Raw genomic sequence first — 72,089 nt, 5'->3', positions numbered from 1 at the left:
CCCCCAAATAAATGCCGCTATAAGCAGAAACCCTGGTTGCTACTTAAAGTGGAATTTAGGTGAATCTTGGACCTTAATTGAAAGTGTATGCAACTTTACATTTATTTTATGCACATTTCATTTTTTAAATGTATTGGGAATAGCCCTGGGCGTAGTGGGTATAGCGGGGCTACGCGGCGGGCCAGGAGTTGAGAACAAACTCCTCTCCGCCACCTGCCTCCACCCTCCCTATTAACAATTAATTATAAATGACATAAAAGTAAAGAAAAAACACTTACCTGGACTGCGGCGTCTCCGAGCTGCCCTGCTTCTCTTCCTCCCTTCCTGCCCGTCTTTGCAAAAACTGCGCATTCGCCCACGCATGCGCATTTCTTGCGAGAAATGCGCATGTCCGGGTGCGCACGCATGCACAGTTTTCGCAGAGACAGTGAGGAAGAGGAGGAGGGCAGCCTGGGAATGCCGCAGTCCAGGTAAGTTGTTTTTCTTTACTTTTATGTCATTTATAATTAATTGTTAATAGGGAAGGGTAAAGGCGGGGGCTGGCCAACTCCGCTCCGCCACAAAGTGTGCAGAGATTTGCCTTCTCTGCGCACTACAGGGAACGCGGCGGAGGCAAATCTCCGCACATTCCGCGGACAGAGCGAAGGTCTCTGCCCGGGCTTAATTGCGAACCCTCAATCGTATTTTTGTGTGTAAACAAGGAATTCTGAAACTGTGATATTATATTATGTTCTATGTATTTTTTAACTTAATAAAATGTGCTTTTACTGTCTTACTAACTCTTTAGACTGCTCCATTAATTTCCCTTCTCTTACCATTGTGCCGGTGTCACTTTATTACACATTTAATACAATCAAATACAATAAGTCAAGCATTTGTAGAGAGTGTGGAAACATAGTCATGGTCTGTTATGTTTTATTTGGTTACATACAATTGATTTCATTTAAAATACTTTTTGTGAATACAGAACTTTCACCACCAAAAATGTAATAACATCACTTAAGTTCGGATAAATGTTTGGCAGGCAGTGAACTTCATTTATTGCTTTTATTCTTCACTGTGAACTTACAGAAAAGTTCTATGAAGAGTATAACCAAATGACGAGATTAACGAGCTCTTGAATTCTAGAATAATTTTTTGAAGTTTAGGTAAAGTGAATTACTACATCTACTGTACCTTTAATTTACAGAAAGCAGGCTTTAGATTTCTATTCGGTGTTCTCGGTCCATGAAAAGTTTATGGGCCATTTGAATCGGCAGAAATGACATTATGTGAGAAAGTGAAGCAAAAACATTCATCAAACCTGCTCTGAAGAAATGAGCATCTGGCTCAAATGTTACTGTCTTTGTTAGATAGCAATAAAAACACTTCAAGCAACATGCAAGTTCCCTTTTTCGCTCCAGTTTTCATAGAACTGGACTGAGTGTGCTGAAAGGGAACATTAATTTGAACTGAGATATATTCAAGTGGTTTTTGCAGAACCACTTTCTGTTCTCAGAATTGTACAGTGAACGCGACTATGCTATTGTGCAGTCCCTCTGTTACATTTTAACGGCGGCACCACACGTTTTAATGGTTAACTGAGTTGTTTTAGCTCTTATTTCTATACATTTCCAAATGTCCTTGAACTCTAGTGAGAGTGATGTCATTTCAGCATCGTTTTTGATGGAGTGAAGTTCTCATCTCACACTCATTGTTCCTGATATCACAAGATTGGACATCAAATGACCTTTAACCTAGTTGATGGGCCCTACTCTGAAGTTACTAATAGACACAAACGAGCATCTTCTGTAACTAACTAAAGCTTATAGGAACTCTACCTCCACCTAACTGTGATATTCTGTTTTCAAACAATGATAGTTCTTGTCACCTTTCATTGACCAGACTAATGAATGTAAATTTGCACTGAAGAAATCAGGGAAGAATGGCACTTGATGCCTTAATCTTATGTATAGACTTCTGCAAAATGTGTAGAGGTTAGTACCCTGATTTTAGCCTTAGCTGCAGTAGGCAGCAGATTATTTCCCTCAAGGTTCGCCCCTTTGCTGCATTTAGAAGCTGGAACTTTAGCTATTGAAAGTTCCTTTCGTGGTGGTCCTGACCAATGTCAGCAGTTCTTTCTCACCTACCAAGCTCTAAACCATTCGTCAGAAGCTAGTATTCCATTCAGAGGTGGCCGGATGGGCACAAATTATGGCAGTACAAGGATTATTGCTTTTGACCCCTTAGGGTTAGTGATAAACCTCTGGTGTCTTTAATGACTACAGAAGGCAGAGACTCTGTGGGAAGCTTACAACAGCCTTTTATTTTGTTAGGAGGCATCAGAAGACTAAGGATTCCAGTAAAGTTGGGTTTGGCGCTGGAAGGCACTCTTGGCCACTGCCTAAACTTAGGCGTCAAACAGAGGTCATTGTCAAACAAGGCTACCAGGATGCTTGTCTTCTGTAAAAGCTTTAATGGAGGAGGAGTGGCATAGACAATGATCAAATAAAAGTAAGGGTGTTGAGAAGGGGTGGGCAGAACACACAGAGTTTCACTTTCTTGGAATTCCGCGGAGTTACCTAAAAACTCCATGAGATTCCATAGATGTCCACGAGTGGCAGAATTTTGGACCTTCAAGCTGCTCGCTCTGATTTTCAGCACTGGGAGGTTTTTCGGTACTGTAAAACAAGTGCAAGCGGCACCACACGGCATGCCAAAGGGTGCTGCATCTTTTTGCCACTCAAGTAGATTTTATACTTGAGAAGCAACTTTCTCAATGCAAACAGTAGTGGCGTGCCGTGACCGCCCGCTGTGAGAAATCTCGCCGGGGGGCATTCTAGGGCTCGAAAATTGGTCTAGGTAATGCAAATTCTGCACGTGACTAAAAACTCTGCCACACGGCAGTAGGTGGAGCTTTGCCCTAACTCTGCGCTTGAAGTGGAGGGGGCAAAACTCTGCAAACGCCGCCGGCGGAACAGATTTTTTCGCTCACCCGTAGTGTTGAGGAGCATAAAAAGTGCCCATGCATTTCCCATGATATTGTGCAAGCTGATAATATTTTATTTCAATCTACTCTTTTAATTTTCTTTTCTCAGTTCCTATGCATATTTCCCCTACAAGTAATGTTGCATAAATACATGTTTGGAGTTGAAAACTAACTTTTAAGACAATTCAATAATTTTTTCTAAAACAACACATTTAGTTTATTAATATTATGACCATATCATTCTGCTTCGGTTCAAATTTTAATATGCTTTTTGTATGCCAAATGTTGTATCTCTGCCCTAAACATCTTATCTTCCTCCCGTGACATGTTGATGCAGAGCTTACAGAGCAGAGCACTGTATTTAAAATAGCTATCTATGGTATAAAGGAGTTATCTTCAATAGAAAGAATAAATAGGCTTCTCGCACTTCTGTACCACACTTCTGTTAAACAGTGTTAAAAAGAAAGTGCAAAGCGTAAGCAGTAACTACAGAAAAATTAGTTGCATCTTTAAGTCTAAGGTATAAACTTGTGATTGTTTCACCAAAATATTTCTTCACTACCGGGCACAATACTGCAACTGTGCCTTTCAGTGTCAATAAATGTCTACACTGATACATTTAAGAATATGAATGGGAAGAGACCAAAAACTCTTCAGAATTATATAAATGTGGTATAACTGTGCAAGTGTGACATTGCTGGTAGTATTTTAAAGCTATATAAAGTGCTCTACTATTTTGTCAAATCATATTTCATTAAAATATAAAATATTTTTGGGAGAGTGTTTTGAGTACCGAGTTGAGTGCTGCAATGACACACTAGTGTCACAAGGGGCGATATTACAAATTTGGCACACTGTCCCTGCTTGCATAGTGACGCACCTTCAAATTGGTGCACAGGGAGCAAACAGGGACAGTGCATTAGTTGAAGTAGCTGCACCATTTGTCAATGTGCAGGTGGCACCCACCTGGTCTTCAAAGGGGGGTTAGAGATCCCCCTACATGCAAACGGATAGGAATGGGGCAAAAATGCACTTTTCAAACTTAAACATGCTGCGACAAAGTTAAGGAATACATTTGCAAAACCATGAGGCAGCCTTTCCATCGTCGGTCAGACAAGAAATTTCCCTATTAAAATCAAAATTTTAGGAACAATTGGGAAAATTGATTGAGATATAAAAAACCATATTTTAATGTCCAGGGTGATTTCTGTATAAATCCAGAGCCAGAAAACTGAGTTATGTTTTTGATTTTACGTAATCCAAGTTACTTTTTGGGAACCTTCAATGTTTTCCAACGCATGCTGAGTGTCTGCCAGTCTGAGCCAAGTTGAGCCTGACAGACACTCTTAATTTTTGGGTCAAATATCCAGGTGCTGTGAATGTGCTAAATGTGCAGGCTCCTGGAAGCCTGAGCTAAAATTTGAAAAGCTGAAGATTTCATAGCCAGGTGGGCATGGCCTCCTCAGCCCTAGAAAAGTCTTTTGTGAGCCTCCCCGTCATGACAAGGGGAAGTGTCAGTGATAGACTCAGATCTGGCCGCTTTAGTTTTAAAACCTGAATTGCTCAGAGCCAAGTGTCCATCAGTAATGCTTGTCACAGAGTGAGGTGGGATCAGCAACTCTCACTGACCCCATCACACTCTGTGACGAGGTGAGGATAGCTCTCCTTTCATTGGCTGACCTCTGACAAGATCAGCCAATGAAAGGAGGCAGTGGGATCTTGCTTAAGTCTCTTCATTTAGAAAACAACAGAGGTTTCCATCCTGCCACCCGAGAGCCGGGCCTGGTACGTTTTTTTGCAATGTTGGGTGTGTGTTTGTGACTAGACTAGACTATACCAGACTAGTGAATGATTTTTATTGTTTAGTTAATTAAAACCTTAACAATTTTAGTATAGTAAAAACATAATACAGCCAATGTTATTATTAAAAGAAGCATAATTAAGATCGCCACGACGTTTGGAAAGAGTGATTGACCTGGAATAGCTGCTCCGCTCTCAAATAAGAAATTTCAGCATTTATTACATTTGTTTGACAACCGATGCATCATATAACGAACCAAAAGGAAACTGTTCTTTGATTTCCTGACTAATCAATAAGCCTTGAGAAAGCCCTGGTCTTATTGACCACCTAGGGCGAAACACATGTCGGCTGTTGTACCTTTTACAGTATAAAATAATATTATTCTGGAAAAATAAGGATGTAACCAATAAAGAATCTTTTCAAGACAACACAAGACAATTGCCTTCTATAAAAAACACCTGAACCTAAAGGGAATTTTCGGAGAGATCTAAATACACGTACTAATTAAGGAAGAGTATACACTCAAACTCTTATTATACAGTTACAAAAACGAGGCTGGAAATGTCCAGTATCTCGAGTTGGCCTCCTCCACCCATTAAAAAGCAGATGTAGGCAATACCATCCAGGACCAGGACCCCTGGACCTTTCTTGAAACTAGGGACACTGGATCTTGCTTCAGTCCCTTCATTCAGGAAACAAAAAAGGTTTCCCTCCTGCCACCCGAGAGCCGGGACTAGAATTTATTTTTGTAATGTTGGGTGTGTGTATGTGACTAGACTAGACTAGACCAGTGAATGATTTTTATTGTTTAGTTAATTAAAACCTTAAAAATTTTAGCATAGTAAAAACATAATATAGCAAATTTCACAATTGAAAGAAGCATAATTAAAACATTGATTCCTTGTATGGAAATAAACCGAGCATTGTGCATTATTTGAGTACAGGACATGAGGCTAGCCATATCTAAGAGTGTAAACTTCATTCTTTGGATAAAACAGGATGAAAAGTTCGTATGAAGTTAATTAGCTGTCAGAGTTCCTTGAGTGAATCTTTTACAAGCCTTAATGTGAAAGTTATAGTAAAATAGTTGTGAATGTTAGTTTGTTAATTTGATTAGTCTACACAATTCAGTCCATTAAAAAAGCTAGTACAAGCAAGGATATTAATGACATGATTAAATCGAACTTAAGATCTGTGCAAGCATGCAAGTATTTAAAAAAGTAAATATGCAAGTATTTAAAATGAGTGTCAGAGCGGCATGTACAAATTTGGTAGGATTGAGCGGGCTTATACAAATAGCAACTGACACGGGCGGGCCGTATAAAGCCATGCTCGAAGTCCTTCGATTTTATTGAGTTTTAGTCTAAGTTATGCTACATATTATCAATGGCTTACTAACGTGCAGACAAATGGGAGTGCCATAAGATGTTTATGAGATTGTCGATGCCCCCTGGCGTGAGGCCCTCATTGTTTGTCCAAACTCTTGTAGTAATCTACCTGTTTCCGCAAAGAATTTGCCAAACTGTGCTAGGTCCTTCGGAGTAACAGATGTGTATATGAGCAATAGTGCTTCCTTACATGATCTTATCTCGTGCTGCATGAAGATAAGCCTTAAGTACCTGTGTCTCTATTGTAGTAAGCTTGCGCAACAGCATACAATATGGGCAGCCTACTCAGAATGATATTTGCGCAGCCTACATTGCTCCTGCCCCAGAGCCCAGGGTTTCCAATGTGCTCTGTACTCCCTAATGGGCATTGTTGGGAGCCTAACTGATAGGATGTTTCTGAATGCGTGCTTTCCCATTGCTGCTCTCAGGTATGGTTAGCACAGAGAGGCTTCATGGGATACTACAAGCTCCTCTGCACCTTTGATGCTTCTTGCCTGGTTTAAGTCCAGATCCCTCAAAGCCCTTCGGGCACGTGTCTTTAGTTTGTTCCTTATTTGCGCTTTGCTGATTGAGAGAGCTAGATGCAGATTTAACATTAATCCGGCTATTTATTATTTATTTATTTATTTATTTATGGGATTTTTTTGTGCGCAGCTAATACCCTAAGGTGTCTAGGCGCAGCGAGATACTCTAGATTACAACACAGATCAGAGCGCATTCTCATTGATTAAAAAGCCAGGTCTTCAGTAATTTGCGGAAGTTAACAAGGGTGGGAGCGGTTTTAATGTGCAAAGGAAGTAAATTCCAGAGCACAGGCGTTGTTACCAAGAATCGCCTGTCACCCCAGGTGGCCGTTCTTGTGCGGGGGACAGTCAAAAGATAGCTAGCTGCTGATCTTAGATTCTTTTTGGGGATGTACACCTGAAAAGCCTCTTTTAGAAACTTTGGTCCTGTCTGGTGGATGGCCTTATAGGCTATACAAAGAGCCTTAAATTTGATCCTGCTCTCAACCCTTAACCAATGAAGATGGCGTATGGCTGCAGAAGTGGAATGTCGCCTAGGGATGTTAAGCAGGATCCGTGCTGCCATGTTTTGGACGGACTGAAGCTCGTTTAAGATGTGTTTGTGTGTACCAAGAAAGAGAGCATTTCCATAATCTAATTTTGAAAATACTAGTGTGGTAACTAGCGTTTTTCCTGCAGATACTGGTAAATACGGCAAGAGTTTTTTTATTTTCTTCAGTACAAAGAAAGTAGCCGAAACCACCTTGTTAACGTGGCATCCAAAAGTTAACTTATTATCAAAAATCACTCCCAGATTCCTGACCTTGGTGGCTGGCACCGGAGGCGGGCCCATCTGACTAGGCCACCATGTGTGAGACCATTCTGGAGAGATTGTGCCAAAGGTCATAACCTCAGTCTTCTCCGCATTAAGTTTCAGGCAGTTACTGTGCATCCATGATTGTACATCCAGTAAGCCCTCCTTAAACTTAGCTGCTACCACGGGGCCATTCTTGTACACCGCCAACACGAGCTCATCGGCGTAGGTGGTTAAACGCATCCCATGGGATTTAATGACCCTCGCCAAGTCCGAAACATAAATGTTGAAAAGTGTATGACCAGGTACTTCGCCTAGGCTCTTTTCTTGTCTGAGAACATTGCCTTGAGGGCACCCCGCAAAGACTCAGGTACTGCCCAGCTCACCTGAAGATAGTAGTTGATTTTGTCTTTTTTGAATGCTATGTCCATGCTTACTAGATTGATTTCCAGCCGGATTAGAGTGCACTGAGTGTTCTTTGGCATGCCAAAAATTTTCTTATATGGCAATGTGTGGTTCTACTCTAATGTCTCATTTAGCCTTCCTGGATAGGCAAGGTGGCCATAGCTTATTGTTGGCACAAGTTTAGCCCCGATGACTCTCTGAATTGCCTCAGCTGAGTGGCTGTTTAGTTTATGATGGAGCGTTGATAGAGCATATGTGGTTTTTGCTGCTTTGCCTGCTACTGCCTTTATCTGCAGAGTTTGTTTTCCTGTGTCCATCAGCCAAACACCGAGGTAATTGTATTTGAAGGCTGTGTCTACTTTTAGGGAACTGAGTTGCTATATGAGTTGGCGTTTTTTGGGACACTGGCCGAAGACCAGGACTTTTGTTTTCCCAACATTCCCCTGGAGAACGTTGCGTTTATTATATGTGTGTAAAATATCCAGGGCCCTCCTCATCCAATGCAGGTCTGATCTATCAAGACCAAGTCATCCCCGTAATGTATTATTGATAAGTTTCTTCTGGCCTAGAGTTGGTAGAAAGGTTCTACCTTTCAGTAGTTCTTTCCCAAGATCAGCTGTGTACACGTTGAATAATGTTACTGTCCCTCCGATCCTCTAGGGAGTTCTTCATAATTTGCTGGTACAACATTCTCCTTGCCATATGACACGGTTGCTAAGCTATTTACGTATTTCCAGAATTCTTTAGACTTGCTGGGCAGTAGCAAGAAATATATATGTTTCCACTTTTCCTGCATTTCTTGTTGTTTTTGGCTCCATGCATTTTTTTTATATTGGTTTCTGGCCTCTTTCTATTTGCTTTCTGTCGCTATAGTTCTTTCTTTTCTATGTTGTTGTTCAGCGTGTCAATATGTTTTGTTGCTCTCTAAGATCTTTTGTATTCCAGGGATTCAGGGCTGCCAACCTCTTTTCAGCATAGTTTGACATTTTATTCGATTTTGTAGAATTAGTGCTGCGTAGAGCTTGACTAGCAGTGAGGACCACTGCCCTGCCCTTTTGTTTCATGATCCAATGACTCAGTTGTGAGGGTGTGTTTCCAACCTTCATAATTGTTCATGTTGGTTAGGCCCCATTTCTTTATTTTTATCAGAGGACCTGTGATTGTTTCGGGCTTGCAGCCGGCTGGGTTATAGGTATTGTGGATATTTGCACTTATGTTGACATCTATAGTGATCGGACTGTGATCACTTTTGTTCCTTTGATGTACTTGGTAAGTTGTGCACCTCTTTAGTAGCTCCCTACTTAGGAAGATATGGTCCAAAGTTGATATGTCTTTGTAGGTGTGGGCCGTAATGCCCTCTGTAGACTCCACTAAAGCCACCAACCTGAGGTTGAATTTGCACATACATGCTTGTAGGATCGTTCTTTGTTGGACTCCTTGAGATGTTTCAAATTGGTCTAGTTTGCGGGTATTGAAGTCGCCAGCCATTATGCACTGATTCCCTGGGTGCTCATGTAAAAATGCCTTTATTTGTTCAATTATGTTCTTCACTTTGGCCAATTTTGTGTCTCTATGTGAATTTACATACAGGTTTATCAGTGATATTGGCTTGGGCATTTTGGCTAGTGCTAGACCATTTATGTTAACTGCCTGTATGTTCCAGGTGTTATTCAACCGTTCTCTGATTTTCACTTGAAACTCTAGTTTCACATAGGTTGTGAAGCCACCCACTGGTCTTCCAACTCCAAGTAGTTTTTTTTTGCTGGTATATAGCTGTTTTGGAACCCTGGAATAGGAATGTGGATGGTCGACCACGTTTCTTGCATACATACGATGTCTCCTGTATTTAAAAATTCCAGTGCCTTGTCAACTGTCATGAGGGAGTGTAGGCCTGCCACGTTCATTATCCTTAATGCGCTTTTGTGGGCGTTTATTGTTTTTGGTTGTTTTCCCTTTTCTGCCTGAAGGAAGTGGCCCTCAAGGCCCACCCGGGTTACTTACAACCACCCGCTATGCCTTCCCAAGAATGAAGAGTTGGTCAGGCAGAGGAGAATACAAATCTACATTTATTAGCACTACTCTGCAGAGGAGTCCAATCTGACCTGCACCCTAAGATGTCTGCCGAGGGACTGGCCCCTCAACAGTGTACAATGAGTAATCATTCCTCTCGAGAAGTCTCCAACCACGCTCACAATGGAAAACTACCGGCCTGGGCCGAACATGAACAAAGATACACAGTAGGATGAGCTACCACCTGCCAGATGGGTACATGCTATCTACGACTCAAGACCATGGCGCTGGGTCTAGCGTCTCCTAACTTGGGAGCAGAAACTACACACTCGGATAGGTATGCGAGGGCAGAATGGCCTATTCATTAGTGAGTCAAGAAACAGCCTTGAACAGAAGAGAAAATAATAACGAGGTACAGTGTTCTGCTGAGGCAAGCAATACTGAATAATGAGGCCTAGTTCGGGCACAGCCTAAGCAGTCTAATAGGGATTACAAAATACAAAATGGAGTAACACTCGCTAACTGAAGCTTTGCACGTTCTGGGGATAACTCAGTGGGTTGCACAATGTGAATCCAAATGGCGTACATTTTGCTACACACTGCTAACCTAATATAGCATGAAAATGAGTGTGTTGCAGGGATGGGATTTTCAAACCTAGCAGACCCTCCTTTTAGCATGTGTGGCTAAATGCTTTATTGGGCTATCTGGTAGGGTCTTTACAATTCTAAGTGGGGAAGGGAAATTGCATAGTCGCTCAAGTCACAGGGAGAAAATACAGTAGCACTCAAGTATCAAATCCACTCAATATTGGAAGATGCCCTCATCAATAAGCATGATGCCCTGGATATCCTGCATCATCATAGTAGAGACCTTGTTATCTTGTCTTGGCAGTTGAGGGATAGGGGTAAGTTTATTCAAACAATATGTGCGACAGGCTGGAAGGCAATTAATGCATAAGCAACATGTAAAGATGACTCCTGCGATGGCTATTAGGACAAGTAATATCTTCCAACCCCATGATGTCAGCAGACCCCAGAGCCACCGTGTGAGGGACAATGAACCATTATCCTGATGGATATCTGAAGCAAGTCTGTGTAATTTCTGTATTGCGGAGTACACATCAGGGGCACTATCAGGAATGTCAATGCAGCAGCTGCTGCCCATGACGCCGCAAGCTCCACCCCTATCAGCCAGAATGACGTCTAGGACCATCCGATTTTGAAGAGACTGTAATATTAGTCAGTATACCAGCAGTAGTATTAATAACTCCCTCAACTACTCTAGCAAGGCGACGAATATTGCTACTATTGAACATGGGACCCCAAAATGGCAGAATGCCCTTCATTATGTCAGTAAATTGCTGTAGGGAGGTATCTGTCAGATCAATATCATCTGGATTGACAACTCTCTTAACTCGATGCACATGGAGATCCCTGCGCAGCAGCTTATGATCCTTGTGATAATTGGGCAGAGCAATGTAAACAGGAGGTAAGAGAAAGGAAACATAACACCTGCCAGACCATCCCCTGAGAAGCCATGTATAAGCCTTCTCCCCACAGATGAAGTATACATTCGGAGGTGTAAGCAGAGGTGGGCTACTAGTAGTGGTCAATCGGCATGTGTAGTTACAACGACTCTGTCCTACTGAAATGTTCCCTGATCCTTCAACACAGAAACTAGCTGTTGCATTGATCACAGGGACAGTCATGGCTTTGTCTTCAGTGATAGTGCGTTCCTGGAATCATGTAAAGTATTGAATCCTTGGAAATCTAGCATTTCATTTCATAACCAAGTGACATTCTCGTTAGCCTCAAAATCGTTCATGCAAGCATCTGGGTGCAGGCTACTCTCCTTGCCATCGGCCCCAGGTATATTTCCTTGGTGTACCACTATATACTCCAACACTGCTTCATAATCAGCCTGCACCATTTTCATGGCGTCAGCATAATAGTGCATGTATGCCATAGAGAGCAGTTGAAACCAGGCTTCACAGCAACCCAAATATGACAGGGGCAATGACACTGGCAAATCATTTCTGTGCATAACTGAGGGAAGTAGCCCACAGACCCAACAATTTGTGGCATTGGTGGTACTGTGTACCCGATGAAGCATCTGCACAAAAGCATTTTGGGCATAAGTCTGTCTATGTCTCTCTTTATGCGGGGCCAGTGTGACAAACGAACACTCAGCGGAGCCGGGGTATTCCCTTTCAGGGTGTGCACGGGATGTTGTTCCTCTAAGTACTAGACCACCCCAAATAGTGCTATTGTCACTATGAAAAGGAACACCACCACCACTACCCTACTTCCAGTGGACCAACTAGACCACCCAGGACCATTCTGCTGTAGTAGAGGGGCCACTAAGGGCTGCTCCTCCCTCATGACTGCATGACCAAATGGGTACATAGAAAGAACCTTAAGAATTGGAGCCACAAAAATACAACCAACCAGAGGGGCACAAATCACCCAGTGTCCTTCAGAGCCTCACTGGTAGACTCCTATTTTTCATAAACGACGGTGCTATGAAGCACTCCCACTGGGAAGCTGCACGATTGCAGCCCTTGCAGAAAAACAAATCCTCTTCTTTCAGGATAGGGCACCTTCCCTCCTGGGCAAGTACCCCCAATGATCCTGTCCAGTGTCCAGGGCAGTGCACCAGTGCAGTTCACTCTAATCTTATACAGGCACATTTTAGGCACAGCACTGGCTCCCTAAGCTCAAGTCCTTCCCTAACTCCTGGACTGTTTGGCTGCTGCACCGTCCTTCTTTCGGGGCTGCAGGTTGTACCTCGTTATTACAGGCACTGATTCATCAACAAAAAGGGGCAGAAACTCAGGGTCAGGTGGGCATCGAGAATCAGAATCTTGTGTATTGGAAATGGGGCTATCCGAGGCAACCCTTATCTCTGGTGGGATTGCCTCAACCAAAGCTGCGTCACTTTCTTCGTCTGTCTGCGCCCACCTCAATCGGGCGTCACAGAAGGGAACCAAGAGGGGCACCCGCTCTCCTTCCTGATCAGCGATGTTTTCGATGACCCAATGATGATAGGGAAGTGGTAGTGGTATCCGTTTGACATGCGATCCATGGACCCAATGCTTCTTGCCCTCAAGCTTCATGGCTGTGCGGGTGGCGAGAAGGACGAGAAGGGGCCCTTTCCACCTCGGCTCCAAGCAGTTTTTCCACTGAAGGTTCTTGACAACTACAAAGTCGCCGGGCTGTATCTAATGCCCGGGTCCCTCTGGTACTGGTTGCAGTGTGGCATGAATCTGTTGGTAAAGAGAACAAAGACCTTTAGACAATTCCTACAGATAATCTACAAGCGGGGGTACTCTATCTCGGAAAAGCACTTGGGTCTTGGAATGTCCCAGACATTAGCGGGCGTCCAAAGACCACTTCGTACAGGGACAACCCTGTTCTAGAATGCACTATCGCCCTGGTAGACAACAAAGCCAAAGGTAACGCATCTGGCCATCGCAATCCTGTGCTTTCTTGGATCTTTCCTAGTTTCAGTTTGAGAGTACCATTGTACTTCTCAACCAGGCCTTCTGACTGGGGGTGGTTCGCTGCATGAAACTTCTGCTTAATATGCAAGCCCTTGCACACCAATTCAATGACCTTTGAATTGAAGTGACTTCCGTTGTCATTCCAAATCACACGTGGCAATCCGTAGTGCGGGAAGAATTATTTTAAGAATGCCTTCGCTGTTGCCGTGGCCATATTCTCCTTAGTGGGGTGAGCCTTAAATCATGTACTGAATGCAGAAATCATTACCAGTACATACTTCAAGTTGTTCACCCTGTGAGAAGTTGGTCTGGTATATGCTGTCCACTAGTTGTAGTGGGCACCTTGCACCAGTCCAAATGAGCCTTGTTGATGATTAGGTTAAAGACAACCTTTATTGAAAGCTATCCTAGTGGTAGCTATGGAGAGCAGCCTTCAGGCTAAGTCTCGAAGGAATGTAAAGCAGCTTGGTTTACCAGATGATAACCTCCTCAATGACCAAATGAAAGGAGAACCACACAAGGTATATATAAAATATATGTATTTATTACTAAACACTCTCTACTAACCTCTTTATGAGATTAGAGACCAAGGTACACAATATTAAGGCACTAGAACGACAGTAAATAGCACAATACACAGTGGGCTCCATGGGAAGACTAAACCATATACTAAGAAAGTGGTATAACAACCATGACTTGACTAGACACAGTGCCTAGAGCACATAGAATTGCTGGGACCCCAAGGAACCACCCAAGGTAGTGACACAGGGGACCCACGGGGGACGCGTGCAGTGTGAGAACACAGGCGCGAGCCCCGTACAATCCTATGGGAAAGTCGTGGTTGGAATTTAAAAGATTAAGGACACTTAGGAGAGGACTTCAAGCAAACCCTTTGTAACATAGAAGGTTCTAAGGCCAGCACCCTTGAGGTACCCGAGTTACCTAACCCAGGAGAGCCGGGTGCATAGGGGTCAAGTGGGGTCAGAAACGCTTGTTGATTTCAATGGCGTGTTGCGGAGAAGTGCTGCTGCCGGGAAGATGAGAAGTGTCCGGTGTGATCCAAGCCTGGATCGGAGCTGAGAAGAACCTGAAAGCAGAGGGGACAAAGTCTGGGTCACTTCAGGGTGCCCAGGGGCACAATAGACGAATGCCCACCAATGTCGGGTGTTTCAGGTGAGATGAGGTGAAGCTTGACTCTGCAGCCACGGGGACCAGGAGACATCAACGATGACCAAAATCCACAGGCAAGCGGTCCCACAAAGGATGTCTAGTGCTGGGGGGGTCAGTGTCCGGATTGGAGACCAGCAAGCCTTGGCAACTGCAACCCACGCGGTCAGAGAAAAGATGCTTCGGTGTGGACCAGCAAGGTCCTTGGGACTCCCCAAGCAATGGAGAGTCAGGGCATGTCTGGAGCAACCAGGAAAGCCCACTGAAAGTTAAATTTGCCTTCACAGGGACCCACAGGTCGACGGACCAGGGATCGCGAAGTACTGCCTCAGGGATTGCCAAAAATCATATGCTGCTGCAAATGTGCATTAAGTCCAGGGGTAGGGGTTGCACGGTCCCCACGAGGGCTGCAGGTCTCAGGTTTGCTGAGAGCACTAGTTGACCTCGGGGAAGTTTGGGAACCCACCTCCTGTGTTGCAAAATCTTCAGAATCCTTCAGGAGCTCCGTAGATGCAAACCGGTCAGATGCGTTTCAGGGGCCTGCCTTGCAGGGGAGTAACTCCTTTACTCCAAAGGAGATTCTTCAGTCATCCAAAGAAGTGTAGATAGTCGAAGTACTTGGTTTCTGTAGCGGAGTTTCGTCCAGGTAAACTCTAAAGTCCTGTAGCCAGGGGTTCCTGCTTTATACCCAAGGAAGGGGTGGGACAAACTCTAGGGACCCACCTATGGGAGGGTCAGGACAGAGGGGTGGCTACACCCATGTCCTTTGTCCAGTTTCGCACCAGAGCAGCAACTGGTTTGAGCTGGACTATGTACAGGGACACCAAATGTGCCCCCAGTGCAGACATCAAAGCACTCTCAGAGTGCACCCACCCAGCCCCAATACACTAAAGCCTGTCTGGGAGGTGGTCACACCTCCCTGTGACAGGAAACCTATTGTCCAGCCTTCCCCTGCCAGAGTTTTGTCCAGCAGCAGGAGAGCAGACTTGTGTGTGTGGCTGGCAGCATCCATTTTGTGATGCGAGGGTCTGTGGAGTTGGTACCGGATGTACCGGTGCTGTCATATTTCTCCCTCTAGTAGGGTGGAATCACACCTTCCACACCAGTTACTGGTGTGGAGGTATGATTCCAAGGTGTTTGACACCAAACACGACATGTTTCCATGCAACCGTTTTAAAAGTTAGCATTTACCGCAAGGTTATAATGCACTTAAGTATATATGGTTGGCTGCATCACAAACAACCCCGAAAATAGGTTCCAAAGGCTGCAGAGGGGCTCTGTTCATGCATGGGCACCCTCTCACATAACACCCAGCACCCTACCTTCAGGATTGATAAGGCCTGTTGTAGGGGTGACTGATAGGTTTATATGTGCAGTGATAAGGATAGATATAGTGAACCTATATCTAAGTAAGGGGTGCATGCACCACCTTACACAGGCTGCCGTAGCAGACCTGTTGTGTCATTTTGAATGACCTCCCAGGGGTGGCATAATACATGCTGCAGCCCCTGAGAGGCATCTGGGGTACCTATGCCCTGGGTACATAGTATACCATATACTAGGGACTGATAAGGGTACCCCAGAATCCAATCTGGAATGTACCTAAAGTACATGAACAACCAATTTAGGGAGAAAGCAGATAGACTGGGGTTCTGATTAGTAGGATCCCTGTCAAACTAAGTCGAAAACCAGCAAAACACAAGGCAAAAAGTGGGGAGAACCATGCAGTCAGATTCCACCTTCCTACACACCCGCTCCATTTCGATGAAATCCATGTGGAGAACTTCGAAATGGAAGGAAGGCAGTGCAAAGTTACCTACAGGTGAAGGAGTGCCTTTCCCAGGATTATGCTTCAAACAAACAATGCAGTATTTCACTAGGTGTGTGGCTACCTTAGAGATATTATCGTTCTGCCTTACTGGGTCCAACAACATATAGATTACTTTGGCACTAATATGTGCGGGACCATGGGCCATGGTCACAACAGGGAGCACATATGCATTTGGGAGCAATCACCTCTGTTTCCCCGACAAGTCAGCCCAACACCCATCCTCGTCCAGACGCCCTGTCCTCTCTTCCCACATTGCCAGTTCATCTACAGTTGCCTCCCTCTGTATTTCCCTGACATTCTCCAATGTGTCCTCAAACATCCCATTGTCTGGAACCCATCTAACGGAACCTGCCACAAACATCTTTTCCATCTTTAATCAAGCTGTTTCCCTAGCTGTTTGGTCTGCAAATGCATTTGCCCTCCCAACATCGTCAGTGATGGCTTTGTGAGCGCTGCATTTTATTATCGCCAAATTATCAGGAAGTGTCAATGCAGATAGCAGTCTAAATATCAATGGGCCATGCAGTATTCTCAGCCCATGTGAGTTCAAAAGCCCTCTCTCCGCCCAGAGGCACCAAAAGTTATGGGCCACCCCAAAGGCGTACTGGCTGTCGGTGTAGACATTGACAGTCAGTCCCTCACTCAACTCGCAAGCCCTAAGGAGGGCAACCAACTCTGCAGCTTGGGCCAATTGGTATGGGATACGGGATATCTCAACTACAGTGTGTAACGTTGTTATTGCATAAACTGCAGTGGTGGTTCAATCTGGTAATCTGAAACAAGAGCCATCGACATATATTTTCCCTTGGGGGTCAGATAAGGGAACATCAGTCAGGTCTACCCGTCCTTTTGTTTCTTCCTCAGTCCGAAATAAACAATCATGGACATCATTGTCCTTTTCTTCTGAAGGGAGGGGTAGTAACATGGCTGGGTTCAGAGTGGCACATCATTTGATGGTAATGTGTGGTGCGAACAATGTTAGCTCATATCCAGTGAGACGCGCACTAGTAAGGTGCTGCGTCTTTGTCTTGTTCAAAAGCGTGTCCACAGCATGGGGCACCATTACTGTGAGATCAGTATCAAGGATGAGCCCTGCCGATTGTCTGATTGAAACTGCCGCCGCCTCGGCAGCTCTCAGGCAGCTCGGGAGAGCTCTGGCTACGTTATCAAGCATAGCAGAGAAATAAGCGCAGGGTCTCTGCTTACCACCGAAACCCTGTTTTAGGACAGAAAGCGTGCAACCATCTGCCTCATGTACATAGAGCACAAAAGGCTTCTGGTAATCGGCAGTACCAAGCACAGGAGCAGAGTAAAGCGCAACCTTTAATTGCTCAAAAGCTTGCTGGCATGCAGGTGTCCAAGGCAAGGGTTCATGCACATCCTTGGTGGTCAGGTAAAGAAGGGGTTTTGTTAGTAGGGAGTAATTAGGGATCCAGTGCCGACATTACAAAGTTATCCCAATAAATGTGCGTACCTCGCGTTGGGTCTTAGGAACAGGCATATTAGTAATAGCAGCTATGCGTTCTGGTGTTAGTTTGCTACCCTCCTTCGACAGTAGGTGACTTAAATAGGTGACCTCCTGTCGACAATATTGAAATTTTGAGAGTGACACCTTGTGCCCATGGTGTGCCAAATGTAACAATAATTTAACTGTGGCGTCTTTACAACCATCTTCATTGTCCGAAGCCACAGTGAGGTCATCAACGGATTGCAATAGCACATTATCGGGGGGAAGTGTCCAAGAATCCAATTGGGCTTTCAAAGCTTGGCTATAGATACTAGGGCTTTCAGTATAGCCTTGTGGAGCACGGCAGAATCTTTAGATTCTGCCGTGCTCCACAAGGCTAAATAGCCTTGCTCCACAAGGCTAAATAGCCTCAATAGCCTTGCTCCACAAGGCTAAATAGCCTCAATAGCCGGCAGAATCTAAAGATTCTGCCGGCTATTGAGAATCCAAACAGATGTCTTCTATCTGTATGGATCGGTATGCTGAAAAAGGCATTCTTTAAATCGATCACAGAAAATAATTTTGCTGACGAGGGAATCATTGTCAAAATCGTGGTAATATCTGGAACCACAGGATATTGGGGAACCACTATTTTGTTCATGGCTCTCAGGTCAGTTACAAAGCGATAAACATCAGGGTGGCCATCAGATGAATCCAAGGGTGCCTTTTTAAGAATAGGGAGGATAGGGCTATTACACACATTCGCCACTGTCTCCTCAACCACACCAGACTTAATCAAATCCTGTATTATTTGCAATAGGGCCTTTTCTCCTGCCTGGGATATCTTGTACTGGGGAATTCGTGGCAACACAGCATTGTCCTTAATCTGTATAGAGACCGGTGAGATCTTGAGTAACCCCACATCCGTGTCTCCAGTAGCCCACAGTGTATGTGGCACATCTTTAAACTCAGCAGGGAGGGGGGCATCTTTTGCGAGGCATTGCTTGGCACGGGCCACCTGCGGTCCAACAGTCATGTAAACGCCGTCTGGAGAACAAAAACCATTGCATGCAACCTTTTTAACAAGTCCAATCCCAACAAATTCTCCCCACAATTTGACATTATTAAAAATGGTAAATGGACCGTAAAAGGGCCAACAGTGAGGGCAAGGGGTTTGGAAATGGGGCTAACAACCGGCACACCTGAGAAACCCACCGAAACATTATTTTGGCCAGACAAAGCTGCCCCCGGGACCAGTGAACGGGATACAGAGCTATTCATAGCCCCTGTATCAACTAAAAATGTTTCGGCTGTACCCTGTAAATCAGCAGTGATGTAGGGTCCGTGCTGATCTATAGGCACCGGAACTTGTCCCTTGCCCTGTCCCTGGCTATCCTAACTGTGAGACAACCCAGTCACCTCATCAATGTCATAGTCATTGTGGAAATACTGTCAGCCTTAGGGGTCAACAAAATAGTTTCCGCTTTGCCGATTGTGTGATGTATCCTCTGACTGTGTCCCCCCTCGGCCTCCTCCTCCTCGTCCATGTCCTCAAAACCCTCGACCTCTGCGGGCCTCACCTTTTTGCAACAACTCCGGACACTTGTTCCGCCAATGTCCCTCCTGCTTACAGTATGCACATTGATTGAGCCCGTGGGGTGCACTTGAAGCACCACCCCTGTTAGACCGGAGTAGCTGTGGGGCCGAACCCGAACCTCTTCCTCTTCCACTTCCCCTTGCAACTTGCTGCATCAATACCCTCATTTTCAAATCCTTTGACTTTTTCTCTACCCTTTCCTTGTCCTCATTCTCTCTATGTTCGTAGTACTGTGCCAAACTCAATATCACTGACGGGGATGAGGTTGTCTAGGTGTTTTCCAAAGCCTGCAACCTGGTTGCAATCTCGGGGAGCAAGTTAATGACAAATCTGTTAACAAACAAATGAACACAACCCTCCTGTGACAGGTCCTGACCACTAAAGTCTAAAAACACCCCTTCAAATCTGGTAAAGAAATCCAACACACTTTCATCCTTCTTTTGACGACACGCAGTCAACTTATCCCAGTCTACTCACTTCGGCAGGATAAGTGAGTGCATGTAAGTTATAATACGCCCCGGCAAAGCTAGGAGCTCCGCTTTCAGCTTGTCGACGGGCTTACGCTCCTTATCCCAAGCCCTGATCTCATCCCATGTGCCACCCAACTCCAGGGCATGATCCTGCGTATGAACCTGCCTCCATATTTCTACCGGTTCCAACAGGCCGAAAAATAACTCTATATCAGCTAATGTCATCACCGTGGAGGAGACTGCCTCTGTCAGTTCTTTAGAATATGCAGTAGGGGTTTTTCGGGGGTCCGGCAGCTGGCTCTTTAGGGATAGGACCTCACTCCTCTTCCAAGGAGTATAGATCCACTTTTCCTGGAATCGAGCATCGACTCGTGGTCTAATCACGGTGTCTGTGGAGTCGCGCAGTTCTGGAATTTCAGGGTGATAAATGGGATGGACCTCCCTTATCAGATGCTGTGTCCCTATCATCGGAACCTTCTGGAGCAATCTGCCTCGGTAACCCACTAATGTAGTTACATTGCTAAAAACCTCATTGGGGGCCATACCTGTAGCATATACCCTGTCCTGTATGTCATAGATTATTTGAGATGCAACACCCTGAAAGCACTGTTCCCACAGTCCTATTAGCGTGGCCGACATATGCTTGAGAGCATGCTGCTGTACGAATGGCTCATAATCTTTCATCACACTCCACACATTCTCCACACTATAGATCATGTTCCGAGCCCACTGAGCTGGTTGATTTGCCACCATTTGCTTTTCCTGATCACCCACAGCAGAAGGCACTAACACTTTCTCCATGCAGTCTCGCGCTTCTGCCCAATTCGCTTCATGTATCCCACGCGCAGGCGTTTCGACATTCAACAGTGTTTGGGGTGTCACACTCACAGGGTAAAGAGCAGATGCAGAGACAGGTACCATCATGTAGAGAGACAGGGTTGTAGGGGTGAAAGGGGGAGTAGCAGTCGAAACGGAACCAATAGACAGGGTGGGAGAGCTAACAGCACCCGTCCCTGTGACTGGCATGAGTAGGGAAGAAGTGAGTGGGGCCGGGGCTGAGGCAGTAGCGCTAGAAGCAGAAACACTAGAGAGGGTGGCACTAGGGGCCAAGGACTGAGACGTCGGAGCTGTCGGGTATATCCGTTCAGGGGCATAAGGTGGAGGAGGGCGAGCATCCAATAGTTCTACAACAAAATCATCACCTTCCTCTCTAGTGACATAACATTTATCTGTCTGTTACCAAAACTTTCTATCTGCGCATTCTATGCCCTTCTCTATCTTTTCTCTTTCCCAAGCTACTGCTTTCTGCATGATAGTTTGCATCTGTCTCGTCCGAGCCTCTTTCTCCGCTCTCATACGCCATTGTTTTGCTTCCTTTTGCCATACTCCTAGGGAATCAAACATCGACTGCCTACCCTTTTTGGCAAACAATTTGTCCTGCAGGTAATTTAATTTCTGTTTGTCAAACAAACCAGTAAGTGGCCATTGTAGCTCAGCATTGTCCCTCGTATACTTATTCCACAATCTGCTAAACATAATAGGGCCAATACCATGCTAGACGTACACGTCGAAATTTGGGGAACCCTCCGGAGGCGCAGGATGGCTCTCTTCCAGCCGAGCATCAGTGGAACAACATCGACATTCAAAATATCCTAAATTGCTTAAACAAGGCATCTTAATATAAGACACATACGCTGTCCCCAACGAACAAGTATAACACCAACAAAATAAAAGAACGTTCAAGAACCAAAACAAAACGGTCCAAAAACCGCCCACTACAGTTCGGAGACTGCAACAAGTTCAAGAAGACAGGCTCTAGCCCCAGTCCTTTTCAAGGGAGGACCAAATTACCAATTGGCCTGGCAGATTGTTCGCAAACTCTCTGTGTCTCTCAAAAGGGCCCGCAGACCCACTAAGTTCAAACCAAGACAGCCAAAAGACCGTACCAAGACACAGCCTGTTGGCTCGTGGCATTCAAGAATGGCGCCATTTTTTCAAGAATCAAATCACTCACCTGATGCACACAGGTCGAGTCAAGTTATTCTCCACTGCCGACTCTTTGGACCAAACGGTCAACTCCAAGGTTTTGCCATCCCAGGACCCCGGCCAGTGACCACTAGATGAGGAGAAGTTTAATCAGCCGGGCGGGGCGGGGCAGCTGCGAGAACCAAGCTCGATCGTGTGGGCTACCCGGATCTGCCCGACCAACCGGACGCCACGCCAGCCCTGCAACCCGTTTACGGGTGAGTCAGGTCACCTTTCAGGGTCCCTGTTTGGGCTCCAAGGATAAGCTACCACCTGCCAGATGGGTACATGCTATCTATGACTCAAGGACACGGCGCTGTGTCTCATTGTTTCCTAACGTGGGAGCAGAAACTACACACTTGGATGGGTATGCGAGGGCAGAATGGCCTATTCATTAGTGAGTCCAGAAACAGCCTTGAACAGAAGAGAAAATAATAACGAGGTACAGTGTTCTGCTGAGGCAAGCAATACTGAATAATGAAGCCTAGTTCGGGCACAGCCTAGGCAGTCAAATAGGGATTATGAAATACAAAATTGTGTCACACTCGCTAACTGAAGCTTTGCACTTTACGGGGATAACTCAGTGGGTTGCACAACATGAATCCAAATGGCGTACATTTAGCCACACACTGCTAACCTAATATAGCATGAAAATGAGTGCGTCGCAGGGATGGGATTTTCAAACCTAACATACCCTAGGAATTTGACTGCCCTCTAGTCGTAAGGACTGTAGGGCGCCAGGCCCAGTCCAATTGTTCTGGTTATATGTGTTTTGTTTGCTCCTCTATCTTAAGATTTTTACTCCTGATATTATGTAGGTGCATTTTAATCTTGTTCCCCCCAAAAGAACAAGTCGTTTTTTGGGTTCCTCTTAAAATTGTATTTGCATCTTTGAGGGGTCTTATTGTGTGCTGCCTCCCCGACAGCACGGACGGATATTTTTCTATAGTTGGTTTATTGATTAATATGCACCAATCCTTAAATTGCTCGCTTTCTCGCAGAATGTTCTGAACATCTGAATTGCCAATCAGTTAATGTAGATTCTTTTTGGCTAATGTTAGAGTAGCGTTTAAATTTTACTGAGATTAGGTGTTCCGTAGTAAGATAGGACAGGGAGGGTATATTGTATAGTAGGTGTAATATGTTAGATCTGTTTAAAGTATCCCTTGTCCCTTTCATGTTGAATTCCGGGGTGAATATTGAGGTTGAGAGTGCCGATGTCTTTCGATGTTCCTCTTTTGCGCCATTCCCTGGTGGCGTGTCTAACTGAGTGATGAGTCTTTCATTTTTTTGGGTGTGTGGTGGGTCAGGACGGTGCCCATCTACATTTGGTGCAGACTGAAGTGCTGTGTTCCTTTGTGTGTTCACTTTGTTGGCCGAAACTTGCTTGTTCTCTTCTTACATGAATTGTTTATGAATCCTTGAGTTTGCTCTGTTTCCAATAGTCGCCCAGGTGGTAGCATTGACCCTCCCTTATTCCGCAGTCTGCTGATGTATTTCCAATATTCTCCTTCTTGTACATACTCCTCTCTCGAGCTCTCACACATGTTGCATGGTTGAATGTTTCTGTGTGCAAGCCCTTGTTTCCATAATGGCCTAGCCATTAGATATATCAATCACTGTGTGTGAGGATGAGGTTGTCTGTGAAAAAGTTTGAGGATCTGTCTGGTTATAGCTTTCCCTTTTTACTAGCGGACCTAGCTGCATTTGTGGTCAAGTGTTTATTGGTGTTATAGATGTTTCTACTTTTGCCCTGACATGTTCGTGTTGTGGATCTTCTTCAAGTGCTCTGGTGGTCCGTGTCCTTGGAAGGAAAATGGAATAAATCTTCAAAGCTTCTGAGTTAATTGCTTCAATGCTGTCCTTCTGCTTTTCTAGATTGCTTGGTGGTGGTGTTTGTAATTCATTTTGAGCATTTCTGAGAGCTTTGTTTTTTCTTTTGCTGTTGGCCTTATGTGCTTTGCGCAATTTCTTTTTTTGACTCCGTGATAATTGTGTGGTCATTGCCTCTGGTTCTATCTTTTTGAATTGAAGGCCTCTCTTTGTCTTGTTGTTACATTCTATGCTGCTGTGATTGCCCTTAGCATGTCCTAAGGGTTGGTTGCATTCGATTTCTTCATCATTGGGTTGCAAGCACATTCGAATTTTGGAGTGTAGAAACCTCTTGCTTGCATAGCAGGCCTTTTCGTCGCTTGTTTTTTGTGTTTTTTGGTCTAGTGGTGCACACCCGTTTTCTAGTGATTCTTTCTCCTTCCTGGCTTCTGTCGCTAATTGTGTAGTGATTGCCTCACTCCGCTGCTTGCTTTCATGGCTAAGTTTGCATTGATTTATCAGTGTTGTAGGAAGATTTGGCTGTGAAGTTAATTTCTCGATTATAGTCTCATTTGTGTTGTCTGTAGGTCCCACAGTGCTCTTACTCTTGGTTAGCAGGCAATCTATTTTTGTGTTAAATGCTTCACTCTTTTTGTCAATTGAGAGCACGCTCTGGGCGAGCATGCGCGTCAGATCTACTTATATTTCTAATATATTCGATTTGCCAGGTAAGTGCCTTGATAGCCGCTAGTAGGGAGGTGTTTATGGTATTTATGATCTGTTCTGGGGCTTCCTCACTCATCAAGGTCTGGTTGGGCAAATGATGATTCACGTGTGTTCGGCCTAACTTCACTTCTGTGCTTCTATGTTTGTCTTCGCTGGCCATGTCAACTAGACTTGATTCTGCTGAATGGGGCCAATGCTTCTACCAGCGGTTGCCTAGTGGGGTTGAACAAGTCTGTTTGGCCTCCTCGTTGCCACATTCTATGGCCTATCAAACTGGTCATTCTCTGGGTGCGAGATCATTGCTTCCACTGTAAGTTTTTGCCTATTCTGCATCCTTGAAAAATGATGTCCTTCCTTTTGCATATGCTCACCGGTGTTATTTGGGCCTTGCACCTCTGTGTCCTCCGTGTCCTCGGTGTCTGCCTTTGTGTTGGCTTCCTCAGTATTCATTGTAGATGAGATTTCAGTGACCTCTGTCACTGCTTCGGCCTCTATGCCCAGCATGTTGCAATGCTCCATATAGCCGGCACATTTCCTTCTTTCTGATTCTTCTTCTGGCAGGGCTGTAGTCGCACCTGTCATTATGTAGGAGATCTCCATACTCTCCATGGCCTTGTGGGCCTCTGCCTTGTCTTCAGGCGTTATTTGGGTGCTAAATTTTCCTGCTTCAGTGTCTGCTAATTCTGCCAGCTCGACCATCCCTGCCATCTCAACCATCTCAGCCATCTCCACAGTGGTTTGCGCCTCTAAGTAGGGGGCTGCCTCTGCTGGCTCTGCTAGTTGTACTGTTCAAGAGCTGAAGGTGCCTGGACTTTGCGTCTGGCTCATCTGTCTGCAGGAGTTGGGGACGTGTGGCTTCGTACACGCCGGCCATTTTCTGCATTAAGTACCCGTGCATTTGGTTTTTGGGTGTCGCTGATCCCAGACTCAGGTATGTTGGCTCGGGTTTTCCCTTTGGGCCCTTTGCCCTCCCCTCCTATGCGCTATATGTCCGCTTCTTGCATTGGTCAGACATTTTCCTGTGCCCCCTTACTTCCTTTGTTTAGCCTCTTTTGGCATTTATTTTGGCTGGGTTTAGTGTAGGGCTTTTTGTTGTTTTTTTAGGTGCTCCTCTCCTCTACAGTTTTTGTGCTTTCCTTAGTTTCTGTGAGCACTTGCAGCTCTTAAGTAGCCAATGTGTGAATTTCCAGTTAGCGGGGAAAGTGGCAGTTTCCAGGTGTGGCTTTCGTATTTGTGGTTTACGATGAATTATTTGCTCCTCGGTGAGCAGTAACAGTAATACTCTGTGTGTACGTGTATGTATAAATGTTTGTGTGTTTGAACAGGAGTGGATGCTGTGAATGGGTGTGCTCGTGTGTATGTGCTGGGTGTGGTTATGTGTGTGAGTGTATGAAAGAGTGCTGGGTGTGAGGTTGTGTGTGCCTGCCCCACCCCTCCTGTACATTATGGGGAACAACTGCCTGATAATAATCCTTGTGAATGCAATACCCTCTCATGACAAAAAATATGAAACCTTTGATACATTAGAAACATGGCCTGCTTCACAAAACTACTTTTTGGAGGTAGTGACATTGCACCAGACTTTGTGAATGGTTTCCGACCACCACAAGCAGGAGGTGTCCACTCCTAGAGTGCAATAAGTTATCTTGGCAGCTTGCAATCTGCACGTGCATGCTGTTAATGTCAGGAGCAGCAAAACACCGTGCCATGGACTGATAGGCGCTCCTGCTGACGCACCTTTCATAGTGGGCCTCTGTGTGACGTTGTGATCCTAGTCCCTTTAAGGGCCAGATCTCCCAATACCAACACATTATGAAAATGTATGCAAATACACAGATCTGCTTTCCTTTGCAGTCCTCCATCACAACATTCGCTGCTGTGCACAATGCAACTCAATGGCTATTCCTGACTCGTTAATACTAATGATATGGAACCAGGTGCTACTTGTCCCAGAGCACTTTTGTCTGCAATGAGGAGGGTGAGAATAGTTTGTGGTATATTTGCCCATGTTTCTCGATTTGCTTCTATTGAAACAAATGGATTAACACACCCGAAAACAAAATAACTCAGAAACGTTTAGGACTGCAAACATGAGGACATAGAGCTAGGTGGCAAAACGAATACACTCAGCCTGTTCTCTACCACAGTACCCGAATACAACACCTTGCATCCAATCTCTTATGAGATAGTTTAGGAGCAGAAGCTTGACAAGTCAAACTTCCCTTTTATTTGTCACTTGCATTAAGATTAGAATCATTCAGCACATTTTAGTGTCCAACAGTTCAACTAACACTTTTCACACCTACAAACAGGTATGTTTACTCCAGGTGTCACTTCTGAAGAGCCTGTCCCAAAGTCAGAAGTTACAAGGTTCTGTTTTTCTCAAACTGTATACATTCAAAAGAGAGCTATAATTATGCGGTATGCACCTAATTAAAATGTACTATAATTGTTGAAATGTTTTATTGAAGTCATTTTTTTTCGCTCCAGCGACAGGTTTACCAGATGATAAAACTTGTCTTGCGGTTTGTTTCTGCTTGCCAAAGAGCTCTGAGCTAAGTACAGTGGGTGGGGTCAGCCGTGGACATTAAACTCCCAGTGAATGCCAGCATTCTTTGCTAAGCTCTTATTCTGAAGGCTTAAGACTGGCTTTCTGCCAGGCACTCAAGTCCAAGACAAATACCCTATGTGGGTGTTTTGTGCACAAAGATGCTCGAGGTTGGGTTTAAATAGATAGCTAAGTCTTTGAAACCTTTCTTGTTGGAACTTACTGTGTAGATACACATTTTTTTTTAAACCTCTGTTCAAGGAACGTCAATAAGTTGTTCCTGGAAAATGTAACCTTGTCAATTTACAAATACATTTGCCGCTTGTTAGGTACACTTGTAGGGGCTTTTGATTATTCACTGCACATGTGAGTGTGTGTTTACATTGTCTGTGTGCAAGCATGGACCACATGTATTTCTCATCGTGTCTGTTTCTTTTCCCTCTCGCCATTTTGAGCTCTCTTTCTCTCTCATTCAATTCCTCTTTCTGCATCTATGTCTTTTACTTTCTTTACCTGTATCTCTCATTCGGTTGTGGAATCTGTTTTCCGTTCGGCTTTCTCACTCTCTCATTCGTGCTCTTTCCCTGTTTATCTCTTTCCGTCTCTCCCTCTCCCTGTGGCTCTCATGGTCTTTCTCATTTCCACTCTTTCTTTCTTACACTGACCATCTTTTTCGCTTCTATATTTCGCTGTGTGCATGCATAAATGACGAGATGCAGATTTTGTCTGTGCCCATTCCCAAAGCCACGTTATGGGCTTTTTATTGGCAAGATGCCGTCCAAAAGTGCAGCTGGAACATTGTGTTAATATTTGGAAATATACATCAAAAGTGGTTAGGCAAATTAATGTTAGGTGCCCATTTTACAAAAGAATGTATTTTGTAGAGAAATGGTCCATGCCCATTTTTGCTAATTCACAAACCATTTTCACGAGATATGCACAAAGATTTTTGTGAATTGTCAAAAATCGACATTTTCTGGACAGATGAGACACAGCTGCCCTCATCCTCCTGGACTTCGCCACAACATTTGACACAATCGCCCACCCCAACCTCATCCAACGCCTACACAAGATCGGTTTCGAAGAACAAGCACTCTGATGGATCAGCTGCTTTCTGACTGGAAGGACCCAGTCAGTCAGCCTGGCACCATACACTTAGGATGCCTTTACCTCATCTAGGGAATTCCACAAAGATCCGCCCTGAGCCGAACCCTGTTCAATGCATACATGATCCTGCTAGCCAGCATCATACCGATATCAACATACTCTCCTAAGCCAATGACACGCAACTCATTCTCTTCTCCAGGACAAGATGCCCAGTACCTGGATCAAGTTCAATGCCTGCATGACTGAAATCGGTCAAAGGATGAGGAACGATGTCTAAAGCTGAACACCGACAAGACCAAAATTGTGATCTTTGGGAAGAGTACACCCCTGTGGGACTCCACCTGGTGGCCAACAGAGCTAGGACTGACACCCACCCAAGCCAAGAATCTCAGGATCATCATCCACAGCAAACTTGACATGATAGCCCAAGACAATGCCGTCACCGCCTCATGTGTCCATACCTTGAAGATGCTGAGGAAGATTTTTTAATGGCTCCCAATCAGCACCCAGAAAACCATCACACACAGCCTGGTCACAAGCAAGTTGGACTACGGGAACATTCTCTATGCTGGGATCAACAAAAAACTGTCTGAAGACCATAGAGAACTCAGCAGCCAGAATCATTCTCAACCTCCCGTTTCGCACCTCTCACATCACACCCCACCTGAAGGAGCTCCATTGGCTTCCCATTCACAAATAAGCACAATTCAAATTCCTCACCCACACTGGCCCAGCATACATCAACAAACACATCTGCTTTCACAAACTTTCCAGACACCTCCACCTATCCGGACTCCTACTCGCAAAATTCCCACCCATACAGAAAAACAAATCTGGCAATCAAGCCTTCTACTACATTGCTATTAAAGCATGAAATAACATAGGACATTTTGACTTGTAAGTTTTACATGCCATCTATATGCTGCACTGTATGTGATGAATTTGCTGATATTGGATTTTTTAAGAATGTTATTTGAAATTGTGCTTTTTAACACTCTTGTTTCAATCCTTGATCTCTGTCCTTGATTTTGTTCTGAGATCGGGACAGAAGTGGAGTACACACCAACTCGGTGCCATTTTTGACTGATCTTTGACAAACTTTGTCTCGCCATACTGGTTAGCGCTCTAACTTTTTACTCCATGAAGTCAGATATAAACAGGCATGCAGCGTGTCTGCGCCACTGGTGCACCAAAAGCACACCAAGGGCAAGCTCGTCAGTGCCGGTCTACTCTGGCACCACGTCCACCACCATATCCTCTGACTGGCAGTCCTCTGAAATTAGATCCTACACTCACTGGGAACTTCTTTTGCTTTGACCACAAAATGACTGCAACCCACTGAATGCAGAAAAGTTGTCAAATAATTCAACTGTTTGCCCAACATGTCTTATAATCTACAACCAGCCTCACTAAGTGAGCAGGGTAGGCTATCACTCTCATATCTCCATGGCCATAATTGCTAGAAGGCACTTAAAATGATCTTAATTATTGTGTGATCCTTCCCAAAATATAAATTAGAAATATATGATTTTATAATGGATGCTGTTTTTTAACAGAAATTTGTCTGGGAATTAGCTCAGTCACAGATTTTGCAGAACTCATTCCGGTGGGATATTCCTTGGTCGTTCACAATAGAATAGCACGAAAGGGGAAGAGTAGCGATAGTCTTCAATTAAAGCTACAGTTGAATAGCCATCCCCATCACTAATCTTAAAAACTCAGAGAGTCTAATTTTCTCACTTAAAGTAACACCCAACTATACATACTCAGGAGCATTGATGTATAGACCACCAGATTATGTTGCTGACTTCACAAAAGAGTTTTAAGAAAAACAAGGGTACCCCAATACGTGAACCTGGGGTGAAATATGCGGTAAAAAACAATGGTTCTGGTGTGGCCAAAAGGTCTAATAATAAAGTGATCCTAAGGAGAGCACTTATGATTAGAGAGTTGAAGATTAATTACTGTAAAGGAGCAAAAAAATGTATAATGTGCATAGGGACATAAGTCAGTTCATGTGAAACATTTATTTCCACAACAATAGAATTCAGGTGCTCGCACAACAAGTGAAACTTTGGAACTAGGAATTATAAAAAAAGAGGCTGTCACAAGTCTGAAAGAAAGTTGCGGACAGCGCAGGATGACCTTGTTAAAAATAAGTATTCACACAGATCTATCATAGTGCAATAACATGAGCTGAATCTAATTTCTATTCCACTTTGAATGAGACTGCAAAATCCTCCTGTACAATAGTAAAAGGCATGACACAGCCATCAGTAACAAAGCAAAGAGTCGAACACTCACAAGAGTGTTGCGACTCATTTGGAACTTTTTCCAAAAATAAGATTTTTGCCATTCATGATTCATTTGAGGAAGTGCATTTGCCACTTAGAAGACAACACTGTGACAAAGATGGGCCATCTCTTACAGAGTGTGCGCCAATATCACAGTTGGAGCTAATCCATCTCCTATACAAATGCACCTTAGGCTCTTCCAACGATCCATATCTGACGGTCTGGCAAAAACAACCATTCTCTGTTATTTATTGGCATCTTCTATTCAAATCTCTACCTTGCCCGGTGCCTGGAAATTAGCAATGGTGTCACTGATTTTGAAAAAGCCCAATGCCGATCCAAAGAACCCTGCTAACTGTAGACCTATTTCCATTCTTCCGCCTCTACTGAATTGCTAGAAGCACACATCAATTCCCAACTTTTTGTCTTTTTAGAGGAGAATAAAATGTTAGATCCCACATAATTCGGCTTTCATGCTGCTCACGGCATGGAGTCGGTTCTCTGTATAGCCTCAGAACAACTTAGCCAGATATTGGACTCAGGGTGGTGCTGCATCCATTATTCTTCTTGATCTGTCTGCAGCTTTCAACACCTTATTGCATGCCATATTAACACATAATTTATTAGAGAATGGTTTTGAGGGCTCAGTGTTTGCCTGGTTTAAAAACTTTCTTGCTGACAGGTATCAAGCAGTCAGATTCTCTCCTTTTGTTGCCACCATGACCGCTCTCGAATGGTCCCTCAGGCTCAGCCGTGAATCCCACACTTTTTAATATTTACATGGCCCCCCGTCTGCGCTCATTCGCAGCCACGGCATTGAGATGTTGTCATATGTGTTGGTTGGGGGGATTACAACCCTGAAAAACAAAAAAGATTTATAAACAGTTTAATTGCTGATGCAACAAAACAATAATTTGAAATTTAACTTGGATAAAACCGAGATATTGATTCTGGGAAATAGCCACAGGTCTGGACAGACCAATGGTGGCCTCATGAACTATGACCCCCACCTACACCTGTGGAAGTGTTCAGAAATCTGAGTGTAACATTTTACACTCTGCTTTCCTTTAAAATTCCAATTCAAACAGAATCATTCACTTGGTTTGGCACCTTGAAAATGCTATAGAAAATATTCACTTTTTGTACCTTTTGCTGCTAAGAAAATTGTAATTCATACACTAATTACTTCTAGATTAGCCAATGCCTTATAGGTGGGTCTTTCCAAAAAATGTACTAGAAGCACACAGTGGTCAAGAACTCTGGGGCTAGATTACTCTTCAAGCCCCCTAAAACGAGTTCTCTGTCACATCCACCCTTCCTATGTTTGGCTAGAGAGAATGTACAAAGTGTAGCTGTCATCCATCCCAGATGTGTATTGGAGACAGGCTGCAAGGCACACAGGGCAGTAAGAGCAGAGAACTGTCCACTTTTGAAAAGTGGCATTTCTAAAATAGTATTGTTAAATCCAACTCTCCCAGTAAAGAGAACTTATCGTTTCCATTTCAAAGATATGAACCCAAAACCTGATACAGCTACTCTTTTCTAATCAGGAATTACAGCTTTAGTGTTTTAAGGAATTCCCAATGCTAGTCTATGAGAGGAGTAGGCCTCACAGTAATGAAATCGAATTTAGCTGCTGTTTATCACTACCAGGACATGTAAAACTTAAAAGTACATGTCCTACCTTTTAACTACACAGCAAGCTGCCCTTAGGGCTACCTAGGGCTTACCTTAGAGGTAAAATGTGTAATAAAGGGGAGTTTAAGGCTTGGCAACTGGTTTTGAATGCCAAGTCAATTCAATTCAATTAAGCTTTATTCGGTACAAATTAATGACCATAAAAGCACAAGAGACAGACATAGTAAAAATACAAAGGACAAGTTACAGTAAACATTGACAATACATTAAGAATCGAAATAAATTAATTAAAACTGGTTAAAATGCAAAAACACAATTACACACTTTGTTAAAAACACATACTTTTCCTGGAATTGATGCATTTGTTTAAAAAAGTTGCAGTGTAAAAACACATGTCCACAGATTGCAAATTAAATATTAATTTCATTGCGTGCTCAACTGTATGTATTCCATATTTAACAAACATTGGTTTGAGGAAAGCAATACGAAAATTAGAGTACAGTTTACAGAACAAGATAAAGTGCAGTGTGCTTTGTGTGGAAGTCCCATCACATCTACAAGGCCCAAATGGATGTTTTTTCGCTGTCGGGTGGGCCACCAAATGGTGTACCATTCCAAATCTGAGTCTTGTTAATACAAATTTATGCGAGGGCCTTGTAACCAAGGTTAGATAGACAGGGAATCCTTCCGTAGATAAATACCTATTGTAAAACATAACAGTGGACAGAGTTCCGGCAGCAACTGCCCTCTTTCTCTCTGCACAATCCAGAAAAGCCCTTTTCAGCTCAGTTTTGGGGATCGATAGAACTGCTTTGGGGTCTTTTACAATATTCAGGTTAAAAATATCTGAAAAACATACAATAATATATTTAATCCAGGGTATTGCTACAAATTTGTCTAATCGCAAACAGTCCTGGATAATAGACCTAGTAAAGGACTTCTCATCCTTCAGCCAGATTGACCGCCAGGTCATCAAAGGCCTAAGGGATAAGAAGTCGAGTAGGTAGTTAACAGATAATTCCTGGTGACTCAGAACATTAGAGGCCGAGGTAGGCAAGCATAGAAGTTTTTTAAGAAAAAGATTTTCTTCCAGCTGCAAATTATGGGCACAACAGTAGCCCCAAATTCCTGCCCCATACAGTGCAATAGTTACACATCTGGCCTGGTAAATTTTAAGCATGTCCCCGGTTCTACGGTCCCCAATTTTGGCGGCAAATCTGAAGATGCCGTGGCCATTTCTAGCCATTTTATTGCGTATATTATTAAATTCATAAATCCACTTCTTATCACAAGAAAAGGTAATACCTAGGTAGCAAAATGTATCCACTTGTTGCACCTTTACATTATCAATAAAGTACCCTTTAATAGTATGTTTTGAATCACAGATCATGGTGTGCGTTTTTCCTTTGTTAATAACTAGTTTCTTATCTTTAATAAAGGACGCAAAACTATCCATCAACCGCTGCAGTCCTACGGAAGTTCTAGATAACAAAACAGCGTCATCGGCGTATAATAACACCGGCACTGAAACGCCATTGATCATGGGAGCATCTGCGTTAACTTCCTTTAAAATAGCATCAATTCCATTAATAAATAAAATAAATAAAAGAGGAGCTAAAACATAACCCTGCCTTATACCACGTTTGACACTAAAATTTGAGGTACATTCTCCCTTACTCCCGAAACGCACACAGGTTTTTAATTTCTCGTACATCCTGGCAAGAAAGAATATTATACCCACTGGTGCTCCCATTTTCAACAAGGTTGGCCACAAAATCGAGTGGTCCACCATGTCGAAAGCGCTACTCAAGTCTGCGAAGCATAGGTACATAAGGCCTGGTTTTGCATCAGTGTACTTCCCGATCAACAATTCTAAATTGACACATTGATCAAGCGTACCCCTGCCTTTCCTGAATCCATACTGACTGTCTGTCAGAATGCAATCCTGTTCCACCCATTCCTCCAATCTTACAAGCATAACTCTACTCATAACCTTTATAGAGGAGTCCAATAGAGAAACCGGACGATAATTCTTTGCATCAGACCTGCTTCCTTTTTTATAAATTGGGACAATAATAGACTCCCCCCAGGATGGAGGGGGCCCAATACAGACAGCAGCATTAAAAACGACGGCTAGCAGGGGTCCCCAGACTTCAGGTGCAGCTTTATAAACGTCAATCGGGACCCCATCCGGGCCTTGGGCTTTCCCGCCCTTGCTCGCCCGAATGCCGCTTTCGACCTCCCTAACAGAGAAATCAAGTGGCAAAATAGGCCAACTGGATGAACAGGCATCAGCAGTTTTACCAGAGTCAAAAATAGTCGAGAAGTGGGTAATCCATCCTTCACTTGAAACATTTGCTGTTAACTCGGGTACATTGGCCTCTTTAAGAAATGATGAATTAACCGTCGCCCAAAACAGCATGCAGTTAGATAATTCTGCAGCTTGGTTGAGTGAGTCCCAAGCTTGCTGCTCTCGATCCCCCTTCCTATATTTAAGAGCATTTTTATAATCTGTCCTTAAATTTATTACAAAATGTTTATCCCTGGGCTTCATTGCTAAGGCCTGCTTGAGGCTGGTTAGAGCTGCCGAACAGGAGTGGTCAAACCAACCAGGTCCAATCCTTGAACGACCCCTATTACGACCGGTAAATTTGGCATCAATGGCAGTGTTGATTCCTTTAAAAGAAGATAAGACCCGCTCATGGTCGAATCTGTTTTCCAGAATAAAAACAATGTCTGCCAAATTCCCCTTTATTATAGATGTAATCAATTCTGAGGCTTTTTCCCCTACCCACCTAAGCCTGACCCCATTGACCCTGTGAGCTTCTACATTATCAATTGTAATCCCCACCTCTAGATCACTATCCTCCCACAAAGTGGTGGCCACAATAATACAATTGTGGTCACTTATAGCTGATATTTCAATTTCCGGAGGTGCAAAGCAATCGATAATACTGGAAGATACTATCACATGATCAATCACAGAATCAGTACGCCAGTTTTTGAATGTTGGGACGGGCAGGCCATTTCCATCCTTACAGCATTCCAATATTTCCAGGTCATGACAACCCATTAATTTGTGCAAGGTTTCCCCGTAGGTATCATGACCAAAATGCAGTACATCCCAACCAGCATTGTTAGTAACCCCACAAACCTTTAAGGGTGACAATTCACACAACGTAGTGTTAAAGTCCCCACACCAAATAATATCAAATACAACATTAAATTCCAAACTCAGATTATCAATGGAATTGGCCAGGTCTGTTACTATTTTACTCCTGGTGCCATCAAAGATATTATTATAATAGTTGATCAAAAGGATATTGCGGCCTTTACCTTCAGAGATCCAGAGCATCTGTACAAGATCACCTACTGGTATATGCTTTTTTACCACTATCCGGCGATGGACCGATATAAGTATAAGTAAACCCCCTTTGGCTCTACCAGGTCCCTCTCCCTGTGCAGGTAAATTATAGGACACAAATCCCTCATAATTAACATCACCTTTGCACCAGGTTTCTTGAAAACATAAGATGTCATACTTGCTAATAAATGTTTTCCAGCCTAGATCTCTGCCCTTGGATTTTAAACCGGCCACGTTCCAGCAGACCAATCTGGTACGTGTGCCTCTACTAGTAGCATTCGTAGTTACAGGTCCAGTAACAGAGGCCCCCCCAATAGGCTGTCTCATATTACACAGATCCTCATGACCCTCAACAACAGTCTCTACCTTGGTCAATAAGGACATAGGTCGTGTGGCCATGGCTATAGTTTTGTTAGCACAGTCAACTACGCCAATACCTTTAGCCCTCTCTGAATACATCTCTCCCCCTGTGTAAGTCAATCATTAGAATCCAGGGAGCTAAGGGCATGAAATCTATTTTGAGTTGGAATACCAAGGTGAGGTCTATAGGTAGCCGGGTATGTAATGTTTCCTCTGATCTCACGGTGATTAATATTAAGGTGACTGTAAAAGAAACCTAACGATCGAGCACATACATTAGCATCAGAGGTCGGGAGGGATGCAGCTCTTAGGAGGACGGTTGCAGCATGTTGTGGATATTTAAAGTTTACAATCACACAATCCCCCCTTGAGCTTTTCCTAGAACTCCCTATCCATTAAACTCTCCTGGTAGTCAGGACTTGGTCAGAAAAATTTAACGGAAAACCGCATTGCCTATTCAACCAGGATATACTTTTATTTTTTAAAGAGTCATGTGTTTCTTGATGACCCTCACTTACTAGTGGCGGTACATTCGTTAGTACTACCACATATGGTGCACATTCAGGCGGGAGGTTAGTAACGTGCCCTATACTTATTTCTTTCCAGCCCTCGCTACTTTTAGTAATAGTGGCAGTCTGACTGTCACTACGAATTGGCACTTGAGGGGCTATGGAGTTATCTATAACATTCTCCCTACTACTTGTAGTCTTCATAGAATGAACGTCCTGGATGTTACATTTACTATTAATTGGGGCAGTAGTTATTCTTCCTGGTTCTTCAATGGCCTTTTTTAGACGTCTGCCTAGTCTAACGACTTCTGCAGTTAGTTGTTCAATTTTTGACACAAGTGGGTGTATAATACCTCTTATCTTTAGGTCAATAATATCCGCTAAGTTCTTCATCAAATCAGCGTCTAATATGACTTCGTTAGATTTGGCAGCCTCATCTATTTCAGAATATTTCAATGGTGACGCTACCCGTTTCCTTACAGTACGTGTTCCCCCCCCTTTTACTTTGGGTTTTCCTACATGCTCTAACTAGCCGCGCTACTGGTGTCGGAGAGCATTGTACTGCCTTATCAGTACAATCATCTAAATCCACTAAAATGGGGGGAACCTGCTCAAGCTCGGGCAGTTCCCTGGCTGAAACATCCAAATTAGTAGCATTAATACAACTATTATCACCCAGTAATGAAAGGACTGGCGGAAACTGGGTAGGGGTTGCCGGCGGTGGAGATATGCTTATCCCCAGTGACTGCCGCCTTTCAGTATTTATTTTGCTCACTACCTGAACCAAATAATTATCCATGGTACGCGGTCCAGAAGGGGCCTTCAGTTTTGACATGCTAGCAGGGTAGTTAGAATATGATAATACAGAATAAAGCTTACTGAATTATGCTAATTATTACACACCATCAACTGGTGAGATAGCGAATTTTAAAAACAAATACAAAACAGTAGACACAGTTCAAACACAATATAGTATGAATAATCTCACTGTGCACAGCTACGTTTAGACCTGCAGCTTAATTGGAACAAAGTCTATGGCCCAGCCCGGTCTCCTCTGGCCTCTGAGGGCCACAGAGGGCCCGCCCTTTTCCCTGGCTTAGCCCGGCGACGCCCGCGTGCGTCCCGCGACGCGGGGGCTCCCCTCTGTTTTAAAGCGCCTCCATGCGCGGTATGGGCGTGGGCGGCTTCCTGCCGCAAGGTGCGCTGGGCGGTGTAGTCCCCACGGCGGCAACAGCAGGAGAAATGGCCCAACAAGCAGGTTAGTGGCACAAGCAACAGCGGACAGAGCCCCGCTCCACCGGGGCTCCCCTCTGTTTTAAAGCGCCTCCGTGCGCGGTATGGGCGTGGGCGGCTTCCTGCCGCAAGGTGCGCTGGGCGGTGTAGTCCCCACGGGGGCAACAGCAGGAGAAATGGCCCAACAAGCAGGTTAGTGGCACAAGCAACAGCGGACAGAGCCCCGCTCCACCGGGGCTCCCCTCTGTTTTAAGGCGCCTCCGTGCGCGGTATGGGCGTGGGCGGCTTCCTGCCGCAAGGTGCGCTGGGCGGTGTAGTCCCCACGGCGGCAACAGCAGGAGAAATGGCCCAACAAGCAGGTTAGTGGCACAAGCAACAGCGGACAGAGCCAAGTCAAAGTAGCAGTAAACTGCACACAAAAGCCTTGCAATTGCAGCCCTGAGACAGGTTTGAAAGGCTACTTGTGTGAGTGTCACAACCAGTGCTGCAGTCTCATTAGTATCATTTAGATTAAGGGCCCTGGGCATGTGGTATACCACTTTACAAGGGACTTATAAGTAAACTAAATATGCCAATCATGTATGCACCAATGGCACCATGTTTAGGGGTGAAGCACCTGCACTTTAGCATTGGTTAGCAGTGGTAGAGTGCCCAGAGACCTAAAGCCAACAAAAAGATACAGCAAAAAGAGGAGGTAAGCAGGATGAAAATTTGGAGGATGACCACCCTATGGATGACATGTCTAACAGCACATATTCTGGGGTTATGGGGAATAACATACAGAATGTCTTGCTTACTGGAACATAATCCATATGTAAGAGTAAATATCGTAAACTTTTTCTTTTTTAAATTCCGTCAGGTTTGGCCTGCTAAATTTAACAAAGGATGAGGTCTTTATTGCAATCAAATTACTGTGCAGTAACTACCACACTACTTATAATAATAGGAGTTTGTGCAGGGGTCCGATAACTCCGACCCACTCGTAATCAGAGACGAAGTTGGTATGAGAGGCAGTATAAGACCAATAGCAACCAGCGGCGGCCGGCACAGGTAAACGCGGTAGAGCGGTAGGGCGGGGCAGGGACTTGGGGGAAGTCGAAAGACTTTTACATTATTATTAAATAAATAATAATACCTGTTCCGTCGTCTGTCAGCTTCCCCCCCTGCCGCGCCCAGCCCGCGCCTCCGCGCTTACCTGTGCCGGCCACCACTGATTGCTACCTATGACATACACTATGTCGCCAGATTTTTGACTTTTAATTAAAATAAGGAGCTCACTGCACTGAATTCCAAGGATTCTCAATGCATTTTACCTGATCAACACTTCTATTGAAATAAAGTGCCAAGAGATGAGGACTACTCCACCAGACCCTAACACAACCTAAGCCAAAGTGTCAGCTTTGAGAGGCGTTCTGGTATGCTTCAGATACCAGCTACTGTGACATGTAGATACCTGGGATAAACTATTTAAAATACGTTGAAGCGACCCACACATGATATGCATTGACCGATGCAGGTCACCGAGATCCGAGAAACCTTCGATTTTCATTTTAAAATGAATTAAGTAGTAAACAGCCTCTCGTGATCCGCAGGCACCTTGTTTGCCTTTTTTGAAGTGTAAACGGAATCTGCCCTCCGGCGCTTTGCATAATTTCAGCTTTTTAAACCACGCATTTCAATATCTTGCATGTACATCACAAAACTCGGCTCAGTTCCTGACATTGTGTGACTTCCCAGGAGTTTTCAACAGAGGAGTCCCTTTACAAATTATAAAAGAGAGTGTTAAAGGAAAAAGGTGAGCTAAAGTGATGGCTGCCGAACTGCAGGAAATGCAATATTTAATGTTGCCTGTTTCTGAGCGGTATATATGTACTACTCTGAATGGGTAGGTGGGTGTCAGTTTGCACACGTGAGTGTGTGTTTTTGTGTGTGTGTGTGTGTCTACTTGCACATGCATGCATGTTTGCGTGCATATGTATGTGCATCTGCCTGTTTCACGTATGTGTGTAAGTGAGGGCAGATGTACAGCTCTGTGAATGTTTGCGTAGATGTATGTAAGAACATGTGACACCACTTTGCGCACATGTTTTATTTATGTCTGTGTGGGTGTATGGGCAAGTGGATGTGAATGTGCATCTGGGATTGGGCGCTTATGAGTGTTTACCAAATGTGTATGAGCGCGTGAGTACTTGCACTTGTGTGTGTATTTGCATGCACGTGTAAGTGCATGTGAATGTGCATCTCTGTGCTTGCGTGAGAGAGCACGTTTGTGTAAGCGTGTGTGTACTTGCACCTGTGTGTGTTTGTGTGCCTATGTAAGTGCTGTATGTTGGCTTGTGTGAGCATGTTTGTGTGTAAGGAGTGCATAATGCATCTCTGTGCAGGTTTGTGTGCGTGTACGTATACGAATTTGGGTACATGCACATGCCTGCATGTTTTGTGTACTTATGTGTGCACAGATGTGATTACCTTAAACTTCAGTTCAACACTGGACTACTAATTCACATTAGTTCTGACATACATGCTGTTTGGTAGAGCATGCCGGTGCCTTTCTATTGCACTCTCAGCCTACAATGTTGTGCAGACTGGCACGAATCCTGAACAGGTACCGGTCTAGACAATGTTAGAACTCAAAGTTGATCAGTGGAATGACAGCAGATGTCAAAAAGGATCAAGGACAGATTTTTCCATTTGTCTCAGGGAGGTTGGTCTGTGGCGGTCTGCTGAGCACATCTATCACCAGCCCGGAAACAAGACCAGGGCCGCCTTTAGTGCTGGTGGCGCCTGGTGCAACAATCGCTGTTGACACCCCCGTCCACCCATATGACCTCCTCCTCGGATACCCTCACTACCACCCAGGCACAAGTGCCCCTCATCTCGCCATAGCCCCCCTCTCAAATACATTTCATTTTTTTTTAAAGCGCTAGTAAAGGCTGGCTTTACTATTCCACTCAGCTACCCACGTAAAATAGTGATCTGTTCTTTGCAGCAGGCATATTAACCCTCTGTGCTACTTTATAGCAAGTCAAAACTGCCACTAGACAAAACTCCAAACTCTCTCCTCTAGCAGGAACATTAATCACAAGAGTTATCATGACATTTTTATTGCTGCCTGAAAGCTGGACGCACAAGGAACTCTGCAGCAGGTGCTTTTAAATCGTACCTTATTGCTAAACACAGCGTCCCCCCTGAGTTATGTGCCCTCCCTCCAGGTCACCGCCCAGTGCGGCTGCACCAGTCACACCGCCCTAAAGTCGGCCTTGAACAAGACTACACCTGCTGATTTGAAAAAGCAACAAGAAATATACCAATTATTCTCATGATGAACTGAATGCCGAGGACGGACAGTGTCACAGATCTTTGTGAAATGAAATGAAATCTTTATTCTTTTAGTTAATTAAACGATAACAGATTCACAATACAGAAAAAACAACATTTTAAAGAACATAAAACGGGCCTATAAAGCTTCGATATTAGCCATGACAGATACAATTGTGCATTAAGTGGAATTAGCATAGTGCATATTATGGTTAAAAGGCATAAAAGTCAATGGCATCCTGATCTTCCATGGACAATGGTTAAAACAGATGAAAGTGCAGAGTGGAGGAGTTATTGTCACCGTCTAAAATGGAGTTTGGCTGGAATGGCAATCACCGGGTCACACCGTAAAATAGTCAGTATTCATTTCTTGAACAGCAGTGGCACATTTGGGGGGGGGGGTGTTAGACCTGGCGATTTCCGGTTGGCTGAGGCTTGCGCCAAAGCCAGGCAGAAACCACCAGTCTAGTCAGGGCAAGGAAGTTACACGCCAAAGATAACCCCTGCTCACCCCCTTGGTAGCTTGGCACGAGCAGTCAGGCTTATCTCTGAGGCGATGTGTAAAGCGTTTGCGCGCGCACCCAGCAACAACACCCAAGGCCCACCACAAAGGAAACTCCACACAAGGTATTCTATAAAAATAACCTCTGTATTATAATAAAACACATTAGATAGAAACACACACTTTACAATGTGCCAACAGGCACGGGCAGAATTTACAAGGGATTATGTACAAGACAGGGCCACCTGGACCACTGTCAGGAATTAGCACTTTTTAGATATTTAGCACACAAAATATATAAAATCACTATAGCACAAAAATAATCTGTATAGCACACAACCAGTACTTACTGGTATCGGGGAAGTACCACCTACGTAACCCTAACTACTTTAGGAGACTGTCACGCAGGGAACTAGAACCTCGCTAGCACCACCTGTACTAGGAGAAAGCAACAACCACCTACGTATCACAATACCTGTAGGGGTAAGAGAACGTTACACATGATGCAGGAAAACATTCAGAGGTGTATGGAAGGAAAACACATGATGCCTAAAAACATTCAGAGGTGTAAAAGCAATGGCACATGATGCGTCAACACACATTCAGAGGTGCAAGGAAAGAACACACATGATGCATCAAACATTCAGAGGTGTAAAAGCAATGGCACATGATGCATCAACACACATTCAGAGGTGCAGGTAGGAACACAATTGCGCAAAACTCCTATGCCACCACCTGTGGCAGTCCCTGGGCCAACTGGCCTGGAAGGGGCTAGGACGCCCTGTGTTCAACAAAGTTAAGCTGCGCCAGCTGCGCAGACTAGAACAGGAATGGTCCCCCACCTAAACGTGGCAGCTGCCCACTAAGTGCTGGGCAGCTGGAAAGCGAACTTCAGGCACTCTGCGTGCCTCTGGAGCCCTCTCTGGGCTCTGACCAATGACAATGTGCCCTCAAGAGCCTTCGTGGCTCAGCACAACGTTGGAGCCTCACTGGGCTCGAGAAACAATCGTGCTCCCCTTCGTTGGAGCGCTCCGGGCGCTCTGAACAGCAGACAATGCCCCCAACCGTTGGAGCGTCTAGCGCTCTGAACAAATGCCCTCTAGAACGTTGGAGCCTTCTCGGGGCTCGAGAACAAGTCAGAAAGGCACCTAGAGCCTCACGGGGCTCGATCCCTGCCCCCGCACCCCCAGCATATGCGTGGAGTCCCCAGCCCTCTTAAGCACTCACCGGGCTGCTCGGGGACTCCCGCGTCGTCCTCTCTCTCTCTGGTGCCGGCGGACTGGAGCTTCCTCTGCAACGCGGAGGGGCAGGCACCGACAGTGTGCCTCGCGCCCCCTCCGCACCAGCTCCGGCCGCACTCCTCCTCTCTCTCGGCTCCGGGAAGCGCGGGGTAGGCTCCCGTCCGCTTCCTTCTACCTCGCGGCTTCCTCCTGACGGCCCCGATCACGTGGGCCACACCCCCTCCCGCTGGTCCAATCACAGCGCGGCAGAGGGATGACGCGTCCGGGAACTCCGGGCTGCAGCGGTGATCGTGTCCGCGATAAGAGGGGTAGGCTCCCTCGAAATACGCAAATAAGCGGGGTGGGCACCCGCCGATGTCCGCGGCAATGTCCCTGGCAGGGTGGGCACCTGCCAGGAGACCCTAGAATCGGCAGAACCGGGGCAAACGCCGGGTGGGCACCGGCTCCTTGAAACAAAGCGCTCACAGCGCTAGAAAAGCCCAAACAGCGCGCCCAGCGCTACAAAGTCCAGAAAGCGCTCCCAGGCGCTATTAGCAACGTTTCAGCAACGAAAAGGTCCTTCAGAGAGCAGGGGGGCAAAGGCTGGGCCCAGAGCCAGCTCACAGGGCCCTCCAGCAGGGAGGCAGTCCCCAGTGGCGGTCTCTCCTGGCGCCCAGCAGCAGCAGGCCCCCCCTCAAGTGGATCCTGCAAGAGAACAACTTCTGTGGGGACACAGCCCCTTTTTATACATTACAAGGCCTTGTCTAAGGTGCAGGGAAGGGGCGAACCAGTTCCAGCAGGTTCCTGAGCACTTTGTTTTGCTCAGCCCCTCTCCCTATTCACTGGCAGGGCTAGGGTCATTAGACGCACCACAGGGGCCGGCGCCAGCATTGTGTGGGGTAATCCCTGTCCTATTCAGGACCCAGGTACACTCCTCCCCAGCCATCAACATGCTAACTCCCCATTCACCACTGGGTGGCTCCTCCTGACTCTGGGGAATTCCCTAGTCCGTCACCTGACCTCACCAGCCAATCACCAGACAAGCCACACATTTCAGACTGCACACTGAAGTGCCCACTTCTAGAAGTGGCACTTCCACACCAGGTACACGCACGCTGCACACATCAACGCGCAGCATTCACTCCCACGAGTCCGCGCATACCAAACACGGGCCTGCACACCCCACGCATCAGGAACTACCGGGACACATACATTCCCCAATGCATTCCTATGGGAGGGCAGGCCAACCTCACAACACGCACGCACTTTACCCTGGGACACAGCGGTAAAGTGCGCCGAAGTCAATAAAATCACTAAACCAAGTCACCATATTAAGCAAAAAGTTTCGGGGTGAACCGGCCAGAAGGGCCAAGTCCAACACAACCCCCTTCCAGCCAAAACGCAGGGTAGGCCAATCACCACCGTGATGGACTTCCCTGCTTGGGGCGATAGAACACGGACGCGGGCCCGCCACTGCCGGGACACCCTCCTGTTCTACGCCACGGTGAACCCCTGGGGTTTCTTCTCAAACCACTCTCCGGACCAACTGGGCTACCCCACTGGTACTCCCAAGCTGTCCGCGGCCAAGACCAGGCCCTAGGCCACCCAGGTGCCACTGGTCCTTGCCTAACCACAGAGTGGGGGGTAGTAACCCCTGGCACATAGCAGCCATTCTCCACTCTACCCTTCATCAGGGCAGTTCTAAACTGCCACTGATCTTCCAGCCTAGGGTCTGTACCCTCAGGCTGACCAAAAGTCACGGGTGAGGCTCTCCTCCCCCTACCTCTTCTCCTGGGGTTCCGCCCTCTCTTCCTCTGAGAGGCGACCCCGTCACATAACTCATCAACCAGCTCAGGACCCCTCCCTGAGAACTGGTCTCCCAACCTAGGGTTTAACCCCTCAGGTTGTACCGGGGTCAGAGGTGGGCTCTCCCACCCTCTGCACCCCCTTCCAGAGTCCTGCTCCCTACCAACTGGGGCGGTCCCTCTGGAAGAAGAACCGGTCAGGACACTGGTTACAGTAGTCAGACCCTTCAGGTCAGGCTGCTCCTGAACCTGGCCTTCCAACCTCCGGTCTAAAACCTTCGGTGGAATAATTGCCTGGCACTCCAGGACTTCTGGGGACTTGCACACCATCCCCCCGAGAGTAACATATGCCCCATATGTTGCATGACCGTCTGCCTGGCGCAGATCTCCCGTCCCCTGTCCACCTGACAGTGCGCGAAGATCCCCCAGGCCAGACGTGTAGTCGCCATGGTCACTTCTAGGAGACTCAGCCCTCCCGGCTGGTCTCTGACGCACTGGCTCCTCCACCGGGGAACACAGCCCCATGCCACTCCTCTCGCTGGACTTCTGTACCCTCCCTACTGGAGCGGTACTGCCAGACACTAGAACCACAGGAGCCCTGTTTACAGGCGCTCCAGGTCCTCTACTCACTAGGTGATCCTCCTCAAATGGGCTAACAGGACAGCCTAGGTCCCCAACTTGGTGTTCCCTCCTGAAACCACCCAAGTCCTGAGGCAGGGTTTCGTACGTCTGGGGACCCTCAGTCACCCACTTACTCCCGCTCCACTGAGCCAGGCCGTAAGCCCCTACACCCTCCTCGCTATACTGGGACCTAGCTGGGCTACACGGAGCCTCTTCCACCACGCTGGGCTGGAAGGTACCTGAACCACAACTGGAGTCACTCCCTAACGACTCCAGAGAACCTTTAGCGCTTTCCCAGCGCTCCGCTTCCTCTGCCAGCGCCCAAGGACAAAAGTAGTCATACCTCACCAGGTGCTGGCGCAACCCTGGAGAACAACTACGGAGCATCTGCTCTTTGACAATCATTTTGAGCACTATATCCAAATCCTCTTCCGTGTTGACCTCCAGCCAGTCCCACAGTGCCTCATGACAGTCATCCACAAACAACCCCCACGGCTGGTGAGACGGTTTTCTACTGCCCCTGAACTTCAACCTATACTCCTCCTCTTGGGAAACAGGTACCAGACTCGGGGAACTGGGCGTGGGACTTGTCGCACGGGACTCTATTTCGCTGCCACCACTGGACTCAACCCTCCCTGGGGAGCCCAGAAAACTACGACTGCGCGCAGGCGATAATCTACTTTCCAGCACTGATTTCTCTCTGGCGAAGGCCCTCTCAGCCTCCGCCATCCTCTCCTGCGCTAAGACCCTCTCGGTCTCCAGCTTTTTCTCTGCCATAGTCAGCTGCGCCATCCCCCAGGCATGCTCTAACCTGAGCTTCTCCATGGCCAGCTGATGCTCCCTCTCTTCCCTCCTATCTACCCACTCCTCTGGGGACAGGGAAAGGGATGGGGTGCTGCTCCTGACACTGGACCCAGCAAGGGACTCCCTATCTATGGGGTCTCCACTCTCTACTGACGTCCCTGTCAGGTAACCTTCCTCCTCCTCAGATTCCTCAGGGCTCTCCTCAGACCCACCACCCTCTCGGCGTGCGGCCCGGGCCCTATCTTCCTCGCTGCGCTCCCGCTCCCACTCCTCCTTTTGCCAAGTGATCAGGTTGTCCCTCAGTTTGGACTGGGTATCTAACTCACCCACCTCTATGTCCCTCTCCTCACAGAACCTTACCAGCTCCAACCTACTGTACCTAAACAGACAACAGAAGTTAAAAGCAGGCTCCATTTTGGCGGACGTTCCTGAGAAGAGTTCAACACAAGGAACCTGGGGGTTGGAGCTACACAGGAGTACACAATTCACAAAAGGTTTCAGTGAGCTCTCTATCCTGGAGAACTCACACTCACTGTCTAATGCCCCACACACCATCCACACACAACCCTCCCCTCGGACTGGTAAGGCAGTTTCTACCACCCCTGATCCCTCAACCTGACCACCACGTGACACAGGTACCAAACTCTGGGCGCAGGGCGGGGGACAAATGTACTGGACACAATTACACAATGATACCTTCAGGAGAAGAAATAAAGGAACTTCAAAAACAATAATCCCTAAAATGTGATTTATCTAATGCAGAGTTTTGTGGTGTAGCCAGTCGCTGCTGCGGTACAGCGCAAACGCAAGTCCAAATCCCACCGCTGATCACCAATGTTAGACCTGGCGATTTCCGGTTGGCTGAGGCTTGCGCCAAAGCCAGGCAGAAACCACCAGTCTAGTCAGGGCAAGGAAGTTACACGCCAAAGATAACCCCTGCTCACCCCCTTGGTAGCTTGGCACGAGCAGTCAGGCTTATCTCTGAGGCGATGTGTAAAGCGTTTGCGCGCGCACCCAGCAACAACACCCAAGGCCCACCACAAAGGAAACTCCACACAAGGTATTCTATAAAAATAACCTCTGTATTATAATAAAACACATTAGATAGAAACACACACTTTACAATGTGCCAACAGGCACGGGCAGAATTTACAAGGGATTATGTACAAGACAGGGCCACCTGGACCACTGTCAGGAATTAGCACTTTTTAGATATTTAGCACACAAAATATATAAAATCACTATAGCACAAAAATAATCTGTATAGCACACAACCAGTACTTACTGGTATCGGGGAAGTACCACCTACGTAACCCTAACTACTTTAGGAGACTGTCACGCAGGGAACTAGAACCTCGCTAGCACCACCTGTACTAGGAGAAAGCAACAACCACCTACGTATCACAATACCTGTAGGGGTAAGAGAACGTTACACATGATGCAGGAAAACATTCAGAGGTGTATGGAAGGAAAACACATGATGCCTAAAAACATTCAGAGGTGTAAAAGCAATGGCACATGATGCGTCAACACACATTCAGAGGTGCAAGGAAAGAACACACATGATGCATCAAACATTCAGAGGTGTAAAAGCAATGGCACATGATGCATCAACACACATTCAGAGGTGCAGGTAGGAACACAATTGCGCAAAACTCCTATGCCACCACCTGTGGCAGTCCCTGGGCCAACTGGCCTGGAAGGGGCTAGGACGCCCTGTGTTCAACAAAGTTAAGCTGCGCCAGCTGCGCAGACTAGAACAGGAATGGTCCCCCACCTAAACGTGGCAGCTGCCCACTAAGTGCTGGGCAGCTGGAAAGCGAACTTCAGGCACTCTGCGTGCCTCTGGAGCCCTCTCTGGGCTCTGACCAATGACAATGTGCCCTCAAGAGCCTTCGTGGCTCAGCACAACGTTGGAGCCTCACTGGGCTCGAGAAACAATCGTGCTCCCCTTCGTTGGAGCGCTCCGGGCGCTCTGAACAGCAGACAATGCCCCCAACCGTTGGAGCGTCTAGCGCTCTGAACAAATGCCCTCTAGAACGTTGGAGCCTTCTCGGGGCTCGAGAACAAGTCAGAAAGGCACCTAGAGCCTCACGGGGCTCGATCCCTGCCCCCGCACCCCCAGCATATGCGTGGAGTCCCCAGCCCTCTTAAGCACTCACCGGGCTGCTCGGGGACTCCCGCGTCGTCCTCTCTCTCTCTGGTGCCGGCGGACTGGAGCTTCCTCTGCAACGCGGAGGGGCAGGCACCGACAGTGTGCCTCGCGCCCCCTCCGCACCAGCTCCGGCCGCACTCCTCCTCTCTCTCGGCTCCGGGAAGCGCGGGGTAGGCTCCCGTCCGCTTCCTTCTACCTCGCGGCTTCCTCCTGACGGCCCCGATCACGTGGGCCACACCCCCTCCCGCTGGTCCAATCACAGCGCGGCAGAGGGATGACGCGTCCGGGAACTCCGGGCTGCAGCGGTGATCGTGTCCGCGATAAGAGGGGTAGGCTCCCTCGAAATACGCAAATAAGCGGGGTGGGCACCCGCCGATGTCCGCGGCAATGTCCCTGGCAGGGTGGGCACCTGCCAGGAGACCCTAGAATCGGCAGAACCGGGGCAAACGCCGGGTGGGCACCGGCTCCTTGAAACAAAGCGCTCACAGCGCTAGAAAAGCCCAAACAGCGCGCCCAGCGCTACAAAGTCCAGAAAGCGCTCCCAGGCGCTATTAGCAACGTTTCAGCAACGAAAAGGTCCTTCAGAGAGCAGGGGGGCAAAGGCTGGGCCCAGAGCCAGCTCACAGGGCCCTCCAGCAGGGAGGCAGTCCCCAGTGGCGGTCTCTCCTGGCGCCCAGCAGCAGCAGGCCCCCCCTCAAGTGGATCCTGCAAGAGAACAACTTCTGTGGGGACACAGCCCCTTTTTATACATTACAAGGCCTTGTCTAAGGTGCAGGGAAGGGGCGAACCAGTTCCAGCAGGTTCCTGAGCACTTTGTTTTGCTCAGCCCCTCTCCCTATTCACTGGCAGGGCTAGGGTCATTAGACGCACCACAGGGGCCGGCGCCAGCATTGTGTGGGGTAATCCCTGTCCTATTCAGGACCCAGGTACACTCCTCCCCAGCCATCAACATGCTAACTCCCCATTCACCACTGGGTGGCTCCTCCTGACTCTGGGGAATTCCCTAGTCCGTCACCTGACCTCACCAGCCAATCACCAGACAAGCCACACATTTCAGACTGCACACTGAAGTGCCCACTTCTAGAAGTGGCACTTCCACACCAGGTACACGCACGCTGCACACATCAACGCGCAGCATTCACTCCCACGAGTCCGCGCATACCAAACACGGGCCTGCACACCCCACGCATCAGGAACTACCGGGACACATACATTCCCCAATGCATTCCTATGGGAGGGCAGGCCAACCTCACAACACGCACGCACTTTACCCTGGGACACAGCGGTAAAGTGCGCCGAAGTCAATAAAATCACTAAACCAAGTCACCATATTAAGCAAAAAGTTTCGGGGTGAACCGGCCAGAAGGGCCAAGTCCAACAGGGGGCAAGGCAGGGAAATAGTAGATCTTCAAGCTTCTCTACATATTTGCCACACCTCACTAGGGTTTGAGTATCCGTGTGGGAGAAACATAGTGCAGAAGGCTCCAGACATGAATGGATCCCCTTTTTCAAATAGAGGGGCTTGAGAAGAGATCTCCTGGGGGAGTCGAGCGAAGGACAGCAGCACAGGAGGTGGAACCATGATTTGGTCAAGTAGCTGCATAGTCTGCAGGCCCCTTCCTCTCCCTGCGAAGCCCATTGGTTGAAGTCGACAGTTTGCAGACCTAGCAGGCGCATGAACAAGATATTTCTGCGAGCAGATCTGCTTAGACTGTCTAAAAGGTATGTTTGAGGCTTCCCTGCTAAATGAGAGTATTTCAAGGGAGATATAATGGTTGAGGCCTTTGAAGACTGCAGGTCCTGCTGATGTGAAATTAGCTTCATCGGCCTATGTATGACCCTTTTCCAGGCTGCGTAGGGGATGGAGTCCGATTTTAGCGCTGTGCCTTCAATTTGTAGTGTGCTTATAGTCCTTTGGGTTTCTTGGTGCCAAGGATTCCCTGAGCACTCAAATGTTTCTTTTAAGCAGGCTTTATGGGTGTTTCCCAGAGCTTTTAATACCCTTATGCAGAATTTCAGGGTGTTGACCTCGCAGGTAAGTGATTGTCTGTGGAGGATCAGCTCTAGCCTTAATCTCGACCTGCGTATGTTATTTAGCAGTTAGAAAAACTCGCTTAAAGGTCCGACATTGGGCATGGCCTAGGCTAGCCATGCATGCCTCTGGAAAGGCCTGTTGACCAAAGTGTAAGGCAGGGAGAAGAGTGGCATTTATGACCTTTAATATAGGATTGGCTGGGGCGATGCTCAAGGTCCAGTTGAGGATGGTCAGGCTGTGTGTTATGGCTCTGGCTTTCTTTTTCCGGGCGGTTTGGTGAACCAAGTGCTTGGAGGACTCGCTAAACCATACCCCAGGTAGTTATACTTAGGTGTTGTTTGATTGATGCAGCTCTGATACTCCAGTTTAGGAATATCTGTTTTCAGCCGTGACCAAAGATCAGGACTTTGGACTTGTCCTGATTGATTTTGAGTGAGTTGGCATTCAAGGCGCATTGGATTTCAGCTTTGGTATGGACCATTATGACTGTATCGTTGGCATATTGTAGAATGTGTAGTTTTGAGTGGCCCAGTTGTGGAGGGATAAGCAGCTGTGTGTGCTCCTGGAATCTCCCAAGATCGGTTGGATAGAGCTTGAAAAGAAGAGGGGCGAGGACACAACCTTGCTTTAGACAGTGTCTGCAAACCTGGGCTGGTAGGGTCAGGCCATGGATTTCTGCCGGCATGTTGTCGCTTGTCCTCCTGCTGGGAGCGTCACTGTAGTGTGGAGACTCACTGCTGTATTGTGTTTTGATGTGCCGTACCCAGGCTGCTTCTGGAACCCTGTTCCTCCTGAAGCAGTTGCGGGATGGAAGTTCGTTAATATAGTTCCAGAAGTGGACAGAGCTTTTCTCTTTTAGCATTCAGTGTATTTTTATCTACTCCTATTGTTTGATGAGCTTCTTTGCTTCCCAGGTTAATTTTTTGTGCAGTTTGCGTAAATTGGCTACGTTTTTAAAGGAAAATATGGTAGGATTTAGTTTATGCACAAGAATTGCCCTCCTAACTGCTGTTCGTGCGTTGGTGATGGCCCTTTTGTCAGGTTTCCGATGCGGATTCCTGGAGTGCCTTCCTGGGGTTCCAGGTGCAATCAGGTGGTCTCTTAGATTGGTTATTCGATTGTTCCATCTGTGGTAATAGTTCTCCAGGGGGTTGTTGTTGAAATTCATTGTTACATCTTTGAGCCATTCGCCAACTTTGGAGGGACCTGATGCTCACCATTTGATTCTCCTGACTAAAGTGTGTTTTTCGGACCATGCTGAGTGCCCCACTTCTATGACGGCTACCGAGGCTTGTATGTCCAGTGTTGCAGTCATCGGGTTGTGGTCGCTTTCTGTGCGAATTGGAATCTCCAGTTTTACTAATTTGCAACCCAGGGGGGCTGACAGGAAGATATAGTCTATGGGTGAGATACTCTTGAATGTAGCGGGTAAATCTACATGGGAATCTTGTAACTGAAGGATTTGACCTGCTGAGCATCGATTACAGTTAGACAAGAGAGTCTCCATGATTTCCTTTTCTTTGGATTTGTAAATTGAGTTGTTGGTGCTCCCCAGACCCCTGATGTTAAAGTCTCCCACTAGCAGAATCACAAGTGTGGCGTACTCTAGCAGGAGATCTTCCAGGTTCTTAGAGAGGAGTTCTGTTGCAGGCAGTTTCGGTGTTTTTGGTTATGATAACAGTTTATTAGGAGTAAGGAGAGGTCCTTTGTTAGTTTGAGGCCCCAGAAATTAGGACATCTTTCTAGGCTGGGAAGATTCGGAGGAGGAGGATAGCCTTGATCTTTCAGGAGTGTTTGATAAAATTTGAAAGGCCCCCTAATGGGGGCCCGAAGAGGGGCTGCTTGTTGAAAGAACTCATAGTAGCCATAAAGAACCGTTCGAGTTAGAACCCAGGTCTCCTGTAGTCCAATTTTGTCATTCCAAGAAGAATTTTTGAGTACAATAACCGGATCCAACTCATAAAGCTTGGTCCAAAGCCCATTTTGCTAAGTACAGCAAAAAGGTATGGCCAATCCACCATGTCAAACACCATGGTGGTGTCCAGTGACACCAACACTGCCGGTTCCTGGATAGTTGCCGCCCTGCCTAACACTCCATGCCCTCTATAGGCTGTGCTACGGTGCGGCATGAAACCTGATTGGTCTGGATGCACCAAACTGTCTATCACTTTTACCAACCGGATCGCCAATAGCTTTGCGAGGATCTTGGGCTCTGCGTTAAGTAAGGATATTGGGCTATATGAGGCACAACTGGTTTGGGGTTTCCCCTACTTGTGAATAACTGCTATGTTGGCTGTCCTTTGGTCCATGGGGACCAAAGGACAGCCTGTCCTTAAACAACGAACGGAGATACGGGGTTATTGTATCTGGTCTGAGCTTATAGAGCTCGATTGGCAGGCCGTTGGGGCCTGAAGCTTTCCCAGAATGAATCGCCCGTATCGCCTGGGCTACCTCCTCATTCAAGAACTCGGACTCAAGATATTCCCTATTTTCATCTGACAGTGTGGGGAGCGAGATATCGCGGATCAGAGAGCAATTCTCTTCCATTGAGTATTTCCCTTCCGTACCATATATAATTTGATAGTAATCGGCAAACTGGTCAGCAATTTTCTGTGGTTCAGAGACTAGGCCAACGCCCTTTATGTGGAGCGCAGGCACAAGGCGACTAGTCCACTCCTTCTTATCTAACCATGCGATTAGTTTCCCTTCTGTGTCCCCATGCTCGTAGATTCTGTTTTGTGTTTCCCTTCCCTGGGCCCTAGCTCTGTCCGTTGCTATGGCTTTGCACTCATCTTGTTTGAGCTGCAAGAGGTGCAACTTCTCGGGGGTTACTGTCACTTCTAACTCGCTCTCCAGTCCCAGTACCTCGTCCTCTGCCTGTACCAACTCTTTCAGTTTTTCTTTTTTCTTGCCTGCGATCAAAGATAGGGCATGCCCCCGAATCACCGATTTGTATGCTTCCCATAGCGTTTGGGCAGACTCTACTGTACCCTCATTGTCATGGAAATACTGATCTGTTTCTTGGATGATATTCTTACGGATATCAGGGTCTCGGAGGTACCATGGGTTGATGGGGGCGATTCCTCCCGCCCTCCTCTGGCCTAGGACAACGTGTGTCCAGATCGGTGAGTGGTCAGAAATACCTCTACCTAAATGTCATATTTCTTGAATGTCAAGTGCCAAAATGGCTGGAACTAGTACATAATCAATACGCAAAAGACTATGATGGGAACTCGATAAGAAGGTATACTGAGCCCTGCCTGGGTTATGCACTCTCCATCCATCTACCAATCCCATGTCGTCAAGGAAGTCAGGTAGCCACTGGTGTGCGGGGGGTGACGATCCAATATACCAGATACCACTGCATTAAAGTCTCCTCCTATCAGAAGGGGCCCTCTGGAAAGGACAAAAGGGCTGTGCTCAGGTCCTTAAATGTCTCACTCTGGAGGCCAGGGGGAACATACACCGAGACAAATGTGACAGCTCTACCCTCCCAGAGAGCCGAAATACCTATATATCTGCCCCTATTATCCGACCATGTGGATTGCAGTGCGAATGGAAACGAGTTTTTTAGTGCTATGCCCACTCCCCGTGACCCAGTCGTAAACCCAGCATGTGCCACTAACTTATATCCTCCCCTGTTCATAGCCTTACACATGTTCCCAACTAAGTGTGTTTCCTGTAGGAGAATGACATCTGGGGCTTGTCTCTTGATGTATTGAAGTACCATGCTACGTTTGATTTTATCACCAAGCCCGTTGACGTTCCAACTGAGGATCTTAATCCCTTTATCCCACTGTGTACCTATATGGACTCATGTTGCGATACTGCTCCTGTTCTGCGATACATTTTGATGCTGTTGATAGAACAATTACTTCATACAATTGAAAATTCTCAAACTTTAACAACCCTTCCCAACCACCTCCCTCCATGCACCCCTGCCCTCTGGGCTTCAAACTGCCCATGATACAACTTGCAGAGTGCCTGTCGCCCACACGCGCTAACTAAATGTAGTAAAGTGGGGTGCACTGTGTCTCCCCCACTCCCCGTTACCGATATTGCCATAGTAAATGCCCTAGAATGCAATTCAGCAATTAACATGCATTAATAAAGATTCGTCTCGTCTCTGAACGACTTGTAGTGCCCCTACGCGGGCCCCTGGCCCCCACTAGTGTCCGATAAACTCACCAACCAACATCATTGTCAATTGAGTTCACTGGCCCATGGCCCCCCCAGTCCTGTACATTACCCCCAGGAAGATGCAACTCGTTGTTCAGCGGCTCTCCAACCAGGCTGCTGCTGATTCCGGCTGATCAAAGAACCAAGCCCTACCGTCGGCCTCCACACGAAGCCTGGCTGGGAAGAGCATGGCGTACCTATATCCTTTGTCTCTTAACGTTTTCTTTATCCTCAGGAAGGAGCACCTTTGTCTCTGGACCATCTGGGTAAAGTCCGGAAAGAATGTGATCTCCTTGTTGTCATATCGGAGTGGAGGTCCCGCTCTAGCATGTTGGAGTATCACATCTCGATCTCTAAAATTTAGGACTCTGGCAAGGATAGAACGTGGAGGGGCTCCCGGTTTTGGACGACCCCCAGGGACTCTATGGGCTCTTTCAATGGCAAAGATGGTTGCGGATGAGGTCTTCTACCAAGAGATCAGTGGCTTGTCCTTCTGATTTTTTCGGGACCCCTAGGATACGCACATTGTTGCACCGTAGTCGCCCTTCATAGTCATCCAGTTTGGTTTCCGCATACTTCCAAAAGGTTTGTAGTTCTTTGATATCCATTTGCAGCTGAGAAATGTCCTCCACCAGACTCGCAGTTGTGAGTTCCACCTGCTTAACTGTCTCACTATTTTTGTTCTGGTCCGCCCTGAGCAAGTTAAACTCCACCGTTATTGCATCAATCTTGTGTTCCAGTGACGTCTTAATTCCCGCGATTGCCTCCAGTACGTCTTTGAGTGTAGGTTCCGGGTCCGACTCAGACTGTGCTCCGTGGGTGAAGGCTCAGCCAACAAAGTTTTGAGGAGGGTGTAGCGGTCCAGTTTACTCTGCTGCCCCGATTTGCTGCCTCTTGACGATGCCATTATGTCATGATTTTCTGCCTTCGTTGTGTCAGTAGGGAGAGGTGAATGTCAGGCAAGCAAGCGGGAATCACTCTAGGGAGTGAGGGCAGCTTGAAGTCACAGGTGATCTCGCAAGGTTGGACCTGCAATCAGGGGAGGGCAAGGTCGGTAGCTGCAGCAGGGACCTGTTTTAATGCTTAGTTACACGGGCTTCACTACGGGACGCTAATGTTAACACTCACTTGGGCCCAGTGTGCATCAGCAGTGCAGTATGGCGTTCTTCACAAAGGTCAGCAGCGGCAGCCCCCCTCCAGTGTCAAGACCCTGCGAAGCAAGACAGGCCGATATATTTCAGATTCGTCACTCACGTACTGTGGTGGCGCTGTGCAGTCGGGAGATATATGATTTCTTGGGCCTCTCACCAACTATTGTGGCTCATCACCGGGAACTTTGGTCTGCAGGCCCTCCGCTTGCGTTCCACTGCGGGTGGCGTTAGGCAATAGGTGGGTTGTGTGCCTCTCCCTCTGCCATTGATCTGCGTTGCTGCAGTCCCCCTGGCTGCCCCCACTTATTAGTTTGAGGCCTGGCAGAATCGGGGGTTTATTCCTGCCGCGGGGGTCTGCTTTGCCAGATGTCAAGCAAAGTGCGGGCGTTACACCGCTACCTCCGTGTCCACCCCAGGCCCCGGTTTCCACCGCTCCAGCAAGGCGCAAGCTGCGGTGAGTAGTTACCGGGTTCGAGGCACTCCCTCACAAACACTGTCTCTGGGCCGCGACTAGGCCCGCGTCTGTTTTTTCGCGTGGGCCCGATCCCCTCCTTCACAATTGCTCCGGGTCGATCAGGGTTAAGAATCACCGACGCGGTCCTCGGGTGCTCTTTATCCCGGCAAATGTCGTCTCCACCTACTCGCCAGGTCCCGGTCTCCTCCGTATCTGTGGGCCGCCTATTAGCTGTGTTTGCGGTCAGGGGTGAGACGCCTCCAGTAGATGCTGTCCTGGGGCCAGGGGGGACCCCCCGACGGTCTCCGGTCCCCGGGTCTGGTCGCCGATTTTCCGTAGGCGTTGCTAAATTTCAAGGCGCAGGGCCCGCCGGGCTTGCATACGGCTCTCACCTCCACGCAAGTCCCCGGCATCCTCTCTCTATGTGGGCCTCAGTCTGTCGCTCCCTCGGTTGTGGCACAGCAGTGTCTGTCGCATCGGTGCCGGGTCCCTGAAGTAGTACGACAGACAAAATCCTTTGCAGGCAAACGGAAAAGTGTGACGGATAGACAGGGGTGAGGGAAGTTACAGAGCTCTGTTAAGCTGTGGCCATCGCGCCTTGCGGCTCAGCCACGCCCCCTGGTGTTTTTGGTTTTTGAAGTGCTAGGGAGCCAGTCAGTGGTCTCTCTCCACGTACCTCTCAGCACGCTCTTGTAAGGCCTAGCCATATCTTTCTGTTGTAGTACGTATGGATATTTTTGCAGGTGAGGTGTCCAGAGGTTGATTCCCCAGCCTACAAAAGTCCCTGCTTCCCCAAGGATGAGGTCCCTTAGGGTCACTCTTGACCATGTTGTGATGATAGCTTACGAAGACCTTTTGTCCGGAATTCGAGCAAACTTCATTGATATTAGGTTGGAGGAGGTTATCCCCCTGAGGGCTGGGATGTGTTTAAATAGGCGCAGGAGGTTATTCCTGTTAAATATATCATGTGAACTCTTGTGGATGTAATGCGGGAGGAGAGCCAATTCTAGCTGTTTATATGTGCTTTGGCAGGAAGGCTCACCAAGTCCTGCGGGTTGAATTTGTGGGGCCTGGGGGAAATAGAGTATGGATTCAAGCGAAAAACAACTCCCCTCGGTCCGACTTTGGCCGTCGTTCACCTGGGTTTGGAACTGTCTGAAAAGAGTTGGTCATTGCGAGTTGGCCCAGGGGGCGTTTCGGATGCAGCACGTCGGAGGCAGAATAACCAAGCCTGGCATGCTGTTGTCTGGTATGACGTATGGCATCTCGGTGTTAATACTTATGTGTGTTGATTGATTGTCTGATCCCAATGCTGCATTTAAGGAGCCCCTTGGAGACTGTGGTTTGATGTCTTGGTTAGTCGGCCCATTGGGTCATAGTGTACCGCCGTAGATTGGTTATACAGTGTACTAGCTCCAGTTGTGGATATAGGTAGCAAGTTTGGTAGCGTGGGCCTTGGGGGCATGTTTGTTTGCAGTGGAATTATTTGAGGGAGCATTTGTGATGGTGGAGTCCCCCTTATGTTTGGTGATTTCTGTTGTTGCTTTTGCTTTCTGTTTGAAGATGGGGAAGTGGTTTGCCCCCCTCTGTTCTTGGGCCGACTTTGCGGAGATCCCTGCCCTGGAGAGCCATGATCTCCATTTATCAAGATGTTGTTTTTTAGACAGTTTTTTTGTTTCTTTTTTCTCTTCTGAAGGGAATTGATGTTTTTTGCGTGTAGGAGGGAGTTAGACGGTCCCTTCTTCAAACTGGTTCATCTTTTATGATCGAACTTGAGACCAGTGAGACCGTCGGACTATGAGTGTGAGTAGCTGTACAAACAGCCATTAGTTCTCGGAAGGGGATTACTGCTGTCTGGATGACAAAGAGCATTGGATTGTTAAGAGTGGCGTTAGTAGTCTTAACACTATCTATGAATAAATGTAATAGTTCTGAAAGGGACGAGAGTTTGTTAAGCAGTGGAGAGCAAGGGCATGATTTATTGAATTCTGATAGCCAGATGGTCTTCTCCATAGTGCTTAGCCTGGAACCCAGGCCAGCTAGGGTTGAAGCCAAAGTTTGAATTAGATCAATCTCGATTGCCACTGTAATGCGCTGGCGATGATATCTTGCTTTATATGTAGACAGGTCAGTGAGACTGAAGAGGGGCTCAGAGGGCCTTGTACGGGGGTGGTTCCATGTCTGCTTGAGTTAAGTTATTGTGGCTGCTGGGGAGCATCGTGCAGAGTTCTGGTGTTTGGGCCAAATAAGCTTTGATTCAGGCTTCCAGCGTGGCTAGGAACCAGTCTGATAGATTCCTAGGCTCTGCAGAGCTTTCCCTCCTTTTCCTCATAAGTTTCATCGGAGTTTAAGTTAGCTGGAGTGTATTGCTGTCTGCTTGGGGTCCCACCGGGTGGCAGTGAGCTCGGTTAAGGGGTTGGCTGGTTGGGGTCCCGTCCATCTTTCATGGGGTTTCGGCGAGAAGAGAGAGCTTGTTGCATGAGTGTGAGCCTGAGCTGTGGTTAGCCGACCTGTGTTTAGGATTCTTGGTGTGACTTCTGTGACACAGGGATCTCCTGAGCTGGGGAAAAGATCCCACTTAGTGTCTGTGGTTGCTGGTACGGAATCATGAGTCATTATTGGTCTTTCAGGGGTGGAAAGAGGCTGTTGAAGATGCTCAGGGCCTGCCTGTAACTGGAGTGTGAGCATGGCATACCCGTTAGTGACCCAGCTGTCGGTCCGTTTGTATAGGTTGCTTCCTTGGCCAATGTGATGGGGTTTAGTTGCAGTGAGGTGGGTGAGGGCGGGCATGTCTGGGTCTGAGTCATTGCCTTGCTGAAACATTCACTGATCAGCCCCTGTAATGGTTGAGCTACTTGGTCACCTGACCCCCCCCTTGTTCTTTTTGAGCCTCCTGTCTTCTGCCTTTTGACCCTCAGAGGGCTCTAGTGGGGAGCGGCCAAAGACATTTGGGCATTGGTGTCGGACCAGGTAGAACCACCTGGCAGCCTGCTCAACCCTTGCAGCCCTCCTTGATTACCGTGAGCTGCCACTATCGGGATCCAAGGGGTTGTTGGAGGCAGTTCAGTGAGGCAGCTGTGGCACAGTGGTCTGCAGTGATCTTGAACCGGTGTGTGGAGGGAGGAGCGTCTGGCAGTGGAGGGCCTGCCCGTCTGCTGTCAAGCCACACCGTCCTAATGCCGGTTGCTTCTGTCCACTGCGGAGCGCTGACCCAGGAGCTTATCCTGGCTGCCTGCCGCCCCCTTCTGATGCTGGTGTTCAGCAGTCGGTAATGGCGGTTGTGGCGTGTGTCGTGTAGTGGCGGTGGTGTGGCAACGGGTAGGGTCTTGCATGTAGGGCTGGTAGGGCGGGTATGTGGACATTAGGGGGTAATTTTGTCCGGTCTCACTCCGAGAGCTAAGTACCGGGACCACCTTCCCTCACCCTGCCAGCTTGTGGCCAAGCTCAGCTCACCCTGTACCAACTCACCTGCACCAGCTCTGAGCTCCAACCATGTCACACCGCTCGTCACACCGCTCAACTGCTCGACTGATCGGCTGCTCCTGTCTCATAGCACTGAAGCTCAGGGTAGGGCATGGAGATCCTCAAAATAGGCGATAGCACCTACGAGTTTCCTTTCCAAATGCTGCACTGTGCCCAGCGGTGTATACGAACGGACCCTCAAACACAAGTGGCCAAAGTTGCTGCTGAGACATACAAGATATTTTGTCCTGGCAGGGCATGGCTGTCTGGGAAGAAAGAATGCTTTAATTTTAGCTGGATGAGACGGCTTTGTGAGGGAGAAGAAGGTGACAGGATTTCACCCTAAGCATAGACAATAAAAAGCCAATTATTACGTTAAATGCTCAGATTTCCGAATCAGCAAGCATTAACAAAGGCAGTAGCATTGAATTTTGCATAGTCTATAAAAAAAAGACACACATTATCTATACACATATTGAAATATGTCACACATGCATGCACATAGGCAAACATGCTGACAGATTAACACACATAATCATCAATTCACACACTGTATAAAACAGAGTAAATGATTCACACAGACCACTATGGGTACAAGCACCCAAACAAACTGATCACAAGACGTGCATTCCTCAATGCTCACAAATAAACGGACTCTGACACGCAAATAACACGAATACATACTTCCAGAAAACACACCTGCAATCATACATCAGCATACTATCTTGCATTGATAGACAGGGTTATAAATAGGCAGAGAGAGGTACAAGTGGAAAGATGAGCAGACTTCATGTACACTTAAGGCTATAACAATGACACAGTTTGTATCGCGTTTGCACCATGCAACATGGTACACTTTGCATAGCTCTGAGTGGCTCCATTAATCTGGACTAAATTTAGCAATTCAGCACAATTCGCTGCATTGCCTTACTCTGCCCGGAGAAGGCGCTCCATAGGCGTTGCGTGGTTGTCCCCACACAACTCCCATGTAAATCGCTGCATTCCCAGATTTAACAGAATTGGTAAACCTGTGAATGCACCAAAAAGATAGCCCTACCCAGGGGAGGCGTAATGAGAAAATATATCTTTATTTCTCCTTGTTACTTCCTCTTCTATATATTCTGCATTCTGCAGCACACATAGATGCCTCTCGGGATTGTTTTTGTGAAGGAAGGTGCCCCTCGCTGCACAAAACAAATCCTGCATGCAACGAAGGCACCCTTGCACCATAAGGCAAGAGTGCCTGCATTAGAGCTAGGCTGCCAAAAGGGCATCGGCCAGGGGAAAAGGCAGGAATGCGCCATAATGACTTATATACAGTGCATTCCTGCCTTTTCCCTGTCGCAGTGCAGCACTGCAAGGTCTTGTAAATCTGGGAATGTGTCAAAAACCATGGGAGTTGGATGGGAACACACACCCAATGCCCATGGAACACCGACCCAGGGCAGAGTAAAGCAATGCAGCGATTTACATTGCATTGCGTTACTCCAGATTTTTGAAGCCACTCAAAGACACACAAAGTGACTTTGCATGGCTTAAAAAATCTGACAAGGTTCGTGTCACTCTTGCACCACAAGTGGTGCAAGAGCAAAGCAAATTGGGTCATACATGTGACCCTAAGTATTACTAAAAGATCGATGTCATATAAGCACATTCATGCGGGACTGCTGAATGATAAGGCACATATCTGATCATAATTTGAAACATTCCTAGAGAATGGGATTCTATGTTTAAAATATGTGCATTCCTAGAATTATACAGCACAATACGGACCAGTCTACTGAAGGTTCACTGGTAAAGTTTGTGGTGAAATGTGGTAAACTTCACATCACTGAAAGAGTGGCGAATGTATATTACATGCTCCCAGAATGGGTAGCGGAAAAAGAGTAAACTGGATTATTCAAAAAAGTTCCCTTAAAAACACTTGAGTACCTATATTCCTATGGAATGTGGTGAAGAAGAAGACAGGATTCATGAAGATCCTGCACAATCTAGGTCAGTGGTTCTTAAACCTTTAACTTGTGAAACGCTCACTGAATCACTGATGAAAGATGAGGACCCTGGCCTAAACAGTTTATGATGTGATCCTCAAAACAATATGCAACAATACAGCAATAAAGATACATCATGCGACTATACAAATTATGAAATATTTAATTTACAAGGAAAAAATGTACAAATCAAAACTGTAATTATAACGGGTAGATTTGAGCTTTTCAAAATGTGGTTTTATTTCTAAAATATGAAGTGATATGCTAATCTTGAGCATATCAATTGTTCTATTTCCTCCTATGGCATGATCTCTTTTGGTCAGCGTATACCAAAGGTTTGATGCACCCATTAATTATCCATACTAGATGTTTTCTGTACTTGCCCTGTTTCCAAGAATAAAGTTATGGATACCAAATACATTTTAAGTCTCATTTTCAATTTCCTATATACAGGGCCACTGGAATTATGCAGCAGGGGAGGGTCAAATTATGTGGCAGAGTTGAGTAAATTATGCAGCAAAAAAAGGCAAATTATGCAGTGCTATGCACACATTTTATGATAGTATTATTTCATTATTTAGCCATTTCTCAACTTGTTAACATTGTATGGGCATTAGTTGTACCTCATTAGTACCAGTTTAATACCCAAATATAGAAATAAGCTATAGAAAGGTGGCCAGTCAACCTTTGCAAAGGTCCTTCCTCTATGTGGCAACATGTGTCACTGTGTGTTTACTAACCTTTGAACCATTTGAGCTGGAAACAAAAATGTTTTTGCCAAAATCTGAAGATTATGCAGCAGATGATGGATTATGTGGCAAATATACATTTATGCGAAAACTACTGCAGCCTCACAATCGCATAATTACAGTGGTCATGCCTATATATATTTATATATATGTGTGTTTGAAAAAACAAAGGATAAAAAGACGTTATAGTTAGGTGAAAATGTCAGTTAAAACATACCATTTAAAAAGAACAAAACCACTGAAATTCAACAGTTATAGTTATCTCAAGTAACTATAAATTGTGCCCTAATGTAATTATAACTTGTGCCTCTGCCATGCATATTTTTCTCTTTAATAATTTCATTGCAAATCCAGAGTGGTCAAGCCGGGGCCCCTTCTAGTGGCGGTGGCCTCTAAGTGCTATCGGCGTGCCCTCTACTTGACTAGGTCGCATATCCCATATGCCCCCGCCATACCGATCGAGGGTTCACCTAGCGGCCGAGGAATATTGCGCCCGGCAGAGCTTGCCGACTGGCATGCGGCGGATATCTGCACGCTGGGGGATCTCTACCACGATGGTGCGCTTATACCGTTCGCCCAACTGGCGGAGGAGACGGGGTTAACAGCCGGTCAGTTCCTCCGTCACCGCTCGCTAATCGCGACGCTGACGAGCCGGTGGGGTGCTCTTCAGGAGGAGCCGCCACAGCACCTCATGATGCAGTACCTCCACGTCATGGGACGGGGCAGCCACATGATTCGCTGGTTCGCGGCCTCCTTTCGGACACTGGTGGCGGCGGACCTGTCTCCATTACGGGGTAAATGGGAGGTGGATCTGGACCGCTCCATGACCGACAAGGAATGGAGAGATACACTGCGGGGGCCCACACGGGTCCCCAGGAACCTGCGGTTTCGCCAAATCCAGTTCTTCATACTGCACAGAGCATATCTTACTCCCGACTCCATTAATCGCTATTTCCACCGGGCGGACGCTGAATGCCCACGCTGCAGGGCCTTGGATGCTGGATTGGTGCACATGTTATGGAGCTGTCCAGCGCTCGACTCATACTGGCGGACGGTGCATGGAGCGTTACGTACTTGTGTCGGTCCGCTGGCGCGACGGGACTGGCCGGCCTGCCTGCTGCACTTGTTTCGTAGGACCCCCCCCACGAAGGTTGCCTGTCGTTTCCTCGATCTGGGCCTGATCGTGGCGAAGCGGTTACTTACTAAGCGCTGGAAGGCAGCTGAGCCCCCTCGGGTGCAGGCGTGGCGGAGTTCCCTACTAGTGTGGGTGGGGGCGGAGGGTACGGCCCTCCTACGAGAAGAAACATTAGGCCTCAGACGCACACCCATAGCGACTCAATGGGACGTACACTTGCAGGCCCTGATACAGCTGGATGGGGATGCCCTGGGACTCTGTGGGACACATACTGCGGAGACACTCCCTGGAGGGGAGGGGAATGGAGGTGGGCCGGGGAGACCCACTCTGGGGATTGGCGGGGAGGTCCTAGCCGAATCGGGCGGATGTGTGGACAATGACGCTTGCCCTCCATAAAACGACATGTCACGGGGGTTGGGGGGGGGCCGGGTCTGGGGGGGGGATGGACTGGGGGGGGGGGGGGTATTCCGGGGGTCGTATGGTCTGAGATCAAACCTGCTGCTGCTGTTCTGTTGGGCTTCTGTTGTTTCACCTGTTCTCTCTTACTCCATTTTGGTCGTACCATGAATCTGTTTAACTGCGGGCGGTGGCCCTGACATGTATCGGCTTGCTTTACCCCACGCCTTGTAGTGGCGATGGATCCCGTGGCTCATCGCATTCATGATTGACGGATACTCCTCTGAGTACCTGTCTCATTGCCTGTGGGCTATTGCATTTATGATGTATGCTATGTCTAAAGTAACAGATGCTAATAAACAGATTTCATAATAATAATTTCATTGCAAATGTTGCAGTGATATTTACAATGGTGTCATAGAACATATAATGAGGGATGTAATATGTGGGATAATTAGCAGTCCATGGCGAGAGTATGAGTAATAGTTAGGAGGTTGGGGTTGGATCATCCGCACATTTAAAAAAAAAAATGTTTGGCCCCCTCTGGGACCCCATCACCAAGCCTAAGGGATCCAGGTATCCCTACAATGCACCCTTAGGAGTTTATTTGTGCATTTTAGAACTCAGGATCGATGATCCTAAGATGAGCGTTCATGAGATGGCAGCAGGCCATCAGATCAATGCGTGAGATCTGTTGACTCTGCAGATCCTTGCGGCGTGAAACATGATATTTTTTTAACCGCTAATTTCTCAAAAACTACTGCTCGGCCAGCCCCGAGTGATAGCAATTTTCTGCCTGCACTACCGCCGGCAGAGAAACCTGATTTCAGGGCACATTTTTTCACAGCAGTGCAAACCCATTGTTCTGGTTCATAAAGTTGATTTGTCACTCATAAATTGACATACATATACATACACACACAAAGTTTTTCATACAAGAAAATCTTTTATCAGAGATAGGCTTGGATGGAGAGAGGAGCTTGTAGGGTGGGAATGCCCTGTGATCTGTTCTCTGACACTTTCCCACTCTTGAAAGGCCAAAGATTTACTCTTGGTAAAGGCAATATTAAACCCATCCATTTGTTTGTGAAGGGGGTTTACCTTAAGATTGGATATTTGGTTGGGATGGGTTGTAGGGGTAGTAAATTGCAGGGGATGTAGGATTCTGTATCAAAAAAGTAGTTTCCTCACATAGACATAATGGAAAAAGGCAGTAAATGGATTTGCATTTCCTCGTTCTCTATTTACATGCAAAAAATTAATATTTTCTCATGTAGAAATAGAATTCACAAAAGTTTTCAAAGGATAGCCTGGAAAGTAATGACAGGTGAACGTTCAAAAGCCAAAGCAAGACAAAAATGTTTGTGAATTATGAAAATGAGTAAGCCTGTTTGTACCCATGCAAAGTCCTATACCTGAATGTGTAGATTTTATATGAAAGAAGCTCATGCCACTTACATTTTAATGTGAACTTCAAAATCGTATTTACCAGCCTTACACTTTAATATTACAACACAACGAGGGGAGAGACGTTGAGGTTTTTTTTTGCATTTCCAGCGTTTAGCATGCTTCTCGTTCCATCTCCTCCCCGTGTTTCTTTGTATAATTGGTTTTATATGTGTTGCTATTTTCAGGGTGAGTCGTTGGATCTGACGGCTGGTTTACCAGGCTACAAGCATTCTGTCTCCTTGGGGAATTGTATAATGTTTGTGTGCTTGTGAATTGTGGCCTGCCGGTGGGTTTAATGAATGCATTACCCTTTTTTAGGAACCATTGTCAGCAAACCACTCATTCCTATTTATGTATTCATCGCCCATTGATTCCTGCGCTCTGTTTTTATTGCAACTGTAGCCTTAAACTTATGAAAGCTGGGATTATTTTGAAGGTTAAGGGTTGTGAAAACAACATTAAATAGAGTACAGTAGTGAGTGGAGAAGAGAATCCCTTTCTTTTACCGTGTATGTTAACTGAACAAACTTCTTTGAGGTTTCTTTGATTTTTATCTTTTCATTGGCGTTTTTGTCTTCCAGTATTTGCTAAACTATTCAAACTGTTCTTTTCAGGAAATATTGCTGGTCTAGAAAGGGGTTTAGATTATGTTTGAATTATACCTGACATTAAGTCAAAGACAAATATTTGAAACAAAATGTATAAACACATATACACACACATCTATCTATCTATCTATCTATCTATCTATCTATCTATCTATCTATCTATCTATCTATCTATCTATCTATCTATCTATCTATCTATCTATCTATCTATCTATCTATCTATCTATCTATCTATCTATCTATCTATCTATCTATCTATCTATCTATCTATCTATCTATCTATCTATCTATCTATCTATCTATCTATCTATCTATCTATCTACCTGCCTGCCTGCCTGCCTGCCTGCCTATCTATCTTTAATTCACTGAAAAAAACAAAGGTTACAGGGACGTTATAGTTAGGCTCGGATTATACATGCACAAAACCATAGAAATTCATCAGTTATAATTGCCTGAGCTAACTATAACTTACTCCCCCTCAATGCGCTGCTTATGGCCTCATGTTAGAAATTGGATTTTTGGTAGGCTAGGGCATGTGCCAAAGCCAGGCAGAAACCACCACTCTAGTCAGGATAAGGGAGTTACACTCCTAAAATAACCCTAGCTCACCCCATTGGTAGCTTGGCACGAGCAGTCAGGCTTATCTTAGAGGCAGTGTGTAAAGCATTTTCACATAACTAACAGTAATACAGTGTAACCACTACAAAGGGACACCACACCAGTTTAGAAAAATATCCAATATTTTTATTTACTTAAGACAAGACCAAAAACGATAAAATCCACAATACAGGACTTAAAAATCTTCAGTTATCAAAATATGCTTGAAAAACAGTTCCTTGATGTCGATAGCTCCGTCCGGGGCTATCACGGCATCATGAGCAAACAAATCGAAACAGTTCTGGCTGACCGCGGCGTCGTGGGCCAGCTATGGTGCCGGGAAGACTCGCAAACAATACCTATTAGAAATGCAGGGCTTCGGTAACCTCTAGTTGAGCTTCCGAAAGCAGGGCATCTGCAGGCGTCGGTTCTGGAGGTCGGTGCAGGAGTCATCAGGGCCCTTGAAGTCACACGTGTTACAGATCGAACTCCTCTCTGTCGAAGTCAGGAGCGCTGGCGTCGGCAGGCGTCGGGTGCAAAGTGCAAAGTGCAGCGGTGCAGCATGCAGTGCCCTCAGGTCGAGGTGCGTGAAGAGGCTCGGTGGAGGGGTCAGATGGCGTCGTCGGTGAGATCAGGGTCATGGTGCGAAGTGAATGCGGTGCTCGTCGCGGTGCTGGCAGGTCACGGTGCAAGCAGCGGCATCGTGGTTTCTGAAGCACTGTCGTTGGCTGACAAACAGGAGTCAATGGCGCCGGAGTCGGTAGGCCAAGGCTGCGTTGGATGAGAGCGGTGCATCATGTAACTTTACAAGCGGTGCCCTCAAACCATGGTGCAAGCAGAGCATGGAACGGTGTAGCTGGGGATACCAGAGCGTCATCGCGAGGCGGTGCAGAGTGGGGGACTCACAGGTCAAGGTGCGAGCAGTGGCTCGGTGGCAGCGTCAGCAGGCATCGTCAGTGAGACCAGGGTCGCGGTGCGGCATTGTGGCGGTGCCCTCTGCGGTGCCTTCAGGACACGGAGTTGAAAGCGGTGTCGTAGACGGCGTCAGGTTGCTTTTTCTTCTGTTGCAGCAAAAAACACACAGTTCCCAGTGCTGAGGGCAGAAGAGCTTGAAGTATTTTCTGTTCCTGAGACTTCTTGAACAGGGGGCAAGCTCTACCCCAAGCCCTTGAAGAAACTCACAAAAGAGATTGCAGAAAGTTCAGTCTAGTCCTTTCACTACCCAAGACAGAAGCAGCCACTGCAGGACAACACAGCAAAGCACACAACAATGTGGTAGACCCTCCTCACAGCTTCTCCAGCTCTTCTTCTTGGCAGTCTTCTTTGTCCAAAAGAATTCAAAGTTCAGGGGTCTAGGCCCCAATATTTATATCCCAAAATCCTTTGATCTCTTAGGCAGAGAGTGTCTGTGCCCAGCCAGAACCAGTTCTGCCTTCTCTGGTGTGACTTCCTGACAGGAGGTGGAGACGGCATGGTCAGAGGCAGACCAGGCCCTTTGAGGTGCAAGGAAATCTCATCCCCTTCCCCAATTGCAGCCCAGGTCTATTCAGCCCTTTCCTGACCCACCTAGACTATCTGGAGCCACTCCTGCTCCCCAGCCTTCTGTCGTCCAAAACCCAGACAGGCAATCCACATTCCAGCAGAGGCACACGGGATGACTGAGCAAGAAAAGACCTACTGTCTAAAAGTGGTATTTTCAAACACAAAATGTAAAAATCACCTTCACTAAAAGATGCATCTTTAGATTCTGAGTTCAGGCATACTAATCTTTATCTCCCTACCTAATTTCCGGGCCAGTTATGTTTATAAGATGTTATAAACAAATTCCCCATTCTGTCCTATGGGGAACAGATAGCCTTGCAATAGCGAAAAACAAAATTGGCCGTAATTCGCTTTCAGGACATGCCACACACACCAGGGCATTTCCTACATTTCACATACATTGCACACGGCTCACCGGGGTGCCTTAGGCCTACCTTAGGGGTGGCTGACATCTAAGAAAAGGGAAGGTGAGAGACTGGCAAGTGTGTGTACTGGCCAAATCGACATGGCAATTACAAACTGCGCGCAGACTTCGCAATGGCAGGTCTGAGTTACCATTTCAGGGCTACTCACGTGGGTGGCACAGTCAGGGCTGCAGGCCCACTAGTAGCACTTGATTCACAGGCCATGGCACACTCAGTGAACTTTACTAGGGACTAACAAGTATATCAAATATCCAATCATGGAAACACCAATCCACAACACAATTTACCACAGGAGCACTTGCACTTTACCACTGATCAGCAGGGGGAAAAGTGCGCAAAAACACTATGCCAGCAAAAACAAAGTCAAAACCGGGAGGTCAGAAAGCAAAAACTCAGGGGAAACACACCAAAAGATGCCAAGTCTAACACCTCACATATTACTTCACTCATGACATGGTCAGTGACATCACCCATAATACCACTGATGATATCTCAAATGACACCACTGCTGACATCATCCAGTGATTGTGAGTGCTTTCTAAACGTTTCTGAGTGTTAAACATATACTAAGGTACCACAAAATATACATTTGTATACTTTGTGTACTACTAATGAGTTATACCTTTTTTCAACATATATTATGTGAGTTGCTGTGTGTCTGTGTGTATCCGTGTGTGAGTAAGCATGTGAGTGACTCTTTGGGTGTGTGAGTGGCTGTATAGGTTATTAGGTGGGTGTGTGAGTAGCTGTATGGGTGAATAAGTGGGTGTGTTAGTAACTGTATCATTGAGTGAGTGGCTGTGTAAGTGGCTGTGTTGTTGAGTGAGTGGGTGTCTGAGTGGCTATATGGGTGAGTGAGTGGCTCTAAGGATGAGTGAGTGGCTGGTTGAGTGACTGTATGTATGAGTGACTGGGTGTGGAAGTGGCTGTATTGGTGAGTGAGTGACTGGTTGAGTGGGCATTTGGTTAATTGAGTGGGTGTGACTGTATTGGAGAGTGACTGTGTGAGTAGATGTATGGATAGGTAGACATGTAAGTGCTTGTATGGATGTGTGAATGGATATGTAAGTCGTTTTGTGGGTGTGAGTGGCTCTGTTGGGGGTTGCATGGGTGAGTGAGTGGGTATGTGAGGGGCTGTATGGGTGAATGAGGGGCTGTGTGAGTAGGTGTATGGGTAAGTAAATGGCTATATCAGTGGCTATATGTGTGAGTGAGTGGGTGTGTGAGTGGCTCTATGGATGAGTGAGTGGGTGTATGAGTGGTTGTGGGTGTGTGAGTGGGAGTAGGGAGGTTGTGTGGGTATGTGAATGCTTCTGTGGATGATCTAATCAGTGATGTTATCAGTGATGTCATTTGAGATGTCATCTGTGATGTCATAAGAGACATCACTGACTATGTGATGAGTGATAAAAAATGTGAGGTTGTATGCAGTACATTGCGGGGACATACATTACAGTTAGCTTAGGTAACTATAACTGCTGAATTTCTATGGTATTGAGCAGTCTAATCTGAGCGTAACTATAACGTCACTGTAACCTTTCTTTTTTTCAGGGAATTTCTACAGTTTTTTTATTGTTATATCCTAACTATAACGTTCTTGTAACCTGTGGTTTTATTTAGTGAATTGCAAAGGTTTTTAACATTGTATTTTCTAACTGCAACCTGGAACCTTTGAGGGTGGGTGTGAGAGTGGCTGTATAGGTTGGTGAGTGGATGTGTGAGTTGCTGTATGGGTCTGTGAGTGGGTGTGTGAGTAGTGTTGTGAGTGTGTGTGTGAGTGGCTGTATGTGTCGGCGAATGGGTGGGTGATTGGCTGCATGGGTCTGTGAGTAGGTGTGTGAGTGGCTGTATGGTCTGTGAGTAGGTGTGTGAGTAGGTATATAGGTCATTGGCTGGGGGTGTGAGTGGCTGTATGGGTCTGTTAGTGGGTTTGTGAGTGGCTGTATCATCTGTCAGTGGGTGTGTGATTGACTGTATGGGTGTGTGAGTGGGTGTATGAGCGGCTGTATGGATCTATAAGTGGGTGTGTGAGTAGCTGTGTGAGTGGTTTTGAGGATGTGTGAGAGGCTGCATGGTTCTATGAATGCAAGTGTGAGTGGTTATGTGGGTCAGTGAATGCATGTGCAAGTGAATGTATGAGTGTCTGAGTGGGTGTGTGAGTAGATTTGTGTGTGAGTGAGAAGGTGTGTGAGTGGCTGCATGGGTCTGTGAGTGAGTGTGTGAGTGGTTATGTGAGTCGGTGAGTGGGTGTTCAAGTGACTGTATAGGTCTGTTAGTGGGTTTGTGGTTGTGTGAGTAGGTGTGTGAGTAGATGTATGGGTCAGTAACTGGATGTTTGAGTGACTGTATGTTAATGTGAGTGTGTGGATGATTGTCTGCATCGGTGAGTGAGTACATTTGAGTCTGTGTGAGCGGGTGTGTGAGTGGGTTTGTAGGTCTGTGAATGGGTGTGAGAGTGTCTGGATGTCTCTGTCAGTTTGAGTGTGAGTGGCTGTGTAAGTATAAGAGTGGATTTGTAAGTGTCTGTGTCAGTCTATGAGTGGTTATATGAGTGAGTCTGTGAGTGGGTGTATGATTGTCTCTGTGGGTCTATGCGTGGGTGTGTGAGTGCCTGTGTGGCTATGTGAGTGGGTGTGTGAGTGTCTGAATGGGTCTGTGAGTGGGTGTAAGACTGGCTGAGTGGGTCAGTGAGTGGGTGTATGAAAGTCTGAGTTGGTCTGTGAGTGTTTAAGTGGGTCTGTGAGTAGGTGTGAGAGAGAGTGTCTGAGTGGGTCTGCGAGTGAGTATGAGAATGTCTGAGTGGGTGCTTGAGCGTCTGAGTAGTTCAGTGAGTGGGTGTGAGAGTATCTGAGTTAGTCAGTGAGTGGGTGTGAGAGTATGAGAGTGTCTTAGTGGGTCTGAGAGTAGGTGTATACTCCTCTGTTAAGGGCACAGGATATTCTGTACATCCAAGGGTGTTTAGTGCTTCCCACAAAACCTCTACAACAGCAAGATGTTGAATGGTGCAACTCTCACTTTTTATGAGGACATCCAGGTCACAAGAAAACCATTAAACTCCTCAGAAGAACATTTTGGTGACCCACTATGGGCCAGGATATGCAGCAGTACATTCAACAATGCCATGTTTGTGCTCAGAGCAAAAGTTTGCATCAGGTTCCAGCTAGATTTTTGACATCCATTCCAACATCCACCACTCCATGGCAATCCATCTCCATGGGTTTTATTGTAGAATTACCAAAAACTATTCAGGGTTTCACTGTTGTTCTCGTAGCTGTGGATATGTTGACCAAAATGTCACACTTCATTCCTTTGAAAACATTACCTACCTCTAAAGAGTTGGCTACCATATTTCTACAACATATAGATTACATGGTCTTCCATCTATTATTGTATCAGACCAAGGTACCCAGCTTGTATCTAAATTCTAGAAGGGTTTGCAGTCATTGTTACACATTTATGTGGGTCTTTCGTCTGGCCATCATCCTCAAACAGATGGTCTGACAGAAAGAGTGAACGAATGTTTAGAACAATATCTAAGGTGTCAATTGCTTCTTGCCACTGCTGATTAGGATACATTTTTATGGGCGGCTGAGTTTGCTTTTAATAATGGGAAGCATTCCCATATTGATTATTCTCCTTTTTACTGTAGTTACGGATTTCATCCTCGTTGCTTACTGTTGCCTCCGCCTGTTTCCACACCTACCCCTACTGCCCTAGAATTTGTAAACCACCTTCATGAAACACAAAAGACAGCCCAAATAAGCCTAAATGAAGTAAGTAAGTAAGTATTCAGTATTCAATAGCTTTATTTCGATAAACAAATATCATAAAAGCAGAATTATCATTAAGACGATAAAAGTGGAACAATTATATACAATGGATCCAAAAGGAGTTTAAAAGGATGTAATTGTTTTGTTAGTAAAGTAACAATTTCATACCCAGAAAAATACCATTTATATACTTAACAATTT

The sequence above is a fragment of the Triturus cristatus genome, chromosome 9, assembly GCF_964204655.1.
Source record: "Triturus cristatus chromosome 9, aTriCri1.1, whole genome shotgun sequence".
NCBI lineage: Eukaryota > Metazoa > Chordata > Amphibia > Caudata > Salamandridae > Triturus > Triturus cristatus.
The sequence above is the reverse complement of the archived record's forward strand: the minus strand, read 5'-3'. Positions refer to the sequence as shown.